At 46.9% G+C, this 72,089-nt stretch overlaps 1 long non-coding RNA gene across 1 annotated transcript; it reads left to right on the top strand.

Annotated features, from left to right (window-relative positions):
* Positions 1 to 25,779: 25,779 nt before the first annotated feature.
* On the top strand, positions 25,780 to 65,202 carry LOC143990280 (uncharacterized). Its single transcript, XR_013277259.1, has 2 exons — positions 25,780 to 25,845; positions 64,895 to 65,202. It is a non-coding gene; the product is annotated as an uncharacterized LOC143990280 (long non-coding RNA).
* Positions 65,203 to 72,089: the final 6,887 nt, after the last annotated feature.

Below are 72,089 nucleotides of genomic sequence, written 5' to 3'. Positions count from 1 at the left end.
CAAAAATGTACAGCCGTGGACTTTGCCTGCAGGCTGGTACGTGGTGACGTCACAGAATTTGGCTCCACCCGACGCGTTTTGCTACAATGTAAAGTAGTGAGTGTACAGCTTGTATAACTGTGTAAATTTGCTGTCCCCTCAAAATAACTCAACACACAACCATTAATGTCTAAACCGCTGGCAACAAAAGTGAGTACACCCCCTAAGTGAAAATGTCCAAATTAGGACCAGTTAGACATTTTCCCTCCCCGGTGTCATGTGACTCATTAGTGTTACAAGGTCTCAGGTGTGAATGGAGAGCAGGTGTGTTAAATTTGGTGTTATCGCTCTCACTCTCTCATACTGGTCACTGGAATATCAACATGGCACCTCATTGCAAAGAACTCTCTGAGGATCTGAAAAAAAGAATTGTTGCTCTACATAATGATGGCCTAGGCTATAAGAAGATTTCCAAAACCCTGAAACTGAGCTGCAGCATGGTGGCCAAGACCATACAGCAGTTTAACAGAACAGGCCTCACCATGGTCGACCAAAGAAGTTGAGTGCACATGCTCAGGTCTTTCTTTAATATTGACTGGACCCTGGGGCAAACATTTTCTTGGGTCCCCTCTTCCATGCAATTTCACTATCTCCACATGCTTTGAGACATACAATAAATAGCAGCTAGAATCAGTTAACTGAATCAGATCAGGCAGCGATTGCGATTGGTTGCCAGAGGTTACAGTCTATCATTACTGCCTACTGACTGGCTGCTAGAGGTTACAGCACACATTATGGCTCACTGTTTATTTTCTTGATATAGCTTACTAGGTTACAGCACATGACTTCTGCTTGTTGATTGGTTGCTAGAGATTACTGTATATCAATACTGCTCGCTGGTTGATTGATAGAGGTTACTGGACATTTATACCACTCACTAATTGGTTGTTAGAGGTTACTGCACATTATTACTGCTCACTGATGATTGGCGCTGATTACCACTCAATGATTGGTTGCAAGAGGTTAGTGTACAGCATTACTGCTCACTGATTGGTTGCTATAGGTTACAGCACATCATCTCCTCATTGCCTGCACGCCATGGACTGGGGAGGTGAAGGGACCCATCAATAGACAGAAAACGCCTAGGAATCCTGGAATCAGTGGCAATGCTGGGGGGGGGGGGGGGGTGTGATCAATGGTAATGCTGGGGGGTTGATGGGATCAGTGGCAGTGGTGGGGGGATGGGATTAGTAGGAGGCAGTACACTATGGCAAATTCTGAATCATGTAGAGCAAAGCTGGAAATCTTTGGCAATTATATAGTGGGGGATTCTACAAATACTGTATAATGGGTAATTTACAATGTGAGGGGAAATTTGCACTGACCTTCACGTAACAGTTTTTTTTTCACCACCCACCAGCAGAAAGGAGGGATATCTACACTGACACCAATGTAATAAGAGCAATTACACCAACCACCCATGTAAGGGGGAATATACAATGACCTCCATGTAAGTGGGAATTCACACTGACAGCCATTGTTGAGGAGATTTGTACTGACCACCAATGTAAGGTGAGACTTCTACTCCGACCACCAATATTAGGGGGGATTTACATTGACCACCAATGTAAAGGGGGATTTACACTAACCACCAGTGTAAGGGCAATTATTCACTTACCACCAATTTAAAAGGGAAATGTACACTGATCACCAATGTTATAAAGAATTAACACTGACAACCAATGTAATGGGGGATTTTACATCAACAGCCAATAAAAGGGGATTTCTACACTGGCCACCAATGTAAGGGGGATTTACACTCACCACCAATTTAAAGGGGTCTTCTACATGGACCACCAACGTAAGAGAGGATTCAAAACTGACTACAAATGCAAGTTTGGATTTTTTTACTGATTAACAATATAAAGAGGAGTTTCTATAATGGCCACCAATGTAATGGGGATTTACAATGACCACTAATGTAATAGGAGCATTCACAGTAACCGCCAATGTAAAGAGGTACACTGACCGCCAATGTAAGGGGGACCTTCGCACTGGCCACCAGTGTGAATGAAAGGATTGTACACCAAGTCCCAATTTATTGAGAAGATTTACACTGGCCACCTATGTAACTGAGACATTTAGACTGCGCTCACATTTGTGTGTGTCGGGAATACATGTAAAATTGCTTTCCTGACACCACAGAAACATGCCGCCCTTTAGCAGATACACAGCAGTGCCATTAATTGCTAATTGCTAATGATATCCTCATGCATCTGTTGAGATATGTGTATTCACATACAACAAAATTCAGGGTGCTGTGGCACCATGTTATTTTGAAAAAGGGTTCTACCTCCAATTTGCTTAGCTTTGCAGAACAGGCTCTGGTCAGATGAGACCAAAATGTAACCTTTTGGCCTAAAAGCAAAACGCTATGTGTGGCAGAAAACTAACACTGCACATCAACCAGAACACACCAGCAGGGCCAGGGAAGCTGGTCAGAGTTGATGGGAAGATGGATGGAGCCAAATACAGGGCAAACTTAGAAGACAACCGGTTAGAGTCTGCAAAAGACTTGAGACTGGGTACAATACCTGTACCTTGTCTATATTCTGCTTACACTGTCATGCACTGTTATCCTTATGTGTGTATCTGCCTCTATTGGGGGTTTGGAGTGCCCTCATCACCTTCTTCTCATGTGCTCTATATATGGTTTTGTGAGTACCATCTCCTACTCTATATCATGTTCCAAATGTTTATATTTATATGTATTTTTATGACTATTTTGAGATGCTTAATGATGTTATAATTACTTTATTATAGATCATAGTAATTTAACTCTTAAGGTCCTGAAGAAGCTTATAACACGCAAAACATGTTGAGCAAGATGTTGAGCTGGACATCACCAACCCTCATATAGCCACCACTGGATACCTGGATATTAGGGGACCATGGTTGTTTTCATTATCTTATGTACACAGTGATTATTGGGGGCTCCCTATTCATATTGTGAGAGTTATTGGTGATACCAGTGCAGTGCAATTAGGATCAATGAGAATTACTATATTGTATACTCAGAATTGTTTTAAACTAACTTTGTTAAAATTTCAATAAATTCTACTTTTAATCTACTCTAAGGTGTGGTGTCATTAAAATCCCATATTTCTTTCATTCATATGAACACTACAGAAAATATCAGTTGACCTTGCCAGAAATTCTGTGTCGTTATGACTTGCTGTGAGCTGCAATAGAAGAATATCATTCTTCCTAGCTGTCTTCTGTAAACTACCAAATGTCCTGCCATCTGTGTCATAGAGAGGAAGAGATGTTTTAGCCCATATCAGGAGCACAGCCTAGGGTGACTACCATTGCTCCCTCCATAGATACAGTGGGGGAATGGCATAGTCACATAGGAACAGGAAGTGTGTTTTTTTTCAGGGTGCAAAAAAGTGGAACTTTTTGGGTGGAGCTCCGTTTTAAAGAATGCTTATACGCACCTGATCCTCCACTCCACCAGCAAACAGCAGGTCCCCACAATCTCAGGGTGGATTGTTCCTTATGTCCTCACGTCTAGAGCAGCTCTATGGGGGTGATGACTCCAGGAACAATCCACTGCACAAGACCCCTAGATCAGGGGTAGGAGACGGGGGACGATGACTTCTAAGTCGAAACCCGCTGGTAAACTATGCTGAAATCACTGTTATCTTTAATCGAATTGCTTTTTTTACTGCTATAAACGTGAGTGTATTTCCTTTGCTTTTTTATATATTAAATGTATTTCATACGGAATAACGCTATATGCCTTCCTTCTTCTCTTAATGGTGGGGCTGATTTCCCAAATCAACTGATCTCACTCACATCTTATATATATCTGGAGGTCCATCTGGAGGTCATACCCAGATTGTGAACCTGATATCCCCTTGGTATATTATACCACAAAGCCTGATTGACTCACTAGGTTTACACCTATTTGAGTTCAATCCCTCTGGTAAGCATTTTTGGTGTCTTTGGTGGTGGATCTACTATCAAACAAATACTATCATATCACATGTACACATATGAATTTGAGGATTGTCACTACATCTTATGCACATATATGAGGTTGAAGATCGTCACTGACCTTTTCTGGACATTGCACTTTTCTTTTTTATAGACATATTATGTTTTACTAGAGGACTTTCTTTTATTCACCCATGCACATCATCACGTTTATTCATAATGCTTGTTATGGTTTAATGATTGCTTAGTGCTGCACATTCTATCTAATTGTCACTTTAAAGCTTAAATGTCTTCATATAAAAATGGAACCTTTCCAGGTATCCAACAACCTCTTTTCCAAGCATGTAAGTGCCCCTTGGGTGGCTCCAATTTTACTTTTCTAACATGGAGTATTTTATACTTTAAGGCAGCTTTTTTCATCCCTTTCAACAAAGGAACCTTTGTAATAACTTTCCAGTCTCAGGGAACCCCTGCTAATAGTTGCTATATCTTCAACGCATGGTACATTATTGTGATGGTCACTGGGAAGAGCACTCCCTACTTTTGTGTTTATTGGGAAGAATTATCCCCTTACAGATAGCTAAAAATCAATAAAAATCAATGGCGTCCCTGGGAATTTAACTGAAAGGCAGAAATTGCTCATTTCAAAGGGAACCTCTCAGGAGGAACCCTAGATGAGAAGCCCTGCTTTAAAGTATAACTAAAGGCAAAATATTTTTAGTTTCGGAGAGTCAATTATTCCTAGGTTTCAAACTTGATCTCTTATAGTGCTCAGTAAGGGCCGGTTCACACAGGGGGCGATGCGAGGTGACACCGACTTGTCTCGCCGCGACCTGCCGCGACCTCAGCGGCTACTTGCAAATGACTTCTGTATAGAAGTCAATGCAAGTCACCCCGAGGTCGCCCAAAAGTAGTACAGGAACCTTTTTTCTGAGTCGGAGCGACTCGAGTCGCTCCTCTCAGAACGGTTCCATTGTACAGAACGGGGGCGACTTGTCAGATCGCGGCACGGCAAGTCGTGTCGCCTCGTGTCGCCCCCTGTGTGAACCGGCCCTAAGGGAAATGTTATATCAACAAATCATGTAAAAATTGGCTACAGTGCTACACACAATCACTGTGAACATCCTGCTAGATCTAGGTGCAATGGATCTTGTGAAATTCAGTTTAAACTAAGAAGCAAGGAAGCAAATATTCTTGCCTAGCATTTGAAGTTCACAGATTTCACTTGTTGCCTTGAGTCTTTTCCTGATATCTGCATGTAAAATGACCTTTCATCAGCTGCTCCTTGGTAATACGGTGGGAAAAGTCCGTATAGGAGAGGTCTGGGTAGCATTTCAACTATTTGTGGAATGGCATCCTTCAAATTCTCGCAACTCATCTGAAGAACTTTTCTCCTCTGTCCTGTGAACCCCAGCCCCCAGCAACCTGCCATTGTCACTGCCTGGACTTCCAAGAAGCCGCTTTTGTTGGAGGCCCAGTTGTCAGTTCTATACTTCGCCACAGATGGGAGATATCGGATATCTGGACCTGGATAATTATATAGCATAAGAATGTTACATCTGAAAATACAGGCCGTGGCACCGTCAGTTACCAGCGGTCATGTGCGCTGCATTGTCGTCCATTTTACAAATGGAAGGGGTGATACTTAGAAAGACACTTGGCTACTTTAATAATAAATTGAAAAAAATAATATTCAGTAATCTTAGTAAAATATAATAATAAAGCTTTCACTTTTCTGCAGCAAAATACTTTTTTTGTTTAATGCCTCCTCAATACAGCCATTCTTAACCCAAGGGAACCCATGGAACCCTAGAGTTCCTCCATGGGTTGCTAGGATTTCCTTGAGTTGTGACAGGTTGAACTCCTATCTGATGGGGCTTAGATAATTCCCGGGCCAACGCCACTTAAAAGAGCCACCAGTATGACACTAATGATCTTCTTAGCTGTCCGTAAGAGTGACATTCTAACCGCCACTGTAATGGTACATTCTTCCCAAGGACCACCAATGGAAGGAACATTTTTCCCACTGACCAATGTAAGGAGCATTTTTCCCACTGACCACCATTGTAAGAAGCTTTCTTTCCACTGATCACTAATGTAAGGGGATTTCTTTTCAATTGGATCCCCAATAAAATGGTTTTAGCAGGAGTTCCCCTAGACCTCAAAAAATTATCAAGGGTTCCTTGGTGTAAGACTGAGAAAAGCTGCCTTAGATACATGGTTGCCTGTTTGTTTTTAAGGTAAGGAGTATTTTCCCACTAACTAGCAATGGAAAGGGAATTCTTCCCAATGACCCTCAACGTAAGGGACATTATTCCCACCAACCACTGATGTAAGGAACATTCTTCCCACTGATCACCAATGTAAGGATCATTATTCCCTCTGACCACAAATGCAAGGAATCTTCCTCCCACTGATCACCAATGTAAGGGGATTTTCCATTGGATCCCCAATGAACTGGTTTTAGCAGGAGTTACCCTAGACCTCAACAATTTCTCAAGGGTTCCTTGGGGTAAAAGGCTGAGAAAAGCTGCCTTAGATGCATGGTTGCCTGTTTTTTTTTAACTATCTTTTGCCAAGGCTGGGTTACATCTACAGTACCTTAAAAAAGTATTCATACCCCTTGACATTTTTCCACATTTTGTCATGTTATAACCAAAAACATCAATTTATTTTATTGGGATTTTATGTGACAGACCAACACAAAGTTGCACATACTTGTGAAGTGGGAAAATGATAAACAGTTTTCAATGTTTTTACAAATAAATATGTGAAAAGTGTGGCATGCATTTGTATTCAGCCCCCCGAGTCAATACTTTGTAGAAGCACCTTTTGCTGCAATTACAGTTGCAAGTCTTCTTGGGAATATCTCTACCAGCTTTACACATCTAGGAAGTGACATTTTTGCCAATTGTTCCTTGCAAAATAGCTCATGCTCTGTCAGATTGGAAAAAGAGAAAAAAAATGCGCACTAACCAGAAACAATTAATTAAATTTAATTAATGTGCATATATCCTTTGTTTAGGTATTAATAAGTGACATATAATGTGCAAGGGAGTAATGTGTAAGATATTAAAAATTAGACAAAAGCAAGGTGCTGCAACTAAAAAACCTGAATATTCGGCTTGCATGTAAATGTAAAAAGACTTCAATTGCGCAACTTAAATAAATGTATTTAAACCGGTGAACAATCAAGATAAACACACCCCTAAGTGAATGAATGAATGCTCTAAATGAGTGACCTAATGTGCCACACATCCAATAATATTCAAAGTGAATCAACAAATCACTAAATAAAATATATATAAATATATATAAATATAAACACAAAACTAAATAAAATTCATCTGATATTAAATTCAAACCAATGTCCAAGATGACCAAAAAACATGCAATAAGGGTAAATGGAACCACTGTAGCAAAAAGTCAGTATTTATGACACGAAGAGTCAAAGAAAATTCAAAGAATCCTTTCCGATGTAGCAAAAGTAGCTGACAGAGCAACAATATAGTGTAGTGCCGATACTCCTAAAGAGTACGTGCTGTGTGTTTAAATTTAGTTTTTGCCCAAAACTGTAGTGAGTTTGAGGGTTAATTGTGTTAAATTGTACTTTGGCATCAGTTTGGCTGGGTTGAATAGAAGTTCTGCCTGGTCATAGGTGGGGTTGCACACCTGTGGGAGGCTATAGAACGCAGTCTGGTTGGACGCATTGGGTACCAATCTTTATCTCGGAGCCAATCAGTGGGTGCATTTGTCTCACTGCGTAATCCGGGAAAGGGTACTTAAGGTGCTGAAGTCACGTGGTTCAGGGTTCCGGTCCAGAAGTTGTTACTGACTCCGTGGTCCTGGTCCTCCCGACCAGCCCCCGGGGACCCTCATGGCCTGGGGTGTGGATCCATCTGTTTCCGAGCCTCAGAACTGGCTAGTTTGAGGCGCAGTAACTGGAAGGAGGATTCGAAGGTGTTCCGGTGCCGTCTCGGGTTTGGAGAGGTCCAGCAACTCTACAAGCGACTAGGGGAGGACTCTTCAGTAAGAGAGCCATGCACAAGGCTGGCTACTCGGTAAGAGCCTGGAAGCTGAGCTGCCATGGACATTGACTGAATCCACAATTCTTACGGTATCGCCGGACCGGCTGAAAGATTCTGGTACAGTAAGAAAAGTTCCTACTTCTACCCTTCCAGTTGTAACTAAGTTTCCAAGTTTTCAACCAAGTCTGTGTGTGAGACTTTGAAAAGATAGAATTACCTGTTGGCTGCTAAACCCAAAATGTAAGGATTTATTCAACAGTTAAAGAATCCAGTTGCGAGCGCCTGTTCCCTGGATTGTGTACATAGAGAGAAACTTTTATCGAAGTCAGCAGTTCCAAGCGCCTGAGCTAAACTCTACCCTGATACCCTCTATTCCCAACTTAGAGTTTGTTCAACCGTTTTATGCAAAATAAAAGTCCTAACAAGGAATTCAAGTGTCGATCTCTACAGTTACTGGGTTATCAACCCTGGGAACCCCTAGACAAAGACAACGAGTACGAGCTGGAGGAGGTAATCGGTAAGCCCAGAAAAATTCAGCAGCTTCTTCAGGCAGAGGCGGCTCTAGGCTTTGTGAGGCCTTATGCATAACCTAGACATTAGGCCCTACTCACATCTATAATGGGGGGAAAAAAATAATTCAAGCAAAAAAAATTTATTGCATATATTAAGAGTACTGGTGTCAATGTGCTCAATCACACCACCGCTGAGAGCACACTGACACCAGCTCTGAGATAGAGCACACTGACACCAGTGCTGATTACACTGAAACCAGCGCTGAGAGCACACTGACACCATCGCTGAGGCAGAGCACCCTGACACCATCGCTGAGGCAGAGCACACTGACACCAGGGCTGAGATAGAGCACACTGACAAGAGGGCTGACACAGAGCACACTGACACCAGTACTGAGATAGAGCACACTGACACCAGCGCTGAGCACACTGACACCAGCACTGAGATAGAGCACACTGACACCAGCGCTGAGCACACTAACACCAGCGTTGAGCACACTGACACCAGCGCTGAGATAGAGCACACTGACACCAGTGCTGAGAGAACACTGACACCAGCGCTGAGAGCACACTGACACCAGCGCTAAGAGCACACTGACACCAGCGCTGAGATAGAGCACACTGACACCAGCGCTGATTACACTGAAACCAGCGCTGAGAGCACACTGACACCAACGCTGAGAGCACACTGGCACTATCGCTGAGGCAGAGCACACTGACACCATCGCTGAGGCAGAGCACACTGACACCATCGCTGAGGCAGAGCACGCTGACACCAGGGCTGAGGCAGAGCACACTGACACCAGGGCTGAGGCAGAGCACACTGACACCAGGGCTGACACAGAGCACACTGACACCAGTACTGAGATAGAGCACACTGACACCAGCGTTGAGCACACTGACACCAGCACTGAGATAGAGCACACTGACACCAGCGCTGAGCACACTGACACCAGCGTTGAGCACACTGACACCAGCGCTGAGATAGAGCACACTCACACCAGCGCTGAGAGAACACTGACACCAGCGCTGAGAGCACACTGACACCAGCGCTGAGAGCACACTGACACCAGCGCTGAGATAGAGCACACTGACACCAGCACTGAGATAGAGCACACTGACACCAGCTCTGAGCACACTGACACCAGCACTGAGCACACTGACACCAGCACTGAGCACACTGACACCAGCACTGAGATAGAGCACACTGACACCAGCACTGAGCACACTGACACCAGCGCTGAGAGCACACTGACACCAGGGCTGAGAGCACACTGACACCAGGGCTAAGGTAGAGCACACTGACACCAGTTCTGAGATAGAGCACACTGACACCAGGGCTGACGCAGAGCACACTGACACCAGTTCTGAGATAGAGCACACTGACACCAGCGCTGAGATAGAGCACACTGACACCAGCGCTGAGATAGAGCACACTGACACCATCGCTGAGGCAGAGCACGCTGACACCAGGGCTGAGGCAGAGCACACTGACACCAGGGCTGAGGCAGAGCACACTGACACCAGGGCTGACACAGAGCACACTGACACCAGTACTGAGATAGAGCACACTGACACCAGCGTTGAGCACACTGACACCAGCACTGAGATAGAGCACACTGACACCAGCGCTGAGCACACTGACACCAGCGTTGAGCACACTGACACCAGCGCTGAGATAGAGCACACTCACACCAGCGCTGAGAGAACACTGACACCAGCGCTGAGAGCACACTGACACCAGCGCTGAGAGCACACTGACACCAGCGCTGAGATAGAGCACACTGACACCAGCACTGAGATAGAGCACACTGACACCAGCTCTGAGCACACTGACACCAGCACTGAGCACACTGACACCAGCACTGAGCACACTGACACCAGCACTGAGATAGAGCACACTGACACCAGCACTGAGCACACTGACACCAGCGCTGAGAGCACACTGACACCAGGGCTGAGAGCACACTGACACCAGGGCTAAGGTAGAGCACACTGACACCAGTTCTGAGATAGAGCACACTGACACCAGGGCTGACGCAGAGCACACTGACACCAGTTCTGAGATAGAGCACACTGACACCAGCGCTGAGATAGAGCACACTGACACCAGCGCTGAGATAGAGCACACTGACACCAGCGCTGAGATAGAGCACACTGACACCAGCGCTGAGAACACTGACACCAACACCGAGAGCACACTGACACCAGCACTGAGCACAGTGACACCAGCGCTGAGAGCACACTGACACCAGGGCTGAGAGCACACTGACACCAGGGCTGAGGTAGAGCACACTGACACCAGTTCTGAGATAGAGCACACTGACACCAGGGCTGACACAGAGCACACTGACACCAGTTCTGAGATAGAGCACACTGACACCAGCGCTGAGATAGAGCACACTGACACCAGCGCTGAGATAGAGCACACTGACACCAGCGCTGAGATAGAGCACACTGACACCAGCGCTGAGAACACTGACACCAACGATGAGAGCACACTGACACCAACGCTGAGACAAAGCACATTGACACCAGGGCTGAGATAGAGCACACTGACACCAGCACTGAGATAGAGCACACTGACACCAGCACTGAGATAGAGCACACTGACACCAGCGCTGAGCACACTGACACTAACGCCGAGAGCACACTGACACCAGCGCTGAGCACACTGACACCCACGATGAGAGCACACTGACACCAACGCTGAGACAAAGCACACTGACACCAGGGCTGAGGCAGAGCACATTGACACCAGTTCTGAGATAGAGCACACTGACACCAGTTCTGAGATAGAGCACACTGACACCAGGGCTGACACAGAGCACACTGACACCAGTACTGAGATAGAGCCCACTGACACCAGCGTTGAGCACACTGACACCAGCACTGAGATAGAGCACACTGACACCAGCGCTGAGAGCACACTGACACCAGCACTGAGAGCACACTGACACCAGCGTTGAGCACACTGACACCAGCACTGAGATAGAGCACACTGACACCAGCGCTGAGAGCACACTGACACCAGCGTTGAGCACACTGACACCAGCACTGAGATAGAGCACACTGACACCAGCGCTGAGAGCACACTGACACCAGCGCTGAGCACACTGACACCAACGCTGAGAGCACACTGACACCAGCTCTGAGACAGAGCACACTGACACCAGGGCTGAGATAGAGAACACTGACACCATCGCTGAGCACACTGACATCAACGCTGAGAGCACACTGACACCAGCGCTGAGAGCATACTGACACCAACGCTGAGAGCACACAGACACCAACGCTGAGAGCACACTGACACCAGCGCTGAGAGCACACTGACACCAGCGCTGAGATAGAGCACACTGACACCAGCGCTGAGCACACTGACACCAACGCTGAGAGCACACTGACACCAGGGCTGAGGTAGAGCACATTGACACCAGTTCTGACACAGAGCACACTGACATCATTGTACCACCCCCCCTCCAGTCACATGTACCACCCCCCCAGTGACATAGTGACATGCACCCTCATAGTTCAGTCCGTAGGCTGCACAGTGCACACACAGGCTGAATTGGCTCCGCCTCCATCACGGAAGCCCCGCCCTGGAAGGAGGGTAGACTTGGTGATCCTGTGCTGAGATGCTAGCTGTGCCCTGCCCTTGCACAAGAAAGGACGGACAGGATTTGATGGCGGGACAGGCGGGGCGGGCAGGCCAGTTGAAGGTCTCTATGTGTCTGCTGGTGTTCTGACTGGAAGGACACCTGCACTGCAGTTCCACTTCCAGTGAAGTTTTCTTGACAGGAGTGGGGCGGGGTGTTACAGAGAAGAAAGGAGGCGGGCTGACTGTACTCTGAACAAGGAGGCACCTGGGACTGATGTATGATGATAGCTAGAGGCGGCTCTTTAGGCAAAGTAGGCGGGAGCGAGGCCCCTAGGAGGGCGAGGCCTTAGGCCACCGCCTACTTTGCCTAATTAGAGAGCTGCCTCTGCCTTCAGGTGTTAGTGCTACATAGCAAAGATTCTCTTTCCTTCCTCAGATAAAAGCACCACACATTGATTTAATCCAGCGGATAACAGCCAAAGAAGTGAAGTGTGACCAGGTCAGCAGACTGGTTGGTGAGTTGAGCTATGGAATTGATTTATATTTATATGGGGGGGATTTGGTGCAGCGCTTTGCGCAGGACACCGGTGGGAGGGATGCGCCTGCGGCTGTGTGGGGGCCGTCTGCTGCGGGGGGTGAGAAAGTCGAGGAAGTGCGGGCTGGGGCGCCGGCCGCGGCTGACCTTCCTGCAGTGGCGGTGCCCCCGGCGGCTGCTGAGGTCGCTTCGGTGGTGGCGACGGGGGCTGGGGAGGAGGTGGCGTCCCCGGACGGCGGTGGTAGAGCGGACATGCGCATAGCAGACGCGGCGAAATGCAAAGTATATGTCTGCTTTGAAGGTCCGTTGGGCTCGCACTTGAAGCCGGAAGTGCGGGAAAAGATAGTGAAGGGGGGTATGTGGAGATTTTCTCGCTGCTCCCCCTTGAGAAGTTTAATTTGGACAGGGTGAAACCTGATGATAGTAAAAAGGAGGATGAGGAGAAGCGGCGATATCGGTTGATTCCGCGCGCGTTCGCGAATTGGCTGCAGGCTTTCGCCATTATGGCCAGCGTCATTGGGGAGAAGAACCCCGAACACTGTTCGGCGTTGTTCTGCTATATGGACGCCGTGGGGGAGGCGTACCGGGTGTACGGAGGCACTGCGTGGCTTCGCTACGACGAGCAGTTCCGTCAGAGGAGGGCCGTGCGGCCTTCGTTGCGGTGGGACCATAAGGACATAAGCCTCTGGATGAGGTTGATGTCCTCGGCGAGGGCCCCTTCCCATTTTTTTCCGGGGGGGGCCGGAGGTTCCTCTTCCTCGGGACAGCCGGCCTCCAGAAAACGGGGACTCTGCTGGCAGTTTAACGACGGCACTTGCAAGTTTGGAAGTTCTTGCCGCTTCAAACACGAGTGCTCCGGCTGCGGCGGCTCCCACCCGGGTTCCCGGTGTTTTAAAAAGGGGAAGGGGCGAACGGGAGATTTGGCTAACAAAAGGGACGACGCCGGTGAGGGGGGAAAGGATGGCGCCTTTCCTAAGTAGATACCCGGACCGGGCGGCTGCCCGGCTTTTGAGGGAGGGGTTTGCGGAGGGTTTTCGGATCCCTAGTGCTTTGGAGGCGATTCCGGCGGTGGCGCGGAACTTACGTTCCGCGTTATTGCACCCAGGGGTGGTTGGGGCGAAATTGGGGAAGGAGGTGGCGCTGGGTCGTATGGCGGGCCCCTTTCGGGAGCCGCCGCTGGCGGATTTGGTGGTGTCCCCTCTTGGGGTGGTGCCCAAGAAGGAGCCGAATAAGTTTCGGCTGATCCACCATCTCTCGTTTCCGAAAGGGGGCTCCGTCAACGACGCGATTGACCCGGCGGCTTGTGCGGTGTCTTATACGTCTTTTGACGCCACGGTGTCGTGGGTGCGCCGGTGTGGGCGGGGGGCCTGCTGGCAAAGGCGGACGTGGAGTCGGCGTTCCGCTTGCTGCCGGTACATCCTGACAGCTTTCACTTGTTGGGCTGCTGTTGGCAAGGCGAATTTTATGTGGATCGTTGCCTTTCCGATGGGGTGCTCGATCTCATGCGCCTTGTTTGAGACCTTCAGTTCGTTCGTCGAGTGGGTGGTCCGGGACGTTTCGGGTTTGAATTCGATAATTCATTACCTGGACGATTTCCTGTGCGTTGGCTCTGCCGGAACGAACACTTGCGCGGTGTTGCTGGCTACGTTACAACAGACGGCCAGTGGTTCGGTATCCCGTTGGCTGCGGACAAGATGGAAGGCCCAACGGTACGCCTTCGTTTTTTGGGGATCGTGATCGATTCTGAGGCCATGGAATGCCGGCTCCCGGAGGGGAAGCTGGAGGACTTGAGGGCTGAACTTCAGGCGGTGGCCGGGTTGCGCAAGGTGCAGCTGCGGAAGCTTCAGTCGTTGCTGGGGAAGCTGAACTTTGCGTCATTCCTATGGGTAGAGTTTTTTGTCGGCGTTTGTCGGCAGCCACGGCGGGGGTTCGGTCGCCTACTCATTTCATCAGGCTGATGCGTGAACACAGGGAAGACCTGAGGGTGTGGCACACCTTTTTGGCTCAGTACAATGGCCGATCCCTCTGGCCGGGTGGGCCGGTGAGCAATTGGGATTTGGAGTTGTTCACTGATGTTTCTTTGTTTCGGGGCGGCTTTTGCGCTGGCTTTTTTTGGCGCGTTCAGGGTTAGCGAACTGGTGAGTCCTTCGAGGACGCTTCCTGGAGGGATATTGGCGCAGGATGTGTGCCTGTTGGGCGATAGGGTGGAGATTTTGTTACGGCGGTCCAAAACGGATCAGGGAGGTAGAGGGGTGCGCGTGTGCTTGTATCGGCTGGAGGGGTCGCCGCTGTGCCCAGTACAGGCGGTAGGGGAGTTTTTGGGTGTGCGGCCCGGTGGGGGCGGGACGCTGCTGGTTCACGCTGATGGGTCTTTGCTGTCAAGATTCCAATTTGTGGCGGTTTTTCGCAAATGCTTGACGGCGGTCGGCTTGGATAGCTCGCAGTTTGCCTCGCACTCCTTCCGTATCGGGGCGGCTACGGCAGCCGCTCGTTGCGGGTTGGACGAGGCAGCGGTCCGGAGGATAGGGCGATGGGATTCACTTCGTTTTCGGTCTTACGTTCGGCCGGAGCTGGCGGTGGAATAGGGCCCGTGGCCGGATGTGTGGGGGAGGTTTTCTGTGGGGTGTGTGTTGTGTTTGTGTCTGTGTGTTTTTCTTCAAGCCTGCTGTTATCTATGGTTTTCTATGTTGTTTCAGATGGATTCCAGATATGCCTCGTGTGGATATTGGGGCACTCTTATGTGTTCCGGGGGGCCAGGCGGGCAGACATGCGGCAGAATGGCAGGCAGTTGGGGGTTCCTCGGGAGGAGGCTTGTGTGCGGTGGATTGGGAGGCCGGGCATGCTGTGGGGTAGGGTGTTACCAGAGGTGCTGCACGTGGCGCGCCTGGATAGGCCGCCCGACGTGCTGGTGCTCCACGTGGGGGGCAACGATCTGGGGGGCCGGCCGGCCAGGGAGCTCATTCGTGATGTCAAGTTGGATTTTTTGCGTTTGAGCACCCTTTTCCCAGGAATGCTAATCGTATGGTCCGACATTGTGGCCAGGACGTGTTGGCGGTTGGCCCGGTCCGTAGTGAGCCTGAATAAGACTAGAATTAAGGCGAACAAGAGAGTGGGCCAGTTTGTTCTCAGGAATGGGGGTTTGGTGGTTCGTCATCGGGAATTGGAAAGGGATGTTGGGCTGTATCTGTTGCGAGATGGTGTACATCTCTCGGATGTTGGGATGGATCTTTGGGCCCTGGGCTTGCAGGAGGGGATACAGCGGGCTCTGAGAGTGTGGCGGGGCTCCCAAGGGTGAGGGGGTCTCCCTTGGTAGCTGGTGGCAGTGGTGGTGGCTTGTATGGTGGTAACTGACCCAGGAAATGGAAGTGTGGGGGGCCCATTAGGGACATGGGCTCCCTGGGTTACAGCTAACGCGGGTTAGCTGATTATGGGATAGTGGACACTGCGGGTAGGGAGTTGTCTCCGGGCTGATGCTATCACGGCCGGAGGCCTAGTACGGTTAGCTTGCCCGCAGTGTAACAAAGTGAGATGGTGTTGGGAAAGTTCCATTCAAGCCACCGGGTTTAGAAAACGGAGGAGGTTTCAGAGTTATATGGAGGTTTTTAGAGGTTAAAATGGTTTAAATGGTTAATTGTTATATGTTGATATTTTGATATATATATTTTATATATATTTATATATTTATAAATAAAAGGCTGCTGTGGCCAGTTATACCCCATAAAAGGTGTGGTCTCATTTCTATAGATAAGAAACGGGAGACAGGTTGGGGGGTGTAACGGTGGGCCGCAGTGGGTAAAACAAAGAGGTGCATCTTATCTACACTAGTCAAGAAAGTCCCGGGAACGGGAAGGAGAGAAACGAGTGGTAGTGTAGGGACAGCATGACAGGGTGAGAAGGGCACAGGAAAGGGTTAAAGAAAGTAAATGGTGAGGAAGGGGGGTGGCTAGAAGAAGGGGTGGGTAGCAGTTAAAGGAGGCAAACAGGAAGAGGAGGGGTAACAACTTTAGGAACATGAGGAGAGGAGACTTTCCCGCCCACCCTCCCGTTTTGATTTAGGGGTTGATGGGAAAACGAATTACTTTGCGTTGCAGGTGGAGTTTTTTTTTTTTCGTCATGGCAGCTGTTTTTTGCAGGCAGTGGTGGTGGCTTGTATGGTGGTAACTGACCCAGGAAATGGAAGTGTGGGGGGCCCATTAGGGACATGGGCTCCCTGGGTTACAGCTAACGCGGGTTAGCTGATTATGGGATAGTGGACACTGCGGGTAGGGAGTTGTCTCCGGGCTGATGCTATCACGGCCGGAGGCCTAGTACGGTTAGCTTGCCCGCAGTGTAACAAAGTGAGATGGTGTTGGGAAAGTGCCATACAAGCCACCGGGTTCAGAAAACGGAGGAGGTTTCAGAGTTGTATGGAGGTTTATCGAGGTTAAAATGGTTTAAATGGTTAATTGTTATATGTTGATATTTTGATATATATATTTTATATATATTTATATATTTATAAATAAAAGGCTGCTGTGGCCAGTTATACCCCATAAAAGGTGTGGTCTCATTTCTAAAGATAAGAAACGGGAGACAGGTTGGGGGGTGTAATGGTGGGCCGCAGTGGGTAAAACAAAGAGGTGCATCTTATCTACACTAGTCATGATTGGGAGGGTATAAAAATTGTTTTTATTATCTTTAACCCTCTTGCAGAGATTTACCAACACTTCCTATCCTGGTGACACAAACAATTCCTAGACTCCACAATGGTGATAGAAAGAGCCTTAAAAACCTAATAGTGGTCCTAACCCTTCCACACTTTACCGGTGGAATCATTTTTAGTGCTGTCTGTGTGTGTATTGAGCAGATTTCCCTTTACTTCTTATTCTGACACCAATTTAATAGACAGGAAGTGTGAAGAAATCTCCCTAATGGGGACAGAGCTAGTAAGAAAAAGTTGATTTAGGTTCTAACCCTATTCAATTTAAAAAAATAGTTAGAATTGGGCTTTAAGGAAAAAACAAAATAAAGTATGTAAGCTATTTTAAAGCTTCAGGCTATGCAAATGTACAGCGGGTAAAATAGGTATTGAACACGTCACCATTTTTCTAGGTAAATGCATTTCTAAAGGTGCTATTCACATGAAATTTTCACCACATGCCGGTAACAACCAGTTTAATCCATATATACAAAGAAACCAAAACAAATAAGTTCAGGAAATAACTTATGTGTAATAAAAATGGAATGACGGGAAAGTATTGAACACGCTAACTGAAATATATTTAATACTTTATACAAAATCCTTTGTTGGTAATGACAGCTTCAAGACGCCTCCTGATTGGAGAAACTAGTCACAAGCATTGCTCAGGTGTGATTTTGGCCCGTTCTTCTACACAGTCTTCAAATGTTTTTTCTTCAGCTTATCACTGACACCAGGCATTTTCTCTCCAGCTGATCACTGAGGCCAGGCATTTTCTCTCCAGCTGATGACTGAGACCAGGCATTTTCTCTCCAGCTGATGACTGAGGCCAGGCATTTTCTCTCCAGCTGATGACTGACACCAGGCATTTTCTCTCCAGCTGATGACTGAGGCCAGGCATTTTTTCCCCAGCTGATCACTGACACTGGGCAATGTTTTTTCCAGTCGATCACTGAGGAGACCGGACATATTTTTCTCCAGCTGATCACTGACACTGGACATTTTTTTTTTTACAGCTGATCAGCGACTCAGGCCACTGTTTCCATGAAGTGTCCCTCATTTTCCAGTACCAAAGCTGGGTGGTATGGCCTGGTCTAGTGGTTCACCACAGCAAAGATGGGGCTACTTGTCTACTTTGGTAAGGTGGGGGCCAACCTACTAGCCAACCGTAGCACAGTGGGAGCTGATCCACTACCTACAAAGGCAAGAGTGGGGGCTGATTCACTTTTCAACTGCAGCAGGGAGGGAGCCAATCCACTACATACAAAAGCAGGGGTGGGGGCTGATCCACTTGCCAACTGCAGCAGGCCTGGGAGCCAATCCGCTACCTAAAAAAATAGGGATGGGGGCTGATCCACTTGCAAACTGCAGCAGGCCCTGGTGCCAATCCCCTACCTAAAAAACAGGTGGAAGCCAATCCACTAACTTACAAAAGTAGGGTGGGAGCTGATACACTAACCACAAACGGAAGGGGTGGGAGCCAAACCACTGCCCTACAAAAGCATGGGTGGGGGCCGATCCACTAACCTACAAAAGCAGGGTGGGAGCTGATGCACTGACCTACAAAAACATGGGTGGGGGGTGATCTGCTAATTGCTCACTGACCGCTCACTGAAGAGGACTGGTCACCAACAAACACTGTAGAAAGAACAAAAAACCTCCTCAGCACCTTCTCCTACCCTCTGATCAAGGAAGACACTAAATGGAATCAAGTCCATTGTGAACGGAATAGATAAAAAAACTTCTACTGGCATCACCCAGCACTTCACCTAAACATGAAGCTATGAGAAAGGTAACATGACCATAGCAGCCAACAGCCCAACCAGCGGAGGCTCTGTTTTCTCCTGTAACCCGCTCTGACATCCTTTCAGGCTTTCTATCAAAATTGCCATTGACAACAGGGATGTCCATCACCAGATGTGGCCAGGACATGGTTGACCTCCAGTGTTTGTATTATTGGTGAACTTTGCCCCCCTCTCCTGTAGGCCTGCACAGAATTCCCCCTCTCACTTAGTGTAGGGTTGCCACCTTTTCTTCAAGCCAAACCCCAACATTTTAGCGGCCTGGGACATCTTTGGGTGCCCTAAGGAGAGTAGTAATGTGGTGCTCATAGCGTGCCGCAGTAAAATCTGGGTGTGGCCAAATTGCTCTTGCTGACATTATCACCCTGTCCCCCAGTGATAGCTAACCTGCCCCAAGACAGCTGCCCTCAGCACCCGGACGGCAAAAAATTTGTGTGTGACTATCTTGGCTACTTGGGGAGCCACAGCCTAGTCTGAATATTGTGTCCAGATTTCAGTCCACCTGGAACCCAGACACATGATTCAAAACATGGACTGTCTGGGTGTCAGGTTTCCGTCACATCAGAGGGGGGCGGGGTCACCCTTACGTCATTGGGGAAGCCAGGCTTTCCCCCTGCGTCAGAAGGGGGCAGGGTCAGGTGACGGGTGGCCCCGCCCTCCTCATATAAGAAATGTCAGGTGCCGGGATCCCCGCAGTGTCTCCTCCGGTGGAGGAGATTCGCTGCGCTGGAGTCGCTGGACCCCGGAGAGATGATCATCCGTCGCTGGATAGCAAGAGTGGATTACCACCATTGGAATCTTTTTTTAATTTTTAATAAAGGACTTTTTCAAAAGTGTGTTTGTCTTATTTAACATTTTCACACTTTCTTTGTGAAATGGTAGGGGTACTTTTGTACCCCCTTACCATTTCAAACAGGGGGGGCCGGGATCTGGGGGTTCCCTTGTTAAAGGGGGCTTCCAGATTCTGATAAGCCCCCGCTTGCAGATCCCCACAACCACCGGCCAGGGTTGTGGGGATGAGGCCCTTGTCCCCATCAACATGGGGACATGGTGCTTTGAGGGGTCACAGACCCCCAAAGCATCCTCCCAATGTTGAGGGCATGTGGCCTGGTATGGTTCAGGGGGGGCACTCTCTCGCCCCCCCTCTTTTCCTGCGGCCTGCCAGGTTGCGCGCTCGGGTAAAGGGTCTGGTATGGATTTTTAGGGGGACCCCCACACCATTTTTTTTTTATTTGCCGTGAAGTTCCCCTTAAAATCCATACCAGACCTGAAGGGTCTGGTATGGATATTTAGGGGGACCCCCACGTTTTTTTTTTTTTTTTAATTGACGCGGGGTTCCCCTTAATATCCATACCAGACCTGAAGGGCCTGGTAATTAAATTTGGGGGAACCCCACGCTTTTTTTTTATCAATGACTTCTCTGTATTACGGGGAGCTGACAATTCATTATAGCCGCGAGTGATTTTAAATTACTTTTTTTCCTGCAGAAATGACACTTTGTGCAGGAACAGTTCTAAGCACAGGAAACATGTGCCCCTTTAAAGGAATATTACACTTTTATTGTTTCACTTTAAGCATTATTAAAATCACTGCTCCCGAAAAAACTGCTGTTTTTAAAACTTTTTTTTTGCATTGATACATGTCCCCTGGGGCAGGATCCAGGTCCCCAAACACTTTTTAGGACAATAACTTGCATATTAGCCTTTAAAATTAGCACTTTAGATTTCTCCCATAGACTTGTACAGGGTGTTCTGTGGCTTTTTGAATTTGCCGCGAACACCCCAAATTGTTCACTGTTCGCCGAACAGGCAATGTTCGAGTCGAACATGAGTTCGACTCAAACTCGAAGCTCATCCCTACTCCCAACTGTCCCTGATTTCGAGGGGCTGTCCCTGATTTGGAACAATGTCCCTCTGTTCCTCTTTTCCCCTCATTTGGTCTGATCTATATAATTGTATGAAAAAAAGTAAACAACATTTATCTTTCAAAAAATTTCCCAGTACTAAACCGTTCATTCAATTTCTAAACTGCTGCATTTGTAAATTTAAAAAGCCAATATAAAAGAATAGTAATGGTAAAAAAAAAGCACTTGGGGGGGGGGGGGGGGGGGGGCGTGTCCTGGGCCTACATACTTTTGCTAATAGGTGTACCACGTTCCCATCTCAAAAAGTTGAGAGGTGGTATGCATTCTTCCTCACCAATGTAAGGGGCATTTTCCCTCTGACCACCAATGTAAGGAGCAATCTTCATCACCAATGTAAGAGGCATTTTTCCCACTGACCACCAATATGAGGAGCATTCTTCTGACTGACCACCAATGCAAGGAGCATTCTTCATCACCAGTGTAAGGAGTATTTTTCCCACTGACCACCAATGTATGGAGCATTCTTCATCATCAATGTAAGGAGAATTCTTCCCACTGACCATCAATGTAAGGAGCATTCTTCCCACTGACCCCCAATGTAAGGAGAATTCTTCCCACTGACCACCAATGTAGGGAACATTCTTCCCACTGATCACCAGTGTAAGGAGCATTCTTCATCACCAGTGCAAGGAGCATTCTTCCCACTGACCACCAATGTATGGAGCATTCTTCATCATCAATGTAAGGAGAATTCCTCCCACTGACCACCAATGTAAGAAGCATTCTTCATCACCAGTGTAAGGAGTATTCTTCCCACTGACCAACAACGTAAGCAGTATTCTTCCCACTGACCACCAAATGAATTGGTTTAGGCAGGCATCCTCGAAACCCAAAAAACAGCTCCAGGGTTTCTCTGGGGTGCAAAGGTCGAGAAGGCTATTTTAAGGGAGAACTTTTAATCCTCAAAACTTTGTAATAAGGGTGTGGGCATGGCGTGTCTTTTGCTTAAATCTTGGCACTGCAATGTCCCGCTGGTCTCACAAAGTGAGGAGGTGTGTACTGTGTCTACAACCCCAACTCTCAAAATGTTGCGGCACGGTGCCAAATCTACAAAAAAAAAAAGATGCAATAATTTACAAATCTCATAAACACATTTTTTATTCACAATAGAAAACAGAAAACAAATCAAATGTTTCAACTGAGAAATGTTCCACTGTAATGCCGCATACACACGGCCGGAATTTCCGATGGAAACAGTCCAATGGGAGCCTTTAATCGGATTTTCCGACCGTGTGCATGCCCATCTGTCTTTTTCTGTCGGCATTTCCGACGGTTTTTAGATTGAGAGCCTGTTCTTAATTTTTCCGACGGAAAACTTTTCTCTCTGATTTTTTTCGATCATGTATGTATTTCCGGCACGCAAAATTCCGACGCATGCTCGGAAACAATTTGACGCATGCTTGGAAGCATTAAACTTCCCTTTTATAGTGCCGTCGAACGTGTTGTATGTCGCAGTGTTATTGACCGTCGGAATTTGGTGTGACCGTGTGTAGGCAAGACAGTTTAAGCAAATTCCATCGGAATTCCAACAGGAAACCCATCAGAGCTTTTTCCGACGAGAATTCCGTTCGTAGGAAAAAAATAAGGTCATTTTGAAATTCTACTTTCTACTGTGAATACGATATGGGTTTGTGATACTTGCAAATCATTGCATTCTCTTTTTATGTAGATTTTACACAACGTCCCAACTGTTTTGGAATTGGGGTTGTAGTAGAATGTAATGTATACCCTCTAATATATGTTGTACCATGCGGCAGAGAGAGGGGGTTGACAGGCCCGTTCCAGTGACCTTTCTCCCCGTGTAGTAGACTCAAGCAGAACATGAGATTGTGTAACGCTATCCGGTCAATCTCTGGGACAGTTGTTCAGGTCGGAAAAATCAGCACTTCTCCATGTGTTTAATTGTCAGTCAGGAAGTGATTGTGAGGTCGAGCAGTTGCTTGTTCCTTCCATTCCGTCTCAGGCGACTTGGATCAGCTGTTCTGCACCTCTCGCTCTTACGCCCGCTGTAAACCCTCCACAGGGGACACGAGCCTTAAAGAAAATATCTGAGACGGGCTAAAAATAAACCGGCTTTGGCTAAATGTACAGGCCACTTCTTTAAATGGAGACGCCACTTACATATTGGCTGCAGTGTTTACATAACTCCAAAGAGGAAATCTAGGCTATTTTTAAAGGGGGGCCATCCTCGGAGAGCGAAATATTATATGGATGGAAAGACTACACTAGATGTATGCCATTTTATTTGGTAAAGCAAATGTGTACTGTAAACAGTTGCCATGTATTTCTCACCTTTTTTCCATTATTGTTTTTTCCTTTGTTGATTAGCGCTGCTGATCTTCATTGATCTCTTTCAGACAATTCTCATCTTTATGTTCTCGCTCCAGGCTTGGCTGAAAATCCTTGTTCTAATCTAGACCAGTGGTCTCCAAACTAAGGCCACGGCAAGATGTGGGCCCTTCGCTTGCCTTTATCCGGCTTTTGGTGCACCATACCTCCCAACTGTCCCTGATTTCGAGGGACTGTCCCTGATTTGCAAGTCCCTCTGTCCCACTTTCCTCCTCATTTTCTGTCATTTTGGTCTGATCTATAAAGTCATATATAAATTTCACTTTTTATCTATCAAAAAAGTGTTTCCCAGTGCTAAACCTATAGCTCCCAACTGTCCCTGATTTCGAGCGACTGTCCCTGATTTGGAGCAATGTCCTTCTGTCCCTCTTTCCCGCTCATTTGTCCCTCATTTTGGTCTGATCCATATAATTGTATATAAAATGCACTTTTTGTCTTTCAAAAAGTGTTTCCCAGTGCTAAACCCATAGCTCCCAATTGTCCCTGCTTTGGAGGGACTGTCCTTGTTTTGGAGCAATGACCCTGATTTGGAGCAATGTCCCTCTGTCCCTCTTTCCCCCTCATTTGTCCCTCATTTTGGTCTGATCTATATAGTTGTATATAAAATGCACTTTTTATCTTTCAAAAAGCGTTTCCCAGTGCTAAACCTTTCATCCAATTTCAAAATTTCTGCATTTGTACATTTCAAAAGCCAATATAAAGGAATAGTAGTGATAAAGAAAAGTCCTTGTGAATTTAGTTAACCTTTTTTTTGGCTAATTTTCCTTTAAGGGGGTGTGGCAGGGGGCGTGTCCTATGCCTACATACATTTGTTAGTAGGTGTCCCTCATTCCCATCTCAAAATGTTGGGAGGTATGCTAAACCTTTGTCTCCCCCCCCCCCCCCCCCCAAAAAAAAAATGTAGTGTAGAAAAATACAGGAGGCAGTTTTTGACAAGTCTTTTATTAAAAAAAACAACAACAAAAAAAAAAACATTTCCCCTTCGCTAGAGCTGACCCGAAGAGAAAAAAAAGCTCTGCTCCCAACAAAGGTTCTTGCTGTCTGAGAGCTCCACCGCCTCCCGCCACTAAAAAAACAAAGGAGCGGTGTGCTGGATCGGTGATGTCACAAGGGGGAGGGACCACCTGATGATCAACCGGGTGGCATTGCCCCTTATGCTGGCCATACATTATACAATTTTCTTCTATAGATTTCCTTTAGATTTACAAAAACCATATAATATGAGGTCAAATCTAAACACTTTCAATTTGTGTGCAATAAGACCCTTGTACCACACAGTTGAAGGTAAATCTAAAGGAAATTGAATAAGAAAATTGTATGGTGTATGGCCAGCTTAAGTTTATTTAGCGGCAGGAGGTGGCAGAGGTGGCAGGAGGCAGGTCTTCAGATCTGTAGTAGTGGCAGGCATTGTGATTGACAGTGGACCTACACCAGGGGAATTTTTTTTAAATGTTTTTAATAAATGGCTGTTGAGGGCATGTGGCCTGGTATGGTTCGTGGAGGGGGGGGGGGGCTGTGCTCATTCACCCCCCCTTTCCTGACCTGCCAGGCTTCATGCTCGGATAAGGGTCTGGTATAGATTTTGGGGGCATCCCCATGCATTTAAAAAAAAATAATAATTGGCGTGGGGGTTTCCCCCAAATTCTATACCAGACCCAAAGAGCCCCCCTCCCCCAAGGCACCAACCCCCCCATGTTGAGGGCATGTGGCTTGGTATGGTCCAGGAGGGGGGGGGCGCTTGCTCGCCCCCTCCTTTCCTGACCTACTAGGCTGCGTGCTCGGATAAGGGTCTGGTATGGATCTTGGGGGGACCCCCACGCCATTTATTTTTGGTGTGGGGGTTCCCCTTAAGATCCATACCAGACCGAAGGGTCTGGTATCGTCTTGGGGGGAACCTCACGCAAATTTAAATTTTCGCGGGGTTCCACCCTCAATATCCTTAGCACACAAGTCACACTGCAAGTCGGATCATCTTGATCCGACTTCTGGTGCGACTTCTATTCAAATCAATGGGCTCCCATAGGGAACCATTGATTTTTGAATAAAGACAGAGAAACGCGGCTGAAAGCTAGCGCGGCTTAACATGCATTGAATTGAATGCAAAACAGGGAAAAAAACGTGTTTTAAAAAAAACGTCCATGTGTATGAGGCCTAAAAGTTTAACTTGGGTTCAGTGTTGCATGACCACGCAATTGTCATTCAACTGTGACAGCACCAAAAGCTGAAATATGGCCTGGGCAGCAAAGGGTTGAAAGTGTCTGGTATAGAAGTGTTTAAACAACAAATTTAATGATGTATTAATGATTACAGAACTGTGTTATTTTATGTGTTGCTGTCTGCCTGGAGCCTAGCTTTAAGTCTCTCTTTATTTCACAGCTGTTCATTCAACCCAGGAGAAGGCCACCACTGGACCGAGGCGGAGTGAGTCTGCCAGAAAGGAGGTGAGTATTGCAGGCAGCCAGAGATAACTTTCTTTTTTGTTTTAAAACTTTCTGGGGGGGGCTACTTTACAAGAAAAAATGTAGAGTGCTGGATTTGGTCTTTAAAGCTGAACTCTGGATTGTTAAAAAACAAAATACCCTTGCAGTGCACAATTCCCTACCACCCCCACCTCCAAGGATTAAATGCTGGTTAAAGTGGTTGCAACGTCAGAAGGTTTTTTATCTTAAAGCATTCCATGCATTGAAGCGGAGTTCTTGCTTATACCCCCCCCCCCTTACCCGGGTACCATACATGGGGGGGGGGACCTGTTTTTGACAGGTCCACTTTCCCACTTACGGAGATGGGCTGCGGCCCGATCTCCTGGAAGTCCGGCTATCCTCCTCCTTCCCCAACCTCCAGGCCAATTAGAAAGCGCAGTGCACTTCATTCATGCACAGTAGGGGACCCGCTGTGAAGCCGAAAGGCTTCACTACCTGGTTCACTAGGCTGTGGTGCTGAAAGGCTTCACTACCTGGTTCCCTTAATAGGAATAGTGGCAGCAGCACCCAGGAGTCGATCCAAAGGTCCCTGGACAGGTAAGTGCCCTAATATTAAAAGTCAGCAGTTACAGTATTTATTATTTTTTTTACCCAGGCTGGACTTCCTTTTTAAGATAAAAAACCTTCTGTGTGCAGCAGTCCCCCTCAGCCCCCCTAATGCTTACCTGAGCCCCATCTCGATCCAGTGATGTTACAGTGCAGGAGTGTTTCGCATGCCCGGGACTCTCCCTCCTCATTGGCTGAGAAGGTAGCACGGCGCCATTGGCTCCCGCTGCTGTCAATAAAACTCAGTCAGCCAATGAGGAGAGAGGGGGGACACACAGAGAAACGGCTCGGGTTTCCCCATAGCATAGGCACTCGGTGGGGGGGGGGGGGCAGAAGAACCTGCGAGGGTCCCAAGAAAAGGAGGATCTGTACAAAACCACTGCACAGAGCAGGTTAATATAACATGTTTGTTCTTTTTAAAGAAAAAAAAAATACTAAGACTTTAATATTATTTTATTATTATACAGGATTTATATAGCGCCAACAGTTTACGCAGCGCTTTACAATGTAAAAGGGAGACAATACAGTTATAATACAATAAAATACAAGATAATTAAGAGGGCCCTGCTCAGAAGAGCTTACAATCTAATAATATCACTTTAAGTCTAGGGGTAGAGGCAGGGGCTGCTGATAAGGCAGAACAACTGGTCCTGTTGTACTGGGCCCAGGCCTCATCAGCTAAACGGGGGCCCAGGGCAATTTTATTGTTAATTTCTGCCTAAATTATTAAATGGATTTCACCAAACCACATTCCCACTCCTACTTGCTTATGTAGCAAGGTCCCTTGCCTCCTTTAGTCTGATGAGGACCTCCAGGACCAAAGATAGCTGACATCCCTCTGTATGTGGAGGGTTGAAAGGCATAGTGGGTGCAAAGCAGTTAAGAGTCATTGCGTGACAGACACTTCTTGAGTGCATTTCTCTTTCATTTCTCTCAGAACTTTGGGAGAGAGGGTTAGGGCCAGGACACCCTTAGGTAGTTGCAAGATTAATTGGCAGACTCCGAGACTTCAGCAGCCAGATGTGCCCGGGATAGGCTCAATGTCCAGCCTAGCATCCTGGGGCCCACGACACACGTCCACCCAGACAGCCTTCCAGGTGGCACAGCACCCTGATCACATGACTCCACCCAAATATATAGGTTTGCCCAACAGGCCAAGGGATTTAAGAAAACCCCTGCCCATTGGCTGAGAAACCCCATATACCCATAATCTGACCTTGCATTGCCCTTCTCATATGTAATGCCACCAGTTACCCAGCCACCTAGTGGCAAAACAGAGAAGTGCAGCAATTACAGACTGAGGCCGCGTACACACGGGCGGACTGTATGGCCTACTTAGTCCGCCGAAACACATTTCAGCGGACAGTCCGCTCGTGTGTGGGCTTCAGCGGACTTTTTCAGCGCGCAGTCTGGCGTACTAAGTATTTCGGAATTTCCATAATTCTGTCCGTCATACTTTGGTTTCAGCGGACAATCCGCTCGTGAGTAGGCTAGTTCGACGGACTAAGAATGGCGCATGCTCAGAAAGGATTTACACAGCGGAAGGTTGCATTGCTGTGTATTGGACTTCCTATTTCTAGTCCCGTCGTACGCGCTGTACACGTCATCGCGCAAGCTTTCGACGGACTGTTTGTGCATCCGTGTGTGGTCAAGTCCGTTCATTCGAAAGTATGACGGACTGTCCGTCGGATTGTATGACGGACTAAGTAGGCCATACAGTCCGCCCGTGTGTACGCGGCCTTAGAGTGAAATCTATTTATCCTCAACAATTAGCCAAGGCAGCGATACCTGGCAGGTAAATTTAGGAGCAACCCTGCCTAAACATCATGGTGCTACACATACTTTACTTAAATTGCTTAAATTACATTTCTCTGGACCCAATCAGGTCAATAGAGGGGCAAAGGAGGTAGGAATTTTTTATCTATTTTTGGGGCGCAGGGAGATAAGTCAGTGCCACCTTTACGTTGCATTCCAGGGGGGCAGGAGGGGTGTAGGTGGGGTGTACCCCGCCCCATCATTTCTAACAGCGGCCCTGGCTATAGGTCTAATGGGGTAATAACTCCTTGCTCCGGGGCTTTCCTCTTCTCTTAGATGCTTCAGGTCGTGGTTGGTCTCTACATTACACTTGATGACATCAGCATACTGGAGCGCCCCCAGATTGAAATTAGTTTTAAATTCTCAGCAAATTCCCATCATTTCTAACAGCGGCCCTGGCTATAGGTCTAATGGGGTAATAACTCCTTGCTCCGGGGCTTTCCTCTTCTCTTAGATGCTTCAGGTCGTGGTTGGTCTCTACATTACACTTGATGACATCAGCTTATTCCTCTACCCCCAGATTGAAATTAGTTTTAAATTCTCAGCATTTTTTTTTTTTTGTTTAACACACTGAGCACAATATGTTATTCTAGGTCTTGCAGTTTACAATGCGGCTGGCTCCTGCTGTCTAAGTACTGCTTCTCTGAACTTCTGGTCTTCACAGGAAAGAGATAACAGTGGGCAGCGTAGTCTGATAGCTTGAATAAGGAACAGGGGAGGAGGAGAGCAGTGCCTTGTCATGCTAGGTTATGGGGCTGTGTGGTTCTTTTGATGCACACAGTGTAGGGAGATGTGGCTCTAGTTCCTGAATGCAAAGGATGTCTCCATAGGATGCTGCAAAAGAAAGGAGCCATCCTGAAAAAGGAAACCTGGGGCAAAGATCATGGCATCAACTGGAACATAGGTAAGGATTAAAAGAAGCTGCACCCTCAGTAAGTGATGAAATCAGCTGCTGAAAGCAGCAAAGTGGCTAAATGGTTAGCACTTCCAACTGGCAGCACTAGGGTTGTCAGTTTGAATCTATGGCACTACCTACCTGGAGTTTTCATGTTCTCTCCATGCCTCTGTGGGTTTCCTCCCACACTCCAAAGACATGCTGGTAGGTTAATTGGCTCCTGTCTACATTGGCCCTAGTATGAGAATGAATGTGCATTAGTGACCTGAGATTGTAAGCTTCTTGTGGGTAGGGACTGATGTGAATGTACAATGTATATGTAAATCACTGCATAAATTGATGGCGCTATGTACAGTAAGTACCTGAAATAATAATAATTAAATGAAGGCTTAAGCCCCGTACACACGAGTGGACTTTTCAACATCCAAAGTCCGACGGACTGATTCCGTCAGACTATTCGATCGTGTGTGGGCTGCAACGGACTTTTGACTCGCCAAAGTCCGAAGGACTTTAGAATATGGAACATGCTTTAAATTTTTCCGAAGGAACTCCGCCGGACCCGGTCCCTTCGAAAAATTTGCTCGTGTGTATGCTATTCCGACGGACTAAAACCGACGCTAGGGCAGCTATTGGCTACTGGCTATGAACTTCCTTATTCGAATCCAGTCGTACGTCATCACGTTCGAATCCGTCGGAGTTTAGTGTGATTGTGTGTGGCCAAGTCCGCTCAGCCGAAAAGTCCGTCAGAACTCCGTCGGAACTCCGGCAGAACTCCGAAGGAACTCCTTCGGAAGTCTGTCGGACATAAGTCCTCTCATGTGTACGGGGCTTTAAAATTACTTATACAAGCATTTAACTCTTGCAGTATGCAAGAGAGGGGGTCACTACATGGCGAGTTTTTTCTGCTTGAAATTAGACTTTAGGTTTCCTTTAGACAGCAGCGTTTACCACCCTCTGAAAATCGATCTGTGTTGGAACACTTTTCAGGGGGTGGTGGAGCAACAGCCGGCCGGGGGTGCGTTCATGAGGCACTGTTGACGCCAGTTTTTGTTTTTTTTAACTGCGCCAATTTTACATTGTGGAACCCATTGATCTTAATGGACGAGTTTGGCGTCCGTGCTATCTATCAAACTCTGCAGCCTGAGTTAAAAATGCCACGGCCTGTCAGGTTATAAAGTTAGTACTCCAGTGGGTGCCCGGTGGGCAGCAAAACTGCAGCTAAGCTGCCTCTTTTTTTTTTTTTTTTTTACAAAAACAGGGGTGCTTTATTTCACATTGCCATTGTACAGAAGAAACATACACAAAATAAAATATATTGACTTACATCGTCAGTAAAATTCAGCACAGAAATGACCTCATCAGGGGATGAAAAATTTCACATAGAGCAGACGCACATACCAGAGCAATTAAAACAGAGTGTAAAGATAACATGTAGCCCGAACCCCACACCCAGACTGTCTACCCCACGCTTCTGCTTATAATGCCGGCCAGTTAACCAGAGGTCCATGGGGACCAAACTTTATCAGACTTCCATGGGTATCCCCCGTTAATATACAGTATGTCAATTTGTACATAGGTACCAGGACATCGTTTGCACCGAGGACAGATGGGATCTCTATCCAGAAAGATTCTAGCAGGAGTATAATAGACCCAATGTAGGAATTTAGCTTATCTTTGGAAGATATTACCAGTTTGGGACCCTGTTCTAAACAACCCTCCTTATCCAAAGATGGAAAATCCATCCGCCAATATTCCAGCAATTTCTCAATTGTGGGTGAGTCAACAGTAAAGCCTCGTACACACGATTGGATTTTCCGCAGATGAAACCTCTGACTTTTGTCCAAATGCATGTGCCTGGATTTTGTCTTGCATACATATGGCAAGGAATTGTCGGCCAACAAACACGAACGTAGTGACCTAATATGTGGTTTTTCTTTAGCACCAACCTTTGGGCTCCTTCTGCTAATTTTGTGTTAGTAAAATTTTGGTGAATATTGATTCGCGCTTTTCATTTCACGCTTTTCATTTAGCGATTTTCAGTGAGCACTTTTCATTTCATTCTTTTCAGTTTGTTTCTGAACGCCCATTCGTCAACCAGACATGTTGCGGAATCGGAGGTGGTAACGCATTATTTATTATTGGCCTTGGAGTTATTGCTTTGACTCAAGTCCAGTCCAGGAACAGGAGGAGGAGGATTTTTTGGACCAAAAATTGGTTGTTTTATTAATCTTGACCAATTATGTCATATGCCTTTGCTGCGGGAGCTCCAGGAGAATAATCCAGATGATTTTCGGAATTATCTGCGGATGACGGACCCCTGCTTTCACCAACTCTTGGCATTGTTGACCCCCTATATTAAGCAGCAGGACACATGCATGAGGCTTTTATTTTATTTTTTGGTTGAATAATGATTTGATTTGGTATATTTTCTAGATTTTTGGATGTATAGAATGCACTTTTTGGTTCATTTCTATTGGCAGATAGCAAAAATTGTGGAGAATAATACTTGGCTATGTGTTTTACTTCAAATGACAGTTTGGGAGTAGGCAGTTATATTTAACCACTTCAGCCCCGGACCATTTTGCTGGCTTAAGACCAGACCACTTTTTGCAATTCGGCACTGTGTTGCTTTAACTGACAATTGCGCGGTCCTGCGACGTGGCTCCCAAACAAAATTGACGTTCTTTTTTTCCCACAAATAGAGCTTTCTTTTGGTGGTATTTGATCACCCCTGCGGTTTTTATTTTTTGCGCTATAAAACAAAAATAGAGCGACAATTTTGAAAAAGAAATGCATTATTTTTTACTTTTTGTTATAATAAATATCCCCCAAAAATATATAAAAAAAACATTTTTTTCCCTCAGTTTAGGCCAGTGATGGCGAACCCATGGCACGCGTGCCGCTGCCGGCACGCTGAGCCGTCTCTGTGGGCACGCCATGACAATTACACTGTCATCGTTAGTCCACTCCCGTGAACTACATTTCCCACAGTCCTCTTGGGATAGCGGTGACGTGTCCGAGTGGGCATGGTGCATGCTCCGAACGCTGAAGCCACGCCCCCCGTTCTCAAACATCTGACGCACCTGTTGACGTGCCTGCGTGGGAAATCTGACATACGGACACCACCGGAGCCTGACCCCGCACTGATTTCAACAACTCAAATGTGAGTGTTATAACCAATTGCCGACCGGGCCATAGGCAAAAGATGGCTTATTCTGGTAGAGCGTCCATGGACGCCCTCCCAGAATCTTTCTCCCACGCGCTCTACAGTGCGAGGGGAGAGGGGAAGAGGGAGTGAGATGCAATGCTATGCCCATACTCTGCCCATACTCTGCAGTACCCTGCCCATACTCTGCAGTACCCTGCCAATACTATGCAATACTCTGCAGTACCCTGCCCATACTCTGCCAACACTATGCAATACTCTGCAGTACCCTGCCCATACTCTGCCAATACTATGCAATACTCTGCAGTACCCTGCCCATACTCTGCCAATACTATGCAATGCTCTGCAGTGCTCTGCCAATACTATGCAGTACTCTGCCAATACTATGCAATACTCTGCAGTACTCTGCCAATACTATGCAATACTCTGCAGTACCCTGCCCTTACTCTGCCAATACTATGCAATGCTCTGCAGTACTCTGCCAATACTATGCAGTACTCTGCCAATACTATGCAATACTCTGCAGTACCCTGCCCATACTCTGCCAATGCTATGCAATACCCTGCAGTACCCTGCCCATACTCTGCCAATACTATGCAATACTCTGCAGTACCCTGCCCATACTCTGCTAATACTATGCAATACTCAGCAGTACCCTGCCCATACTCTGCCAATACTATGCAATACTCTGCAGTACCCTGCCAATACTCTGCCAATACTCTGCCAATACTATGCAATACTCTGCAATACCCTGCCCATACTATGACAATACTATGCAATACTCTGTAGTACTCTGCCCATACTCTGCCCATACTCTGCCCATACTATGCAATACTCTGCCCATACTCTGCAATACCCTGCCCATACTATGCAATACTCTACAGTACTCTGCCCATACTATGCAATACTCTGCAGTACTCTGCCCATAAACTGAATAAAGCCTTTTTTAACTAACTTACTACTCTTAGAGCGGCACTGCTCTATCTAAAAAAAAAGGGGGGGGGATCATTATTAGTGTCATTGTGAAACGACTGTACGAATAGTTTTTTCTAAACTAAAACCTCGTTAGTCAGGTTTAATTGCAGTGTTGGCACTTTGAAAAAAATAAGTCGTTTTGGTTTGCAGTTTGGGCACTCGGGCTCAAAAAGGTTCGCCATCACTGGTTTAGGCCAATACGTAATCTTCTACATATTTTTGGTAAAAAAAATCGCAATAAGCGATTATTGATTGGTTTGTGCAAAAGTTATAGCGTTTACAAAATAGGGGATAGTTTTATGGCATTTTTATTAATAATTTTTTTTTACTAGTAATGGCGGCGATCAGCGATTTTTATTGTGACTGCGACATTATGGAGGACACATCGGACATTTTTGGGACCATTGTCATTTATACAGCAATCACTGCTACACAAATGCAGTGATTCCTGTGTAAATGACACTGGCAGTGAAGGGGTTAACCAGTGGGTGGCAGTGTAGGGGTTAAGTGTTCCTAGGGGCGTGTTACTAACTGTTGGGGGCTGGGCTTTCTTTTAGTGAACACTGATCTCTGCTCCAATCACATGGAGCAGAGATCAGCGTTACTTGTTGCTAGGCAGAACTGGGAGATGCTGTTTACATCGCCATCTCCTAGTTCAGCCACCCCGTGAGACGAAAGCGGGTATGCCCGTGGCGATCGAGTCCGCAGGACCTGCGACCGGTCTCACGGGGGTCCCCACCGGTACGCCGCTGGTGGCGTGCTCGCGATGGCAGGGCGGCAAATTTAAAGGGACATACAGGTATGCCCATTTGCCTGCCCGTGTCATTCTGCCGACGTACATCGGCGTGCGCCGGTCGGGAAGTGGTTAAAGAAATACAATCTAATATTGACAAGGAACACCAACATAATTTTATTTTTGATCTTAAAAACTACGGGATAATGGTGTTGTGATAACTTGCCCAAAAAAAAAAAGAAAAGAATAATAATATTATTCTTGATATTACTAGAAAATAAAAGCTTTTTAGAATGCGTTTGCAATAACTCCATCAATATCACCAGCAAAGCAGCTTCATTATTATGCCATTAAAGAAGAAGAGAATGTGCGCTGCGTTTCAAGATTTCATAATTTTCCACATCACAAATGTTAACTCTCCATTCCGAATGCTAGTTTACAAGACCAACTGCTTCTGGCTTGTCCTTGCTTCCGAGCATGCGTGTTTGTACTTTGGACTTTTGTCCGACGGACTTGTGTATACACGGTCGGAAAATCCGACAACAAACATTTGTCCATGAAAATTTTTAAAGCCTTCCATCCAACATTTGTCCGTGGAAAATTATCCGACGGAGCGTACAAACGGTCGCCAACAGCCTGTCATCAGATAGTTCCCGTCCAAAAATGTGATTGTGTGTGCGAGGCTTTAGGAGATCACCATACAAAGTGGAAAGAGATGAGATGAAAAGTAGGCGGATGCTCTATTTCACACCTTAGTAAATAGGCTGTGATATTTGTTGACATTGTCGGTGTCTGTGTACCTCACCTGGCCTTTGGTGGAACAGGTGGAGATGAGATGCTGGGTGGTCAGTCCCGTGCTAATTGGTGACAACTGCTAGTCATAGCCTTATGTGGGGGAGGGGTGAGGACAATCAAATATTCAGCAAGGACCTGTTGTCTTTTGTCACACAAATCATGATTACCCGGATCTCACTTTGTTTTTCAGTCGCTTGCTCAGTGTGGCCTCATATGTGTAAATGGTGAGAGGCTGGAAAAGTGTCTGGCATCAGTGCGTTCCCATGCCAGGGAATCCAGAGGTGCCACACATAACCAGCCATAGAAGTAAATGCCGTACTCATGTAAATGCCAATGTTTCTGTTCATGCAAGGTCTATGTATTTCTTACACATGGATTTTCTTGCTTTGAATAAAGGTGGCCACTCTCGTATTTATGTGATCATACCATCAATCATTCAAGTATCAAGTATAATGATCAAATCGCCAAACCAAAGATCCTCTTTGGCCGATTTATAATTTTATTATCTGATGTGTGATTCAGGCAAACCAATCGAATCAGCAAACAGTCTTAAAATGGTTGTAAAGGCAGACTTTTTTTTACCTTGAAGTGATAATAAACCACAGCATTTCAAGAAAAAAAAAACATCCCCTGCAAGGCCATGGCATAATGTGCTAGTGTTAGAATTAAGCCTTCCAGTGCCACGATGTCACTGCTGAGAGGGCTTCCGTCTTCACCCGGTCTTCCTACCGGGGTCACAGGCTCTGGCTGTATGAGTGGAGGGGTCCACAAAGACGTCACTCCCGCACATGCGTGCAAGAGCCGTCGGCTCTGAAGGTCTGGCAGGGTATGCCGGACTTTCAGAGCACATGCACCAATGACGTCACTGGCTGAATCCAGTGGGAATATCTCCTAAACACCTCAAGTTTAGGAGATATTGAATGTAACTTCAGGTAAGCCTTATTATAGACTTACCTGTAGGTACAAGTCCAAAAAAATTACTTTACTACCTCTTTAATGCACTCTCAGCATGACGATAGTTCTGTCCTGCCCCCGTCTCTTATACTTACCTGTGCCTGATCCAGTGTTGTACCCAGCTCTCTCCCTCCTCATAGGCTCAGAGACAGCCATTGGCTCGTGCTGTTGTCAATTACAGCTATTGAGGAGGTAGGGCGGGGGCCAAGCCGCATTCTGTGTGTCAATAGACCAGGGGCATTGCTAGGGAGTGGCTATTGGGGCTATAGCCCCGAATCTGGGGCCCATAGCCCCGAGTCTCTTGCTGCAGGGTTCCTGCCTATCCAGAGGGTTGCAGCTGCTGCGGCGGGTGGGCTGGCTGCATGAGAGAGGCGGAGGAGGGGAGAGAAGTGAGCAGGCGGATGAGCAGAGATGACATCTCTCTCCACCCGCTCTACATCAGCGCTCTTCACAGCCGGGCATCTTTAATTTGTGAGCGAAGTGCGGCGAGCAGCAGAGAGATGACATCATCTCTCACTGCACACCACACATCAGCGTACTTCCACCCTCACAGCATGGTGGAGTGGAGGTCACGTGCTTCCTGTCATCGTGAAGCTCCACTTTGCAGCCAGACCCCCTTGCTTCAATGTCGGAGGTGCGGCAGGGAGCAGAGAGATGACATCATCTCTCACTGCCCGCCCCGCATCACTGCTCTCCTGCTCTCACTAAATGGACCTGTGCTGTCAGCCTGCCAGCAATGCAGCGTCAATGCACATTTGGTGGCACTGGCTGGCATGGCAAGTGACAATACACATCAGTTGGCAAGTGACAACCCACATCTGGTGGCCAGTGATGTGGCAAGTGACAATTTGCAAATGGTGGCAGGAGATGGGGCAAGTTACAATCTGTAAATGGTGGCAGGTGACGTGGCAAGTGACAATCTGCAAATGGTGGCAGGTGACGTGGCAAGTGACAATCTGCAAATGGTGGCAAGAGATGTGGCAACTGGCAAGTGACGATCTGCAAATGGTGACAGGAGACAAGGCAATCTGCAAATGGTGGCAGGTGACGTGGCAAGTAGCAATCTGCAAATGGTGGCAGGTGACGTGGCAAGTGACAATCCACATCTACCTGCCAGGTGAAAGTGGCAAGTGACAATCCACATCTGGTGGCAGGCGACATGGCAAGTAACAATCCACATCTAGTGGCAAGTGACGGTGGCAAGTAACACGCTCCATCTGGTGGCAGGAGATGTGGCAAGTGACATGCCCAGGGCTCCCACAGATTTTGCAGTATGGTGAGTTGAACCACTTCATTATATATTAGAATGTAACAATAGAAATATTGCACTTCAATCACCCTGATACATATCAACCATGGTGACATGATGATTGAAGCGCCAACAACAGCCATAGCCCGTGAAAAATTGCATAGGTCTCCCCCCAACCACCCCCCTCCGCGGGCATGCAAAAAGGTTGGTGACCGCTGCTATGGGCTCTAGCCCCAGATCTTTTGCAAACATAGCAACGCCCCTGCAATAGACATACAGAGCGTGGCTCGAGAACGAGTTTGCATGAGTTCCCCCCTAGCAAGTGGCTTGCTAATGAGGGTACTCGGCAGGAGGGAGGGAGCAGGAGCATCGCCAGGGGACCCAAGAAGAGGAGTATCGGGGCTGCTCTGTGCAAAACCATTACACAGAACAGGCAAGTATAACATGTTGATTTGACCTGAGTTGTGTTAAAATGCATAAAAATGCATAAAAGTTGCATTTTAACACAAAACACGTCAACATAGAGCTGTTGTGTAAACAGGGCACATAAAAAAAAATGGACCTACATTTTGTAAGCACGTATTAACCACTTCAGCCCCGTAAGATTTTACCCCCTGCCTGACCAGAACACTTTTTGCGATTCGGCACTGCGTCGCGCGATGTTACAGTCAAATAAAATTTACATCCTTTTTTTTTTCCCACAAATAGAGCTTTCTTTTGGTGGTATTTGATCACCTTTGCATTTATTGTTTTCTCTATAAACTAAGAAGTAGCAACAATTTTGAAAAAAAAGCAATATTTTTTACTTTTTGCTATAATAAATAGCTCACAAAAATATATTAAAAAAACAATTTTTTTCCTCAGTTTGGGCCGATATGTATTCTTCCAAATATTTTTGGTAAAACAAAACACAAGCGTATATTGATTGGTTTACGCAAAAGTTACAGTGTCTACAAAATAGGGGATAGTTTTATGGCATTTTTATTATTTTTTTTATTAGTAATGGTGACGATATGCGATTTTTATTGTGACTGTGACATTACGGCGGACACATCGGACAATTTTGACACTATTTTGGGACCATTGTCATTTATACAGCGATCAGTGCTATAAAAATGCACTGATTACTGTGAAAATAACACTGGCAGGGAAGGTTTTAAACACTAGAGGGCGATCAAGGTTTGAAGTGTGTCCTAGGGAGTGATTCTAACTGTATGGGGAATGGGCTACCACTGACATGACCGTGATCACTGCTGGAGCAGTAGCCTCCTTTCATGTCACTAGGCAGAATGGGGAAATGCCTTGTCTAAATAGGCAACTCCCCGTTTTGTGTCTCTGTGACACAATCGCCAGGACACCGGCGGACATCAAGTCCACGGGTCCTGGTCACGCTGTACGCGGGCACGCCCTCTAGCACCGCCAATTAAAGGGGACATACAGGTGCCTTCAAACGATTTTATTATGAAAGTACAGGAAATTTGTTACAGAGAATACCAATGTCAAAAATAGCATTTATGGATACAAGGCCAATAGCAATAATGTAGTTGGTGTCGAAACAGGATAGACAAAAAACACTCAAGTTTACATATCCAACAAACAAGAAAGTGTCATTTCAAAAATAATACAGGCCAGATATGGTACAGAGGTGTCACCAAAGAGACCTCCATGAGGCATCTCCGGGAACAAATAGGATCATAGAATAACCAACATTAAAATAAACAAAGAAAAAGAAAACCCAAAAAAGAATAGAATGCCTTCGATGCGCTAGCTCAGTAATCTATCCAAGCCATGATGGTAGCTGTGTTCCATAGGCTACAAAACCATTGTTATTCCAGCCCTTCCTCTAGTGTGGGAGGGGACCCTCCTTGCATAAGATATAACCTCAATACCTGTCGCCCATGTGGGTCATGGGTCCTTGATTCTGGATGTAAGGAGGAGGGCCGCCCACCCACTCCATTTCCCATCAAATACGTACATGGAATCCAAGAGAGTATGGTGAATGCGCTCCATTAGTCTAATGGACTCCATGCGGAGAATAACCTGTGACCATGGCACCAAGGGGCTCTTCCAATTCAGCGCTACCGCCCACTGAATGGCGCTGAAGAGAGTATGGATCAGCCTTTGTTGTGGACGGGGGACTCCTGGGACATCAGCATAGAGAACACACATCTGGTACGTAAGCGCAATAGAGGTGCCAGCGATCCTCTCGACCAATACGGAGGTCTTGGCCCAGATTTGCTCCAAGGCTTTACACTCCCAAAAGGTCTGAAGGAGCGTGCCTCTATCCTGACATCCCCTAAAACAGGAGGCCGACACCAGAGGGAACATCTTATGCAGACGGTCAGGGGAATAATACCACCTGGTATGAAGCTTAAGGGCCGATTCCTTGAGCGAGTACATTTGTGCATATTGTCAACCATAATCTCCCAGTCTTCTACAGAATATACTTGAGCCACCTCCGCCTCCCAGCCCAACATTGCCACAGACTTAGGGGCCACCTTGTACTCATTAAGGTGTCTATATAGAGCAGAGATGGTGCCCCTATCCCTGGCTGCCTCCCCACATTATCCCTCGAACAGCGTCTTCCCAGCCCCTCGTAGTTCCTGGAACAAAGTGGAGTAGAAGTGTCTTATCTGGAGAAACTGATAGTGGGCCGACCTATCTAGATTGTGTGTTTGTTGTAAATATGCAAAGGAGCAAAAAGTAAAGTTCTGTAGTAAGGAGTCTAGTCGTGTAAGGCCCCGTGCAGTCCACCTACTAAAGGATGTATCTTAACGGAAGGCTGGGGGGAACCTGGGCTCCCCTATGAACTTGGAGCCGCATACACCTGTTGATAGAAGGAGGTGAAAATCTGCAACACCTCCCTGGGGTGGGAGGTGAGATTACCATCCCTGTTCCTCAACTTGTATACATGAGTGGGCTGGAAATGCTGCTTGAGTTTCCTAGCAAAGGACATAGAGGCAGAATTGTTGTTTAAAAGGAACCGTGCTTTGGCCCATCTAAGGGATTTTTCAGCGTGTTCTGACAAAATGGTGTCTAGGGTCCTCCGTTTGTCATTAATCTGGTTTAACACATCCTGGGATGGGGAATGGCTATGTTGATGGTAAAGTTTATGGAGGTCTAAAGTGAGCTGTCGGGCTTCAAGTGCTTTCTGTCTTTTCCTGGTCGTGGAGATCTCTATCAGGTATCCCCTCATAACTGCCTTATGGGCTGTCCAAAGGGTAGTAGGGGCAATGTCCTCAATGTCGTTTAGTCTAAAGTATTCCGCGAGGCGTTCAGTCAATTGCTCGCGCACCACAGGGTCCATAAGGAGGGAATCATTAATGCGCCAGGACCTGTCAGCATATGGAAGGCCTATACTGGAGAGATGGCAGGATACAATGTGATGGTCCGACCATGGGCAAACATGTATGTTAGAGGAGGTGGAGTTCGCAAGTAAAATGGGGGTGCAGAATAGATAGTCCAAACGTGAGTATGTGTCATGGGGGTGGGAGAAAAACGTGTATTCCCTGGAGCCTATATTATGCGCCCTCCATACGTCTGACAGCTGTTGGTCCTTCAGTGAGTTTAGGAGAGACCTAGGAAACGCGTTACTGGCCTGGCTATCACTCGACCTATCTAGCTTTGAATGAGCCACCAGGTTGAAATCCCCCCCCCCCCCTATTAAAGTGTGGGAGGAGTGAAATTTTTCCAGAATTTGGAAAAAGCTCTTGAAAAAGGTAGCCTGTGCAGAGTTAGGGGCATACACAGAGGCCAGGGTCAGGGTCTTGTCTTGTACAGAGAACCTGGAACAATACTGTGTTTTTTATAAATATGGCCGCCCCTCTGGTCCTGGACTCATAGGTCGAGTAAAAACATTGTTTGTAGGATTTGTCAAAGTAGGAGGGATGATTACTAGTGGAGAAATGAGTCTCCTGTAAGAGGAGGATCTCTGCCCCTAAGGACTTATAAGTCCTAAAGGCCTTCCTCCTTTTTTGTGGGGAATTAAATCCCTTTACATTGTGAGTTATAATTTTAAGACCCATGAGTCAACCACTGAGAGAAGTTACCAAGATGAGAGGAGCTCAGGCCAAGAGGGGCGCCCACGTATAACATCAGCAATATAACTCTAGAATAGACAGCATCATTAACAGAGCAAAGAGCAGCAATACCATCGCTTACAATCACTAGCAATGCAGAATTTGCAGCATGTGTAGTAATAAAAAATGGCATCAAGGCAGTAGAGAAAAAAAATGAAACAAGAACAGAAACCAATAGAGAACAATAAGTGAAAATTCCTTAGCAACCTGAAAAATGTGCCTAAAAGTGACACTATACAGTCTTGGGGGGTGGGGGGAGAAAGGCTCCCCTCCACCCAAAGAAAAAAAATAATCTGGACCAAATGATCCAAAACTCCAACCCCGCGAGTCCAGCAGCGTATCACTCCATTCAAGGTTCTAGGCGATGTTACCTGCCAGCGGTCTAGCATCCTGGACAGCGTAGAGTCCTGGGGGAGCCCGCCGGGCTTAACGGGTGCGGAGTCAGGGGGGCAGGCCAGTGAGCGGAGCAGAGAATCGGCTTCCAAGCAGGAGACTTACTGCGTTGTCTAGCATGTCAGGAGGGACCGTGTAGAAACCAGCCGTGGGACGAACTTGTCTTCAGGTCCGACGGTCCCTTCTGGGGGGTGGGGTGGCCCAAATGGCGGAGTGGCGTGGAGTTGATGGCAGTCTTGGTAAGGCGGCGGCGTCCAGGAGGCCCAGTTTGACCAGAAGCTCCTTTCCCTCGGCGGGAGTAAGCACAGAGTAAGTCGTGCCGTTATGCGGGACTTGCAATTTAAATGGGAATCCCCATCTGTAGCGAATCCTTGCAGACTGTAGCACTGTAGTGACCTCTTTCATTCTTCTACGTTTATCCAACGTGATAGGAGAGATATCTGGATAGATTTGTATGGGTGTATTGTCTAGACGCAAATTCGGGGTGTTTCTCGATGCCCGCAGCACATCCTCTTTTACTAGAAAGTCCTAGTCCTTTAGACACAGAACTATGTCTCTCGGGGGTTTCTCGGGGGGTGGGGGGGGACGCAGGGCCCTGTGGATCCTATCACAGGTGAAAGCCATAAGCGGAGCCTCAGGGAGCAACATATGGAATAGCTTCTGGACCGTAGGCAAAGGATCCGTCACTGACTCGGGGACCCCCCGCACCCTAAGATTGTTGCGTCTGTTCCTATTGTCCAAATCTTCGATGTGCGCCTGGAGCTGGGAAACCGTTTCCGACAGCACCTCGTGGTCTTTACGAAGGTCTGAGCAGGCCAGAGAAAGTTCGTCGTGCTTAGTCTCCAGCAAATCCGTTCGGGAACCTAGGGCTGCAATCTCCAAGGAGAGAGTATTGGTAGACTTGTGCAGCTCCGACTGAAATTTCTGTGCCAGCTTATCATACATCAGTGTAAGGCTCTCATCCAGGTCAGCTTTAGTCAGGTGTAAAGAGTACTCACTGTCCACCAGGAAGTGTGCTGGGGAGGTTGCCGCAGCCCGTGGAGGAGTCTGTGCCTGCTTCTTCTGGGCGCCATCTTGAGCCATCCCGTTCTGTTCCCGCGCCCGTAGCAGATAGGTCGTCAGGGATTTCTGAGCCAGTGTGCTACGGCGATGTTTGGGTCTCGGCATGCGCTGAGTGTTCCGCCGGGGGTGCGGAGTGAAATCAGGCCAAAAATCTGTGCTAGAAGCCCCGGGGAAGTGTTTTTAGTCTCTGCGCTTCACGGAGCTCTCAGCCTGTGCGTCCTATCTCGTGCGCGCCGCGCATGCGCCCCCCGTGCACATGCATTTTTAAGAAGATCTCAAAATTAGAAGGCCTCTGGCTTTGAGTGTGTTAAACTACTAGAAATTGTAGACTACCCATTATTTTTAATCAGATCCGTGTCTGGTAGAATTGCAACGAGGGAAGAGAATATAATAAAAACTCACCACTGCTCGACCCAAGGTAACAATAACTCAGTGCGGGTTTCGCAGTGCTCGCTGTCACCTCCTGCCAGCCAGTCTTCCAATATAGAAACATAAAGTGGCAATCGCACTGCAGATCACAAGTTTTTTTAATTGTGTCACAGAAAAAAGTTACACATTAGATCCCAACGCTTACGCATTTCAGGCCTGTATGGGCCTTATTCATAGCAAGGTGGGACCATCAACACCATTACATAAATATTATCCACACCTAATTAAACTCTCTCCTTCCAGTGTAACCTCCAAAAAGTTTATTTCTTCTCTGTTGCTCTCCCACATAAATTGTAGATTATCCACATTGCCACAAATTGGGAGATGTTGCTTGTTTTCCCTTGCCAGATCACCAGCAGGTCATCAATATAGCACCCGTGTTATGCTGGAATTGATTACGTTCAGAGAAAATGAAAACCTTTTGTCATGTGCCTATTTTTGGCTATGAGGGCAAAAATGTAGTCCCCATTGATGCCCCAGAGAGCTGTAGGAAGTAAATCAGGTAAGGCACACCCTAGATCAGAGTGAATCTCCCCTTACATTAGGGTCCCCATCCGAGTAATCATTGGGGTTTGGGAAGTAGAAGGTCTGTCACCCCGTACACAAGGATCCCCGTCAAAGTAATCATTGGGCTTTGGGAAGTAGAAGGTCTGTCGCCCCTTACATCAGGGTCCCCATCAGAGTAATGATTGGGGTTTGGGAAGTAGAAGGTCTGTCACCCCTTACATCAGGGTCCCCGTCAGAGTAATCATTGGGGTTTGGGAAGTAGAAGGTCTGTCGCCCCTTACATCAGGGTCCCCATCAGAGTAATCATTGGGGTTTGGGAAGTAGAAGGTCTGTCCCCCCGTACACCAGGATCCCCATCAAAGTAATCATTGGGGTCTGGGAAGTAGAAGGTCTGTCGCCCTTACATCAGGGTCCCCATCAGAGTAATTATTGGGGTTTGGGAAGTAGAAGGTCTGTCAACCCTTACATTAGGGTCCCCATCAGAGTAATCATTAGGGTTTGGGAAGTAGAAGGTCTGTCACCCCTTACACCAGAGTCCCCATCAGAGTAATCATTGGGGGTAGGGAAGTAGAAGATCTGTCACTCCTTACACCAGAGTCCCCATCAGATTAATCATTGGTGTTTGGGAAGTAGAAGGTTTGTAACCCCTTACAGTAGGGTCCCCATCAGAGTAATTCTTGGGGTTTGGGAAGTAGATGGTCTGTCACCCCTTACACCAGGGTCCCCATCAGAGTAATCATTGGGGTTTGGGAAGTAGAACGTCTATCACTCCTTACACCAGGGTCCCCATCAGAGTAACTATTGGGGTTTGGGAAGTAGAAGGTCTGTCACCCCTTACACCAAGGTCCCCAGCAGAGTAATCATTGGGGTTCGGGAAGTAGAAGGTCTGTTACCCCTTACACCAAGGTCCCCATCAAAGTAATCATTGGGGTTCGGGAAGTAGAAGGTCTGTTACCCCTTACACAAGGGTCTCCATCAGAGTAATCATTGGGGTCTGGGAAGTAGAAGGTCTGTCACTCCTTACACCAGGGTCCCCATCAGAGTAATCATTGTGGTTTGGGAAGTAGAAGGTCTGTCGCCCCTTATATCAGGGTCCCCATCAGAGTATTTATTGGGGTTTGGGAAGTAGAAGGTCTGTCACCCTGTACACCAGGATCCCCATCAAAGTAATCATTGGGGTTTGGGAAGTAGAAGGTCTGTACACAGAGTCTGAGGATACTCCATTGGCACTAGCTGCGGGTAAAATCTCTTGTGGCTCACAGGCCATAGTTTGGAGAACCCTGGTCTACAGTCAAGAAAGTGTTTGAAAATCAGAAATTTGTCACAGGAACTAGAGATAAGGTGAACAATGGGAGAACATATTACAGTGACAACTATCTATGGATGGATTCACACCAACTGTCCTCTCTGACGCATACATGCATGTTACTCAGTATTGTGTTAAGTCAGCTTATTCAAAGGAATGGTCTGCCAACATTCTAGAAAAGGAAAAACAGACATGTACGATTTCCAACACAGCTGCACAGTATTGTGTTACTGTGCATTGTACACTGCGACACAGGTGAGTTATTATGCATGCAAAGGCTCATTGCCCAAGGTTACTGCCATGCATAGGTGTGAATCCAGCTTAAGGGCCAGTTTACACAGGAAATCGCACAGGAATGCACTGTGCATTTCTATGCAATTCACATGCAGTTCTGTGTGGTGCGATTTCAGCCCATTTATTTTGAATGGGCTAAAATTGCACCCCACCAAAAGTGGAAACTGTACTACTTTTGGAAACTCACTGCAACTGCATTGCATGATACTTCTGTACCATGGCACAGGCAAGTGCTAGTGCACTGCATTTGCAACCTGCATTTGGGGGTGTCATTAGCTTAATCCGCTAACGTGGATCAGGGTTACCAACCGCCAGTAGATTTACTGACAGTTTGTAAAAACCAGTGATTTTTTTTTACAACTGGCAGTAAATATCAGGGGCTGATAATTTCATGCTGTGTTGACTTTTTAAGTGTAAATCAAGCAAATGACTTTGTTATAGGTATTGTCAGTGTTTCTATATCATGTTTATACTGTTCAAATATTCACTGTGTTAGTTTTCAATAGGAGTTCTGTAATTTCTCAGGTTGCCAGTAAAAAATGTGCTCCGCAAGTGTCTTGTCTGTAAAAAAATGCTGCAGGAGGTCGGCAACCCTGACGCCGATCCGCTAACATCCACTGCTGCAGTTTGTTTTAATCATGGTGCACAAAACGCACATGGAATGCAGGTTTTCCATACCGTGTTCTGGTGTGAACTGGCCTTAAGTAGGAATATCCCCTTGTGTAACTTCTTGCTCTGTTCCTGGCTGGAAATCTCAAAAATAAAAGAAAACAAATAAAGAAATGAGCCTTAAAGTGGACCTCCTTTGAAAATGGAAGGTACTTCAGGGCCTAGTCCCACCATGTATTTGTGATAACGCATGGCACCATATAGTTACATAGTAGGTGAGGTTGAAAAAAGACACAAGTCCATCAAGTCCAGCCTATGTGTGTGATTATATGTCAGTATTACATTGTATATCCCTGTATGTTGCGGTCATTCAGGTGCTTATCTAATAGTTTCTTGAAACTATCAATGCTCCCCGCTGAGACCACCGCCTGTGGAAGGGAATTCCACATCCTTTCCACTCTTACAGTAAAAAACCCTCTACGTAGTTTAAGGTTAAACCTCTTTTCTTCTAATTTAAATGAGTGGCCACGAGTCTTGTTAAACTCCCTTCTGCAAAAAAGTTTTATCCTTATTGTGGGGCCACCAGTACGGTATTTATAAATTGAAATCATATCCCCTCTCAAGCGTCTCTTCTCCAGAGAGAACAAGTTCAGTGCTCACAACCTTTCCTCATAACTAATATCCTCCAGACCCTTTATTAGCTCTGTTGTCCTTCTTTGTACTCGCTCCATTTCCAGTGCATCCTTCCTGAGGACTGGTGCCCAGAACTGGACAGCTTACTCCAGGTGCAGCCGGACCAGAGTCTTGTAGAGCAGGAGAATTATCGTTTTATCTCTGGAGTTGATCTTCTTTTTAATGCATGCCAATATTCTGTTTGCTTTGTTATCAGCAGCTTGGCATTGCATGCCATTGCTGAACCTATCATCTACTAGGACCCCCATGTCCTTTCCCAGCCTAGATTCCCCCAGAAGTTCTCCCCCCCAGTGTATAGATTGCATTCATATTCTTTCCACCCAAATGCATTATTTTACATTTTTCTACATTGAACCTCATTTGCAATGCTCTAAAAAAAAGTACATGGACAACACAGTGGCGTGTTATTGCTCTGTGCTGAAACGCATGTCTGCCGAAAGGGGTGAATTTGGGTGCTATTCAGAATGCATGCATGGTGCAAATAGGCCCATACTTACTAACAGCCACCCCCACCCCCTCCCTAAAAAAGGCTTTCAAAATAAATTAAAAACAAAGCTTGCCCAATAAAATAAAACTAAAAATAATGCTTACATTGGCTTAACATGCACTTAAAAAGAACAGGAAAAAATTAATAAAAAAAAAATATATATATATATATATATATATATATATATATATATATATATATATATATATATATATATATATATACACTATTCATATATAATTTCCTCTTTAACATTTGAAAGTGGCTGTCTGCCCCCCTCACTATCACTGCTCACACGTTTGTTCTTTGTTAAATTGTTTCTGGTGATTCATTAACAATGTTAAAGGGTTTTTTGTTTGAACGTTTGCCTCTGGGTCCCCCCACCTGTTCTCAGCAACTGGCGTTCCTAGTGGTCTCTTTGTCATTGTGCGTACAATGGATTGCAATGTACGGCTCTGGCTGGTCACCTGCTCACGTATGGAACAGCTGTGGGCGGGGGGGTTGGGGGTCATTATTTCTCTATGACAGTCCTAATGGTTCTCCTATTTGGCCCTTTAAAAAAAATAAAAAAACACAGTAAATGTTTGGTATGTCTATGTATTTTCTACCAGGGCTTTCAAATCATATGATGATGCTTATGAAAACAGATCAATTGTATTCAGGACTGAATATATAGAAGAACGTTTTTGGCATGTTGTAATAGAGTAATAACATTTTCCTTAGTAAATATCTAAGCCACAGGTTTTCTTCATTATAAATAATATTGGCACCAAAATTACATATTGCATGTGGTTAAAATGTGATTATATATAAGTACATAGCTAGGCCATCTTCTTCAACCAATGGAAAAAAATTAAATAGAAAATCTCCATATACACAATCCTATATCCACAGTTAATCCAGAGGAAGGCAAGAAAAACCCAATGTATGATTCAATCTTTTCCACTGGGGAAAAGTAATTTCCTTCCTGATTCCCCCCCCACAAAGCAATCAGATATCCCCTTGGTCAACAATCCCCAATGTTATTACCTATAAATGTTAGTATTCAGTTACATTTTATGCATTTAAGAATCCAGCTCTTTTTTTTAAAAACAATCTACTGAGCTGAGCAGAACTAGTCCTTCGGGGAGTCTATTCCACAATTTCACAGCTTTTACTGTGAAGAAGCCTTTCCATATGTGAAGGTTAAACCTCTTTTCCTCCAGGTGTAAAGAGTGCACCTTTGTCCTCTGTAATGACCTGAAAGTGAAAAAGCAGCATGTAAGCCTCTATGAGTGCACAAAATTAGAAGATTTTGGGGGCATCATCATCCTAAATTGGATAAAAGTGAAGAATAACTAGGGGTGACCTCTACAAAACCCCCAGTAGGAAGAACAATGGACTATCTTGGTACTTAAAAATATTCTTGTTTAATAATTGGGTACCAAGATAGTCTACTGTTCTTCCTACTGGGGGTTTTGTAGAGGTCACCTCTAGTTATTCTTCTCTGAAAGTGAGTAACTCAACACCAAGTTCATTATATGGGCCACAAATGTATTTATACATGATGATTAAATCCCCCCTTATGTATTTATACATGGTGATTATATCCCCCCCTATTATGTATTTATACATGGTGATTATATCCCCCCCTATTATGTATTTATACATGGTGATGATATCCCCCCCCATTATGTATTTATACATGGTGATTATATCCCCCTTATGTATTTATACATGGTGATCATATTTCCCTTATGTTCTGCGAACAATATGCGGTGTTCGGGGAAAATTCGGAACACCGTTAAAGTCTATGGGACCTTAACATGAAAAATCAAAAGTGTTAATTTTAAAGGCTTATATGCAAGTTGTTGTCATAAAAAGGGGACATGTATCAATGAAAACAATTTTTAAAAAAACAGACTTTTTTTGGGAGCAGTGATTTTAATAATGCTTAAAGTGAAACAATAAAAGTGTAATATTCCTTTACATTTTGTACCTGGGGGGTGTCTATAGTATGCCTGTAAAGGGGCGTGTGTTTCCCATGTTTAGAACAGTCCCTGCACAAAATGACATTTCTAAAGGAAAAAAAGTCATTTAAAAGTACTAGTGTCTATAATGAATTGTCGGTCCCGGCAATACAGATAAAAGTCATTGAAAAAAACGGCATGGGATCCCCCACAGTCCATTACCAGGCCTTTTGGTTCTGGTATGAATATTAAGGGGAACCCCGAAACAAAATGTAAAAAAAAATGTGTGGGGGTCCCCCCAAATACGATACCAGGCCCTTCAGGTCTGGTATGGATATTAAGGGGAACCTTGCGCAAAATTTAAAAAAATAAAATGTCGTAGGGGTCCCCCTCAAAATCCATACCAGACCCTTATCCGAGCATGCAACCTGGCAGGCCGCAGGAAAAGAGGGGGGATGAGAGAGCGCCCCCCCCTCCTGAACCATACCAGGCCATACAAACTTTAAGCATTATTAAAATTGCTGCTCCCAAAAAAAAAGGCAGTTTTCAAAACTTTTTTTTGCATTGATACATGTCCTCTGGGGCAGGACCCAGGTCCCCAAACATGTTTTATGATGATAACTTGCATATAAGCCTTTAAAATTAGCCCTTTTGATTATTCATGTTCGTGTCCCATAGACTTTAACGGTGTTTGTGTGTTCTGCCAAATTTCTGCCTGTTCGGTATGTTCTGGTGCGAACCAATCCAGGGGGGTGTTCGGCCTAGTGATCATTTCCCCCTTATGTATTTATCCACTTCAGCCCCTGAAGGATTTACCCCCTTCCTGACCAGAGCACTTTTTGCAATACGGCACTGCGTCGCTTTAACTGACAATTGCGCGGACGTATGATGTTGCACCCAAGCAAAATTTACTTCCTTTTTTTTCGCACAAATAGAGCTTTATTTTAGTGGTATTTGATCATCTATGTGGTTTTTATTTCTTGCACTATAAACAAAATAAGAGTGACAATTTTGGAAAAAAAAACTATATTTTTTACTTTTTGCTATAATAAATATCCCCCAAAAATATATAAAAAAATAAGTTTAGGCCAATATGTATTCTTCTACATTTTTTTAGTAAAAAAAATTGCAATAAGCGTATATTGATTGGTTTGCGCAAAAGTTATAGCGTCTACAAAATAGAGGATAGATTTATCGCATTTTTATTATTCATTTTTTTAAATTAGTAATGGCGGGGATCTGCGATTTTTATTGTGAATGCGACATTATGGCGGACACATCGGACACCTTTGGCACTATTTTGGGACCATTGTCATTTATACAGCGACCAGTGCTATAAAAATGCATTGATTACTGTGTAAATGACACTGGCAGGGAAGTGGTTAAACACTAGGGGGCTATCAAGGGGTTAAGTGTGTCCTAGGGAGTGATTCTAACAGTGGGGGTGTTGTCTCGCTAGAACATGACAGATATCACTGACAGGGAGCAGTAGATCTTTGTCATGTTTCTAGGCAGAACAAGGAAATGCCTTGTTTACAAAGGTATCTCCCTGTTCTTCCGCTCCGTGACATGATCGTGGGCCCCCAGTGGACATCGAGTCCATGGGACCCGCGGGCACAGTCACGAAGTATGCGGTGGGCGCACGCATGCCCACAATGCCGCGATTTAAAGGGGACATACTTATACGTCCATTTACCCAGCCGTGCCATTGTGCCGACGTATATTGTCGTGTGCTGGTTGGCAAGAGGTTATATCCCCCTTATATATTTATACATAGTGATCAAATCCCCTAATGTATTTATACATGGTGTTCATAACCCCACCCTTATGTATTAATACATACAGTGGGGATCGAAAGTTTGGGCATCCCAAGTAAAAATGTGTATTAATGTGCATAACGAAGCCAAGGAAAGATGGAAAAATCTCCAAATGGCCTCAAATTACAGATTAGACATTCTTATAATATGTAAAAAAAAAGTTAGATTTTATTTCCATCATTTACACTTTCAAAATTACAGAAAAAAAATAAAAAATGCAAAAGTTTGGGCACCCTGCAGAGTTAATATCTTGTACTGCACCCTTTGGCAAGTATCACAGCTTGTAAACGCTTTTTGTAGCCAGCCAAGAGTCTTTCAATTCTTGTTTGAGGTATCTTTGCCCATTCTTCCTTACAAAAGTGTTCCAGTTCTTTGAGATTTCTGGGCTGTCTGTCACGCACTGCTCTTTTAAGGTCTATCCAGTGGCGGAATTACCAGGGTCGCACCAGTCGCACTTGCGACTGGGCCCTGTCATCACACCACTATGGAGGGGGCCCACCACCAGAAGGTTCTTCTGCTAGTTACCCAGAGGCAATGATGGATGAGTGTACTATCACTACAAAGCTGATCGCTCACCCAGCCTCTCCGCCCACGGAGTTTGCAGCTGCACCGTTTACAGTATTATCACAGCCACAGTAACTGCACAGTGGATCGCTCACCCGGAGCCATCAGGAGGCAGAAGCTGTATACTTTTGTCAGCCGACCAGTCAGGTAGAGTGAAGGGGGAGGAGCCAGGGGACGTCTCAGTAAAATGAGGAAACCCCATCTTCGGACAGTGTCCTAGAGACATGAAAAGGGATCCAGAGCATGGAGTATAGAGTCCTAAGCTGACACTGAAAGAGCAAGTGAAAGTGAGTAACAGATCCCAACCCACACCAATGCTGCTACTGATCCAATCACCCTCCAGCACTACCACTTCCCCCATACAGCACTGGCACTACTCCCATCCTACCCTACCACCACTGTCACACTGATCCCACCCACCCTCCCCAGAATCTGCCAGTGACCCCAACACCCCCCTCCCCAGCATCTGCCAGTGACCCCAATACCCCCCCTCCCCAGCATCTGCAAGTGATCCCACCCCCCCCCCCCAGCATCTGCCAGTGATCCCAACACCCCCCAACATCTGCCAGTGACCCCACCACCCCCCCCGCCCAGCATCTGCCAGTGACTCCAACACACCCCCCTCCCCAGCATCTGCCAGTGACCCCAACACCTTGCCCCCCCAGCATCTGCCAGTGATCCCAACACCCCCCAACATCTGCCATTGACCCCACCACCCCCTCCCCAGCATCTGCCAGTGACCCCAAAACCCCCCCTCCCCAGCATCTGCCAGTGACCCCACCACCCTCCCTCCCCAGCATCTGCCAGTGATCCAAACACCCCCCCAGCATCTGCCAGTGACCCCAACACCTTCCATCCCCAGCATCTGCCAGTGATCCCAACAACCCCAGCATCTGCCAGTGACCCCAACACCTTCCATCCCCAGCATCTGCCAGTGATCCCAACAACCCCAGCATCTGCCAGTGACCCCACCACCCCCCTCCCCAGCGTCTGCCAGTGATCCCAACACCCCCCTTCCCCAGCGTCTGCCAGTGACCCCACCACCCCCTCCCCAGCGTCTGCCAGTGATCCCAACACCCCGAACATCTGCCAGGGATCCCACCCCCCAGCATCAGCCAGTGATCCCAACACCCCCCCCCCCACTCAGCATCTGCCTGTCATCCCAACACCCCCTAGCATCTGACAGTGATCCCAACCACCCCCCCTTCAGCATCTGACAGTGATCCCAACCTCCCCCCACCCTCTGCCAGTGATTCAATCCCTCCCCCCCAGCATCTGACAGTGATTAGTCCACCCCCTCCCTCCTAGCACTGCCTCTGATCAATTCCCCTTCCCTCCAGCATTACCACTGATCACATTATCACCAGCATTGCCACTGATCCCATCCACCCTAGCAGCACTGTGTCCAATCCCCCACACAGCACTGCCACCAGGGGCGTAACTACAGGGGTCACAGTGATATGGCCTCATGCTCTACGGGGGCCCATGCTCCAATGTACACCTCGATAGGAGGAGTGGCATATATAGAGGAACTGATATAGAGATTGATTCCTCTATATGCCTCCCCCCTCCATTCCTCCTATCCAGCTTCTTTCTGCTGCTCCTGTGCCCCTGTCCTCTGTCCTGGCCGCCCTGCAGTATTGCCGGGGGGATTTGTCAGGATGGAGAGCAGGGAAAGGTTTGGTAAATATGTCATTTACCGGCCCCTTCCTTGTCTGAATGGACAGAGGCAGGGATCTGTACCAATCACTGACTCTGTTCATTCATAACTATCTTAACTATGCTTTAGTTTGTAAATGAAAGGGAAGATTCTGTGCAGCTGAGGTTGCAGAGAAGGAGATTGGGAGCTCACCAGTGGAACATCAGAGGTCTGTTTAGACCCTTGATATCTTACCAAAGCCCCTCAATGGGGCTCCTAAACAAAATGTAAAAAAAATAATAAAAAATTGTATAAAAATAAAATAAACAGTAAAAAAAAAAAAAATAATAAAAATAATAATAAAAAAACTACTGACTACCAGAGTCACAAAGGTTACACTTGCGACCGAGCCCCGGCGTTCCGCCACTGGGCTTGGGGAGAAGGGTCCCAGGCTCATGAGATGGGACCCCATCCAGGAGTTGGGGGGCCCTTCATTGTTTCTTGCACCGGGGCCCTGAAGGTTCTAGTTACGCCTCTGGGTCTATCCATAGATTTTCAATAATGTTGAGGTCAGGGGATTGTGAAGGCCATGGCAAAACCTTCAGTTTACGCCTCTTGATGTAATCCCCCGTGGATTTTGAGGTGTGTTTGGGATCATTATCCATTTGTGGAAGCCATCCTCTCTTTAACGTCAGCTTTTTCACAGATGGCATCAAGTTACCATCCAAAATTTGCTGAAATTTTATTCAATCCATTTTTCCTTCTACTCGTGAAATGTTCCCTGTGCCACTGGCTGCAATACAACCCCAAAGCATGATTGATCCACCCCCATGCTTAACAGTTGGACAGCGGTTCTTTTCATTAAATTCTGTGCCCTTTCTTCTCCAAACGTACCTTTGCTCATTCCGGCCAAAAAGTTCTATTTTAACCTCATCGGTCCACAGAACTTGTTTCCAAAATGCCTCAGGCTTGTCTATATGGTCATTTGCAAAGTTCAAACGCTGATTTTTGTAGTGAGGACGTAGAAGAGGTTTTCTTCTGATGACTCTTCCATGAAGACCACATTTGTACAAGTATCTCTTTATAGTGGAATAGTGTACCACAACTCCAGTGTCTGCCAGATCTTTCTGGAGGGATCGTGCAGTCAAACGTGGGTTTTGAATTGCTTTTCTCACAATCCTGCAAGCTGTTCTGTCTGATATTTTTCTTGGTCTTCCAGATCTTGCTTTAACTTCCACTGTTCCTGATGACTGCCATTTCTTAATTACTTTCCGAACAGAGGATATTGACATCTGAAAACGCTTTGCTATCTTCTTATAGCCTTCTCCAGCTTTGTGAGCGTCAAATATTTTCAGTTTTCTAGACAACTGCTTAGAAGAACCCATGGTACTGATTGTTGGGGCAAGGTCAGATGAGTCTGGCCATTTAAAACCTTTGAGATTGACATCACCTGGTCTTCCCAGACAATGATTGAGAACAATCCATGACACTGGCAGGTCTCAGCTTTGCAAAGGAGGCAGTGCATGCTATAAATTCTGCAGGGTGCCCAAACTTTTGCAGACGCCATTTTTTTGTTTTCTGTAATTTTGAAAGTGTAAATGATGGAAATAAAATCTAACTTTTTTGACATTTTATAAGAATGTCTAATCTGTAATTTGATGCCATTTGGAGATTTTTCCATCTTTCCTTGGCTTCGTTATGCACATTAATACACATTTTTACCTGGGGTGCCCAAACTTTCGATCCCCACTGTAGTGATCATATCCTTCCTCATGTATTAATACGTGGTGATCCTATCCCCCCTTATATATTTATACATGTTGAGCATATCCTCATTATGTATTTATAGATGGCAATCATATCCCCCTGTGTATTTATACGTGGTGATCATATTCCCCTTATGTATTTATACATGGTGATCATACCCCCCCTATGTATTTATACATGGTGATCATATCCCCCTTATGTATTTATACATGGTGATCATATCCCCCTTATGTATTTATACATGGTGATCATATCCCCCTTATGTATATATATGGTAATCATATCCCCCCTTATGTATGTATACATGGTGATCATATCCCCCTTATGTATGTATACATAGTGATCATATCCAGGGGTCAAGTCCTGGCGAAAAAAGTGAGGGAACTCCCACCCAAGATCCACTCCCCCACCAAAAAAAAATAAAAAATTATACGCTCATATGCACGAACGCTTTAAAAGTGGTATTTTTCATCCAATTTTCGTATTGTGTGTATGAAGCTTAACTGTTGGTACATATAAAGAACAATCCTCAATAAACATAAATACGATAATTCTCTGAATAATCAGCATTCATTCAATTGTACTTCCTTGCAAATGTGAACAACATGTTCTGATCTTTATTGGGGAATTTTATTTTGTACATAGAGTGTTTATGTGGTGAGTTTACACTTTTCATTGAACAGAGTTTGGATAACACAGGGTTAAACGGAAAGGTCATAAATGAACTGCACATTATCTGGACAGAATGCTTGGGGAGATAGTGATGTGTTCCTGCTTAGGAGATGTATGTTAGCTTGGGGGGCTGCTACACACCCGCTGCTATTCCAACCCTTCACATATTTCCACATAAACTTCCCTCCTGGCATTAAACTTTGCCAGGTATTGTGCTCAGCTTACCACCCCAAACTGATGTTCCTCCCTCAGCTCACCTCTCTCCCTGTATGTCCTTTGAGCAGAATAGCTGATCTACCCGTCAGCTAGACCTAGACCTGACCTAACTGATTGTCAGGTAGATCGAAGCAGAAGCTGTCATGGGGCCCCCTACTGGCAATGCCTGAATTACTATTACTATTGCGAGCTGTGTCGGCAGCTGCTGGTGTAGCACCTGCCACACAGCTCGCATACTTCAAAGTCTTGCAGGACACGGCTGCTAACGGGAAGTTCCTGTTGTGGAAAAAGTACAGGAACTCCGTTCCCATGCGTTCCCGCAGGACTTGAGCCCTGTCAGGTCCCCTTGAGGCGAGGTGACAGGTGCACACCGTAGGGATCAGGAGTGCACCACAAGGTTGTGGACCCTATGGCTGACTACTGCAGACGGGGGACAGATCCCACTGGGGTTAGAGCGTAAGATTCCCTGGGGCGCGGAGTCTAAGAGCCAGCAGGTGTTCACCAGAGCCTCAAGTGGTGAGGATGGACTTGGCTGCAACTGTCTCCAGGTCGCGACCCCCAGGGTCCCCCAGCTCACACCCACAGTAGGCAACAGGAGGATAGGGATGGTGAGGGACAAAGCCAAGGTCGGGGCCACAAGCAGACAAGAATAGTCGGGTACACGCCAAAAGGTCAGGATCACAGGCAAACAGGGATAGTCGAAGACATGCCAAAGTCGGTAACGGAAAACAGTAGCAGAGCACACGGCAGGAAACAGGAAGCTAACACACAAAGGAATACACAATGGTTGATCAGCCCTGATGGCCTGCAGTGCACAGGTTAATATAGGGCTCCCTGATAGGGCCTGGGGTGGAGCCATGCTTAGAGGAGAGGTTATAAAAACCACCAGGTGGAAGTGGCTGGCCTCTAGTCTGAAGACATGAGGGGAGGTAAGCAAACACAGGAAGATCACTGCATAACCATGACAGTACCCTCCCTCTTACGAGGCCTCCCCCTCCCCCGCCTGGGTCCAGGCTTAAAGGGAAACTCCAGATGAAACCTCCTTAACAGACAGGGAGCAAAGACCTCAGATGCAGTGATCCAAGACCTCTCCTCAGGACCCAACCCTTTCCAAAGTACGAGGTATTGAAGAATGCCTTTACGGAGCCGGGAATCCAAAACTTGACTAACCTCGTATTTTAGATTATCCTCAGAGACCGAAACAGAGGTAGGGAGAGGATGAGAGGACTTGAGGACTAAAGGCTTTTTAGGAATGGGTAAGGGCATGAGAAGATCAGGAGTCTGAGCAGGGACCCCCACACCCTTAAGAATTAGCTGGGCATCCATAACAGGACCACCAGACTGGGCAGAGGTCAGTGGATCCCTGAGGTCATGTTGATTAGAAAGTGACATGTCACAAGAGTCAAGCTGGGTAGCTGCAACACAAACAGAATGCAGAGAACCCTGAGAAAAAGATTGAAAACCCCTCCTGGCCGAATGAGGTATTCTATCCAAAGAATGGATTGAGCATCTTAAACGGGTTTGGACGGACATAGTAGCAGTAGGGTGAGGCCAGGTCACCGAAGGTGCTAAACAAGAAGCAGGAAGCTCATTGGGCATGGGCTGGACTGGCATAACTGGTGCAGAGGCCAACTGAATAGTATTGTCAGGTGTAGCGACCATCTCAATCGCATCACAGGGCATAGCAACTGTGGAACTTGCAGACAAGTTAGTCTGGCTGTGCGTCCAAGGGAAATTAGGGACAGGCAAAGGTAAATGGTTATGCGAACTGGAGTGAATGATCGACTCAGGTTCATAGGTGGGCCCCTCATCCAGAGTACCACATGACCTAGAGAGTGCAACAGTCCGACTTTTGCAGGATGCATCCCAGAAATCGCTATATACAGTGGAAAGAGCAGAAGATACTGGGATGGTAGTAACAGGAAGTCTCTCCTTTGGGGTTCCCTTGAGTAGGCAGGAAGAGGAACAGGAGGAACCCCAAGCCAGGATCTGTCCAGCAGACCAGTCAACGTGCGGAGAATGGAGCCGTAACCAAGGAAGACCTAATATGATAGGAGATGAAGCCTTAGGTAAGACAAGGAAGGATATCCACTCCTGGTGGAGTGTCCCTACTGATATCTTAACAGGAAGAGTCTGGAAGCGGATAGGGCCCCCTGGGAGAACAGTGCCATCAATCGCCAAGACCACCAATGGCGTTGTAAGGGGCAAAAGGATAAGAATTATGGAGGATGCAGTTTCCCAATCCATGAAATTGGCAGCGGCTCCGGAATCCAGATGTGCTGAGACCGAACGAGAGGAAGCACCGACATGAAGCAACACAGAAAGGAGAAGACGAGAAGGTGAAAGTGATATTTCAGGGTCTAATACTCCACCTTCCAGATGTATTAGCCCTGAGTGTTTTTCCGGACGAAGAGAACAAGTGTCACGGAAATGACCTTTGGCCCCACAATAGAGGCATAGGCCCAGAGTTCTGCGCCTAGCACGTTCTTCGGGAGATAATTTAGTCCAGCCCAACTGCATAGGTTCCTCAGCAGGCAGGGGGTGTTCCTCGGAGCGAAGAGAAGGGACTGGGGGCTCAGGCTGCCTAAAGAACGGGGAGTGCTGGCGTCTTTTTTCCAGGGCCCTCTCCTGAAAGCGAATATCGATCTGGTTACACAAGGTGATGACACTGTCCAGATCAGCAGGATGGGATCTTCCTGCTAATTCATCCTTCACTCTATCAGAGAGGCCATGTAAAAAGGTTGCAACTAGGGCCTCATTATTCCAGCTCAATTCAGCTGTGAGGATACGGAACTGAAGAGCATACTGTCCCACAGACGCAGACTCTTGACGGAGACGTAAAAGAGCGCTAGCCGCTGAGGAGACACAACCCGGTTCCTCGAAGATATTCCGAAAAAGTTTCAAGAAATCAGACAGGCTAGAAACCACTGGATCATTCAGTTCCCACAGAGGGACGGCCCAAGCTAACGCCTCGCCGGACAGGAGGGATATGATATATGCGACTTTTGCCCGATCGGACAGGAAGTTTTGGGGCTGAAGTTCAAAATGAACAGTGCACTGGCTAAGGAACCCCCTGCAAGCCTTGGAGTCCCCAGAGAAACGGACCGGAGCTGGTAAGAGTAATGAATGTGTGGCTGCGACTGATGCGATAGGTGCAGCAGCAGATATCGGTTGCGGTTGTTGAACTGGGGGTCCTAATGAGGCCTGAACCTGTTCAAAACAGGATGCCAAATCCTGAAGGAATCGCATCACCTGGGTCTGATGCGATTCTTGGGTCTCAAGTCGCCGAACTAAGCTCTGCAATGGATCATCTGCAGGAAGCGCCACGTCAGCCGGGTCCATGGCTGATCAAACTGTCAGGTCACCTTGAGGCGAGGTGACAGGTGCACACCATAGGATCAGGAGTGCACCGCAAGGTTGTGGACCCTACGGCTGACTGCTGCAGACAGGGGACAGATCCCACTGGGGTTAGAGCGTAAGATTCCCTGGGGCGCAGAGTCTAAGAGCCAGCAGGTGTTCACCAGAGCCTCGAGTGGTGAGGATGGACTTGGCTGCAACTGGCTCCAGGTCGCGACCCCCAGGGTCCCCCAGCTCACACCCACAGTCAGTAGGCAACAGGAGGATAGGGATGGTGAGGGACAAAGCCAAGGTCAGGGCCACAAGCAGACAAGAATAGTCGGGTACACGCCAAAAGGTCAGGATCACAGGCAAACAGGGATAGTCAAAGACATGCCAAAGTCGGTAACGGAAACAGTAGCAGAGCACACGGCAGGAAACAGGAAGCTAACACACAAAGGAATACACAATGGTTGATCAGCCCTGATGGCCTGCAGTGCACAGGTTAATATAGGGCTCCCTGATAGGGCCTGGGGTGGAGCCATGCTTAGAGGAGAGGTTATAAAAACCACCAGGTGGAAGTGGCTGGCCTCTAGTCTGAAGACATGAGGGGAGATAAGCAAACACAGAAAGATCACTGCATAACCATGACAAGCCCTGATCATATCCCCCTTATGTATTGATATATGGTGATCATATCCCCCCTTATGTATTTATATATATGATGATCATATCCTCCCTTATGCATTTATACATGGTGATCATATCCCCCCTTATGCATTTATACATGGTGATCATATCCCCCTTATATATTTATACATGGTGATCATATCCCCCCTTATGTATTTATACATGGTGATCATACCCCCCTTAATCTCTTCTTCTCAAGACAGAATACATTCTGTTCCTCTAATCTTTTCTCGTAGCTGAGCTCCTCCATTATTATTATTATTTAAGGTACTTATCTAGCGCCGTCAATTTACACAGCGCTTTACAAATACATTGTACATTCACATCGGTCCCTACTCTCAAGGAGCTTACAATCTAAGGTCAGTTTGGTTGCCCTTCTCTGCACTTTCTCTGCATATTCCAGAAAATCTAGAGGGAAACAGGGGAGCAGAGCTGTTAAAATACTTGTGGGTGCCAAAAGTGGAATAGATGAGCTTCTGAGTCACTGCAGGGAGGTGGGAGCTGAGAGGATGGCCTGAATGACTTTGGTGCTTTGGATGTGAACGTTGAGTATGAATTACTTCACAATACTGGAAGTGAATGAGGCCAGTAAAGGCTAGTTTAACCACTACAGATCCGCGCTATTGCCAAATGACGGCATTAGCGCGGACCTAGATTGCCGGGACTACGTCTATTGACGTCGTCCCGGTTACGAGCGGCCTGCGCGCCCCCTGAGGGGCGCGCGCGGCGCGCTCTGTGATCGGCGAGTCCGTGAGACTCGCCTGATCACCGATCCGTGTAAGGGGTCGATCCCGACCCCTTATCACGTGATCAGCTGTCAGCCAATGACAGCTGATCATGTGATAAAACGGAGCCGGTAATCGGCTAGTATTCCTCCTCGCGCTGACAGCGCGAGGAGAAAAAAAAAAAGCCGATCGTCGGCGGCCGTGTTCGGGACATCAGTCCCGATCACGGCCAACAATTCAAGCGGACACCTGCCCCCTGCCAGTGCCCACCTGCCACCCGCAGTGCCATCCTGAAATAAAGTAAGTGCCCCCCTGTCAGTGCCACCCAGCAGTGCCCATAGTGCCCACAGTGCCACCCAGCAGTGCCCACAGTGCCACCCAGCAGTGCCCACAGTGCCACCCACAGTGCCACCCACAGTGCCACCCAGCAGTGCCACCCACAGTGCCACCCAAAATCTGCCTCAAAGGTGCTGCACCCCAGTGCCGCCCATCAGTGCCCAGCAGTGCCGCCCATCAGTGCCCAGCAGTGCCGCCCATCAGTGCCCAGCAGTGCCACCTATCAGAGCCACCTATCAGTGCCACCTATCAGTGCCCATCAGTCCCATCTATCTGTGGTACCTATCAGTGCCCATCCGTGCCACCCATCCGTGCCACTTATCCGTGCCACCCATCCGTGCCATCTTATCTGTGCCCATCTTTGCCCATCAGTGCCGCCTTATCTGTGCCCATCGGTGCCGCCTTATCTGTGCCTATTAGTGCCGCCTTAACTATGCCTATCAGTGCCCACCAGTGCAGCCTATCAGTGCCCACCAATGCAGCCCATCAGTGCCCACCAATGCAGCCCATCAGTGCCCACCAATGCAGCCTATCAGTGCCGCCTAATCAGCGCACTTCAATGAAGGAGAAAAATGACCCGTTTGCAAAATTTTATAACAAACTATTAAAACATGATTTTTTTTTTTTGCATCTTTTTTTGTTTGTTTAGCAAAAAATAAAACTCCGAGCTGTAACTAAATACCACCAAAAGAAAGCTCTATTTGTGGGAAAAAAATGATAAAAATTTCATTTGGGTACAGTGTTGTATGACCGCGCAATTGTCACTCAAAGTGCATCAGCGCTGAAAGCTGAAAATTGGTCTGGGACTGAGGGGGGTTTAAGTGCCCAGTAAGCAAGTGGTTAAAGTAGTAATAAAGCCTTCTTTTTTTAGAATAGAAATTTTGGTGTAGACAAATATAGCACACGATAATAGGTGATTATTTTCAGAAACATGTCTAAAAACCTTTGCATTGTCATCTTTTACAGCCATTGTCTCATGCTTCCTCTGCCCTTCTTCCCTGAATTTCTGGTTGGAGAGTGCACAATCATAACCTCACTAGTCACACTCCTCAGGACTATATATGCCATCATTTGCAGCACCAGTGCACAAGTCCCCCTTCATTCTTAAGATATGGCTGATGCGATGGCACTGTTAGTGCCTTAGTACCTGCTGTCACTCACTTCCTTTGGAGGAGGAGCAGAGACCTACCTTCTGAGTGTTGTCTTCTCAGAGACATTATCACATTTGGGCTGTAGTTCTCTAACAAGAACAAGCATGCATAGGTAGCTATGGTGGGGCTCTATAGGACCATGCAAGACGAAGGATACACCTTGGTCACAGATTTTCTTTAGGGTTTCTTCCTTCCCTAAAGGCCAACTCCATGATCAAGAAAATAAAACCCTTGAACTACCCCAACATCCCCCCCCCCCCATTCATGGCAAGGGTTAACTGTTTTTTGGGTCTAGGGTGTACAGGCTGTGTTACTGTACCTTACTGGTGCCCTCCTCTCCTCTGCTTCGGCCTGTGGGCATCCCTTGACGACATCATCATGTACAATGCAGGACTATGTGGAGGTCGCAGGCTTAAAACTGCAGCCAAGAGCACCTTAGAGACATACAGTAGCTCCCAACTGTCCCTGATTTGGAGGGACTGTCCCTGATTTGGAGCAATGTCCCTCTGTCCTTCATTCCTCCTCACTTGTCCCTCATTTTGGTCTGATCTATATAGCTGTATTTAAAATGCACCTTTTTATCTATCAAAAATAGATTTCCAGCGCTAAACCTTTCATCTGATTTCTAAATTGCTGCAATTGTAAATTCCAAAAGCCAATATAAAGGAATAGTAGTGGTAAAAAAAGCACTTGTGGGTTTCACCAATTTCAATTTTTTTTTGTACAATTCTCCTTTAAGGGGGTGGGGCAATGGGTGTGTCCTATGCCTGCATACTTTGGCTGTTATGTGTCCCTCATTTCCATCTCAAAAAGTTGGGAGGAATGCCCTAGAGAAAAGACTTTGGAGGAGAGGGGTAAGTTAAGTATAACTCCTTGTCCCTGTAACACTGAGAAAGTAACCCTACCGCCCTGCCAGGGCAATCTTTTCTTGTACTATGGTTTTAAAATCTTTTCATTGTAGCTTTTCTATGTGCAGCATTATAGAAGCAATAAATAGAGAAATGCAGCACTTAAATTTCTTTAGTAACAAAGAAAACTTTCATCAATCCAGAGAGGCACCCAATAATCTTGATTAAAAGGTGAACAGTAATCTTCCATCAACACCAGAGTGAGCCAAGCCTCTTACCCTCACAACTGGACCACTAGATTATAGGTGGTCAAAAACGCCAAAACATCAATCCACCATGAACTGCTCCAGCATGGATCCAGGCATTACTCTGTCAGTGTGCACAGTTCTCCTAGATTAGTGCACAGTGTCCAATTCACAGGTCAGAAACCTGAACTGCCATTTTTTCAAAAAACAAATACATGTGACGTTTATGTTTCATCTTACACATGTGCCATACTATATTGTACTCATCTGTAAAAAGCCTTTCCCATCTGAGATGGAACTCTAATTCCCGGACTTTCCAGCAGAAAAGGTCCTACGGAATCATTATATTGGATATTCCGATCGTGTGGGCTTCAGCTGACTTTTTTTCAAAACGTCTGATGGACCTAGAAATAGGACATGTTTTAAATCTGTCAGATGGAATCAATTCCTATCAGGAAAACCATTTGTCTGTAGTCCGACTAACCAATACGACGCAAGGGCAGCTATTGGCTACTCGCTATTGAACTTCCTTTTCTAGTCACTTCGTACGTCATTGCGTTTGAAATGCACGGACTTTGGTGGGATCGCGTGTAGGCAAGTCCTTTCGGATGGAACTCCGTCAGAAAGACCGTCAGAGTTTATTCTGAGGGAAAGTTTGGTCGTGTGTATGCAGCATAACGAGATCTCAGTTGGGGGAAAGGCTTTTTTTTCTCAGCTGTGTGTAATATTGTATGTCACATGGAAAAAGGATCTGAACTCTGGAAGTTGTGCCCAAACTAAAGCAGTAAGAGGGCAAAAAATTGGCACCAGTATTGTCAGTGGTCTCCCTGTAGTTGATCTTTTACCCATTACTGAGTTCAAGCGGACCTTTACTCACCTTCACTATTAAAAAAAACAAAAAAAACAAATCTTTTTGTATATATTTTTTTTACCTTTTTCTTTTTGGTTAGCCCCCACATGTATTCACTTGTAACACTCTCCTTGAATACTAAAGTCAAATATCCCAGGAGGAATTACTTCGCCCATTCATGGGGGAAGGAAGCAGAGACTGCGCCACATAACGTGTGTTGTCCGACGTTGTTTCTGTTTACATATCATTCTATGAATGGAAGAAAAGTAATGCCTCCTGGGATATGTTATGTCGATATCCCAGAAGGGATATTGCTATCCTCTATTCATAAAGTAATATGTAAACAGGCATGGTGCCAGATCTCTGTCTGCTATGTGTCATTCAGGGGGACTGGCTGCAAGAACCAGGAAGAGACAATCGGTTCCCCTTGATATAAGAAGGAAGATGGCAGAGCAGGACAGGGGCTGAAGTAGATTTTAGAGAAGAGGACAATGCTGTATTCTCTTGGACTGTAAGTATATTGATTTAGAATAAAATATCACTGAAGTTAAAAAGGAAGAAAAAAATAATTTGCAATAGGCAGATAAAGTTCCTCTTTAACATGCCTTGTTCTGCACTGTGTCACTGTATGTTGGTGACCATCTTAGTAGAGGCAGGGTTTTGCTTCCTCGTGTCAGAACCTCCAGTAAGGAGAACAGTAAGTAATCAGTAGAGTAGCAACATCACCAAATCTTCTGAGACTAACAATCAGAGGCAGCAGTCCCTTAGATCAGTGGTCATCAACCTTGTCCTCAGGGCCCACTAACAGGCCGGGTTTTATGTATTACCTTGGGGAGATGCAGACTAGAATACATGCAATCACTGAGCAGCAAATGATATCACCTGTGATGTATTTGAGGTATCTTGCAAACCTGGCCTGTTAGTGGGCCCTGAGGACAGGGTTGATGACCAGTGCCTTAGATGATCTCACAATGCAGATAAACAGCTATGATGCTGTAGGTAAAGGCACAGGAATGACAAGGCACCCTCACATACCAGGAAGTACACTGCTTTTTTTCAGGAAAATCCCAGACAAAAGGTAAATCTTTCAGGGCACTATTTAGGCACAAATGACACTTCTACATGTTTCCTATAACATAACGTATCTGTACTTTTTGAGTTCAGGTCCACTTTAAAGAGCTGTACCCCATGACTGATTTTTTTTTTATTTTGTAACAGCAAATGAATTAAAGTGTGCAGCCAGCTTGTGACCAGTCTCCTGGGGGGGATACAAGACAAAGAGGCGAAGATGGAGGTCATGTGAGGCGAGGAGAACGGGAGCCGGCGTCATGCACTTGTTTGCGGATCACATTACAGGGATTACCATTTCACAGGACATGTGCTGCTGGCTGACGCTCTACAGGAGGGAATGACAGAGGCTGGCAGTATCTATCTGTAGAGTACAGACACTGGAGTACAATTCACAAATTACAAACTCTTCTCAATGTCGCCTTGATAACTAAATATGGAAAGGTTTATTATAAAAACTCTTAACGTGTGTGTTGGTTTGGGACAGCGTTTCTCAAACTTTTCTACACAGAGGAACCCTTGAAATAACTTTCCGGTCTCAGGGAACCCCTGCTAAAAATGACTATATCTACCACTCATGATACATTAGTGTGATGGTCCGCGAGAAGAATGCTCCTTACACGTGTGGTCATTGGGGAGAATTACTTCCTTACAGATAACTAAAAAGATCAATGGTGTCAGTGCGGACTTATCTGAGAGGCAGAAATTGGTCAAGGAACCCCTAAGCAACCTCTGGAGGAAACCTAGGGTTCTAGGGAACGCGGGTTAAGAAGCCCTGGTCTAGAACATTGTAGAAATATTTATTCTGAGTGTTGCCATCTGAATGAAACTATTTAGCGTATACAGGCTTTGATTTCTATCACTGGAACCTAGGCACACAATCTTCAGTGCTCAAAGGAGTGCCCCTCTACCAACAATCACCTCTTTGACATAGAACTTTTTTTTGTTTTACTTGTCCAAAGATGTATTGGTGTACTATGATAAGGCTGATTTACTATAAAAGCTGGGAATCTAACCCCCCCCCCCCCCCAAAAAAAAGTGAAGATTCACTTCAATTATCCAATCATGTGAAGATGAAATAAACAGAATTTAGGTTTTCATATGATTAGATAATTGAAGTGAGCTTTTATTTATTTTTTGAGTGAAGATTCTTAACCCCATTAGTATAGAGGCGTATCTCGTGAAAATGGCGCCTATGGCAAGCACTGAAACTGCGCCCCTGTGCGATGACGACAGAGAGGGTCACAGTGCGACGAGGACAGAGAGGGATGCAAGGGACAGGGAGGGACACTGGGGACATACAAAGGGAGGCAATGTGATGAGGACAGAGAGGAATGCCAGGGACAGGGAGGGACACTGGGGACAGAGAGAGACGTTGGGGACAGACAGAGAGGGAGGCAGTGCGACAAGGACAGAGAGGGATGCCAGGGACAGGGAGGGACACTGGGGACAGAGAGAGATGCTGGGGACAGACAGAGAGGGAGGCAGTGTGACGAAGACAGAGAGGGATGCCAGGGACAGGGAGGGACACTGGGGACAGAGAGAGACGCTGGGGACAGACAGAGAGGGAGGCTGTGCGACGAGGACAGAGGGATACTGGGGACAGACAGAGAGGGAGGCAGTGCGACGAGGACAGAGGGATGCCAGGGACAGGGAGGGACACTGGGGACAGACAGAGAGGGAGGCAGTGCGACGAGAACAGAGAGGGATGCAAGGGACAGGGAGGGACACGGGACAGACAGAGAGGGAGGCAGTGTGACGAGGACAGAGAGGAATGCCAGGGACAGGGAGGGACACTGGGGACAGAGAGAGAAGCTGGGGACAGACAGAGAGGCAGGCAATGCGACGAGGACAGAGAGGGATGCCAGGGACAGGGAGGGACACTGGGGACATACAGAGGGAGGCAATGCGACGAGGACAGAGAGGAATGCCAGGGACAGGGAGGGACACTGTGGACAGAGAGAGACGCTGGGGACAGACAGAGAGGGAGGCAGTGCGACGAGGATAGAGAGGAATGCCAGGGACAGGGAGGGACACTGTGGACAGAGAGAGACGCTGGGGACAGACAGAGAGGGAGGCTGTGCGACGAGGACAGAGAGTGATACCAGGGACAGGGAGGGACACTGTGGACAGAGAGAGACGCTGGGGACAGACAGAGAGGGAGGCAGTGCGACAAGGACAGAGAGTGATAGCAGGGACAGGGAGGCACACTGGGGACAGACAGAGAGGGAGGCAGTGCGATGAGGACAGAGAGGGATGCCAGGGACAGGGAGTGACACTGGGGATAGACAGAGAGGGAGAAAGTGCGACGAGGACAGAGAGGGATGCCAGGGACAGGGAGGGACACTGGGGACAGACAGAGAGGGAGGCAGTGCGATGAGGACAGAGAGGGATGCCAGGGACAGGGAGTGACACTGGGGATAGACAGAGAGGGAGAAAGTGCGACGAGGACAGAGAGGGATGCCAGGGACAGGGAGGGACACTGGGGACAGACAGAGAGGGATGCCAGGGACAGGGAGGGACACTGGGGACAGACAGAGAGGGAGGCAGTGCGATGAGGACAGAGAGGAATGCCAGGGACAGGGAGGGACACTGGGAACAGAGAGAGATGCTGGGGACAGACAGAGAGGGAGGCAGTGTGATGAGGACAGAGAGGGATGCCAGGGACAAGGAGGGACACTGGGGGCAGACAGAGAGGGACGCAGTGTGATAAGGACAGAGAGGGACGCTGGGGACAGACAGAGGGACGCAGTGTGATGAGGACAGAGAGGGATGCAGTGCGGACAGGGGACACAGGGGAATGCCGGTGGGGGGGAGGACACTGTGTGGGGGTGGGGACACAGGGAGACACTGTGGGGGGACCAGGAGACTATCATGGGGTGTCCTGTTGGGCCCCCTACATCTGTACTGGCTGACCCTCCCCCCCCCCCTCAATGGTGGCAGCCCTGGTGTCTCTAGACTCCTGTAAAAAATGAAAAGTACACAGCTTCACCTGATGCCAGTAATAATAAGACCTCTCACGGCACGCTGCTACCCACCAGCCCCTCCTCTCTTGATTTAATGTACAGTACAAGCACCTGGGGTGGATGGGAGGAAAGGAGGGGCCGGCAGGGAGCAGTGCGCCGTGAGAGGTCTTATTACAGCCATTTCCCGTGCTAGACTGTATGTGTTGCAGTCTTGCAGAGCCTCTTATGGTGCCCCCCTAATGGCCCCAGGCCCTCGGACAGTGCCCGATGGGACAGTCTGCCCATTGTCATTAACCACTTGAGATCCGCGCTATAGCCGAATGACGGCTACAGCGCGGACCTCCTTTGCCGGGACTACGTCTATTGCCCTGAGGGGCGCGCTCTGTGATCGGCGAGTCTATGAGACTCGCCTGATCACTGATCCGAGCAAGGGGTCGATCCCGACCCCTTATCACGTGATCAGCTGTCAGCCAATGACAGCTGATCATGTGATGCAACGGAGCCGGTAATCGGCTATTATTCCTCCTCGCGCTGACAGCGCGAGGAGAGAAAAAAAGAGCCGATCACCGGCGGCCGTGATCGGGACATCAGTCCCGATCACGGCCAGCCCTGCCAGTGCCCACCTGCCCCCTGCCAGTGCCCACCTGCCCCCTGCCAGTGCCACCTTAATAAAACATAAGTGCCCCCCGTCAGTGCCACCCAGCAGTGCCCACAATCTGCCTCAACAACGGTGCTGCACCCCAGTGCCACATATCCATGCCCATCAGTGTCATCTACCAGTGCCCATCAGTGCCCAGCAGTGCCGCCCATCAGTGCCACCTATCAGTGCCACCTATCAGTGCCCATCAGTCCCATCTATCAGTGGTACCTATCAGTGCCCCTTAGTGCCACCCATCCGTGCCACCCATCCGTGCCACCCATCCGTGCCCATCTTTGCCCATCAGTGCCACTTATCTGTGCCCATCAGTACTGCCTTATCTGTGCCTATTGGTGCCACCTTATCTGTGCCTATTAGTGCTGCCTTAACTATGCCTATCAGTGCCCACCAATGCAGCCTATCAGTGCCCACCAGTGCAGCCTATCAGTGCCGCCTCATCAGCGCACTTCAATGAAGGAGAAAAATTACCTGTTTGCTAAATTTTATAACAAACTATTAGGCCTCTTTCACACTGACGTCCCGTTCAGGCCCGCCTGTCAGTTTTTCAGGCGGACCTGAACGGGTGCTCCATAGAGCTCTATGGAGCGTCGGATGTCAGTGGTGACATGTCCGCTGACATCCGACCCGCTCCGATCCGAAAAAGTGTAACGGAGGAAAAAGCTATTTTTCCATCCGTCTGCGGATCGGATCGGGTGACGACGGGCACTGCGGTCCGTCGTCATCCGATCTCCCATAGGGGAGAGCGGCGCTGTGACAGGTCCGTCCCTGCGCAGTGTGCAGAGACGGAGCTGTCATCTCCCTGCTCAGCGGGGATCGGCGGAGTGATCCCCGCTGAGCAAACGGATATCCACGGGGCGGATCAGAACTGATCCGCCCCGTGTGAAAGGACCCTTAAACACGATTTTTTTTTTTTTTTTTGCATCTTTTTTTGTGATTAAATACCACCAAAAGAAAGCTCTATTTGTGGGAAAAAAATGATAAAAATTTCATTTGGGTACAGTGTTGTATGCCCGCGTAATTGTCATTCAAAGTGCATCAGCGCTGAAAGCTGAAAATTGGTCTGGGACTGAGGGGGGTTTAAGTGCCCAGTAAGCAACTGTTCACATTCAGTGCAAAGTTTTCAGTACATGAACTTTCACTGAATGTGGAGAGTTTATTGAGCTTGTTGCACAAAATCACTTTATTACACTTTATTTATGATATCTATTTATTTAATTTTATTTTATTATTTAATCCATATTGAGCACTATATTTGATTGGCTGCTTCTGCTTGGCACACACGCACAACCGCACATAATGATGACTTTAATTCGTCATCATCATGTGCAATTGTGCGTGTGTGCCAAGCAGAAGCAGCCAATCAAATAGTGCTGAACATGGATTAAATCAATATATGCATAGTCATTGATATCATAATTAAAGTGTAATAATGTGATTTGTGCAACAACAGGTACTACTTTTAAATAGAAGTAGTACCTGCTGTTGCACAAATCACTTTATTTATATCAATGGCTATGCATATTTATTTCATCCTATTCAGCACTATATTTGATTGGCTGCTTGCTTCTCTTGGCAGTTGGCAGTGGGATGGAATCCAGGCACACAAGTACATGATGATGATGATCAAGATCAGTACCTGCTAGGCTGCAGTGCTAATCCCTGCTGCTGCCTGGGGGTTCCCCTTCATCCATTCTTTCTAGTCTCTTGTGACTCATCTCTTCTCCTCATCACGTCACATGACATCACAGGCCATACTCCGAGGAGAAGATGATGCTGGTCACACAGAGGAGATTAGGCGGAGCATTAGGCCCCTCCTCTGCCAGTTACCCTACCCTCTATGTGGACCTGGTCTGGCCAGTCATTGGCCATCATGGGGAGCGCGCCTGTCGCTCCCCTCCCCAGGCCAAGTAACCATTAGCAAGTTCCGTGCCAGCCAGGACCGGATTAACAGAGGGGCTATTGGAGCTGCAGCTCCAGGCCCCTTTCTCAAGATAGGCCCATTTGCCCCAAAAAAAAAAAAAAAAAGATTGACTTAGAGGATTGTAGCTCGGCGATCAGGAGTCACAGAAACCCCACATTTGGGAGGTAGTTAGCTAAAGACCCGCTCCAGCACTGGTTAAAATATGGGGCTGCTATCATCTATGGTTCCGGAGATACGGGGCTCCTTGCACAGCCTGTCAGAAGCTACATACAGAGCGGCCAGTTTAAATACAAGCTGGAACACTGCAGCAGACTGAGAGGATGACCTCACAGAGCTTATAATAATTATTTGTATATTACTTATGATAATTTACCCCTTGCCACCCAGGCCCATTCTGAGACTTCTCTCCTACATGTAAAAATCATCATTTTTTATGCTAGAAAATGACTCAGAACCCTCAAGCATTATATATTGTGTTAGCAGACACCTTATGGAATAAAATGGTGGTCTTTGCAACTTTTTATTTTACACGACATTTGCACAGCAATTTTTCAAACTTTTTTTTTTAAAGAAACTGTTTCATTCATAAAAAAAACAAGTTAGCACAATTTTTTGTTGTGTACTAAGCGATGCTTTACATTTTTTTACAGGTTACATATTTAGAGTTACAGAGGAGGTCTAGTGCTAGAATTATTGCTCTCGCTCTAACGATCGTGGCGTATGTAACCTGTGTGTATCTGGCTCTGATACTAACCAGAGCCTACCCAGGGACTGACTAGTATCTCTCCCCAGCCTGTCCCCACACACCCTCTCACCTGCTGACCTGTGAATGAGGCGATCACTCCCGCGGTGTTATTGTGTTCTGCCAGTGAGTACAATGATTAGTGTTGCTAACTATAGCTGGCAGCACTGATTGTTTTGGGGAAAACCTAACAGGCTGGTTGTACTCAAGTTGGTTAATCGGTTGACTTGTGTAAAACAAGCTAGCCCATACATAGATCGACTATGGCTGGTCTCTGCTTAATTGGTGTAATTTCAATCCATGTATGGCCCGCTTAACCACTACGCAGTCCCTAAACATCCTTCCACAAACCTTTAAATTTTTCCTTCCCAGATTACTTCATCCTCCTCTCCTATACATAGTGCCCACTGTCATACTCTCCACACTTCTCTCCTATACATAGTGCCCACCGTCATACCCTCCACACTTCTCTCCTGTACATACTGCTCACTGTCACACCCTCCACTCCTCTCTCCTATACATAACGCCCGCTGTCATATCCTACACACTCCTCTCCTGTACATAGTGCCCGCTGTCATACACTTCTCTCCTGTACATAGTGCCCACTGTCGTACCCTCCACACTCCTCTCCTACACATAGTGCCCACCGTCATACCCTCCACACTCCTCTGCTGTACATACTACTCACTGTCATACCCTCCATACTCCTCTCCTATACATAGTGCCCACCGTCATACCTCCAACACTTCTCTCCTATACATAGTGCCCACTGTCATACCACCCGCACTCCTCTCCTGTACATACTACTCACTGTCATACCCTCCATACTCCTCTCCTATACATAGTGCCCATGGTCATACCCTCCCTCCACACTCCTCTCCTATAATTACTGCTTACTGTCCTACTCTCCACACTTCTCTCCTGTACATAGTGCCCACTGTCATACCCTCCGCACTCCTGCACATATTGTTCACTGTCATACCCTCCACACTCTTCTCTTATACATAGTGCCCAATTTCATACCCTCTACACTCCTCTGCTGTGCATACTGCCCACTG

Source organism: Lithobates pipiens, unplaced genomic scaffold (assembly GCF_037356315.1).
Source record: "Lithobates pipiens isolate NorthernLeopardFrog02 unplaced genomic scaffold, aLitPip1_a1.2 Scaffold_18, whole genome shotgun sequence".
NCBI lineage: Eukaryota > Metazoa > Chordata > Amphibia > Anura > Ranidae > Lithobates > Lithobates pipiens.
This window is presented reverse-complemented; position numbering and strand designations above follow the sequence as displayed.